We start from the raw sequence: 69,171 nt of genomic DNA, 5'->3' as shown, positions 1-69,171 counted from the left end.
CTACCGGGAACATCTCTTCCAAAGGCCTGTGAAACGCAGTTTCTTTGCAGGCCTGATCTGGCTGAAGTAGGACTTCTGCTCTGGGTGTGCTACTTTGCCCTAGAGCTGAAAGGCACAACGTGCAGGCTTCTTTCCAAAGGGCGAGTTGGGCCCCACAGCATCTTGCTTCCAGCTCTTTGGGAAGCTAAGAAACAACTCGCTCTGCACAGTGCTCTTACAGCCTACCTGGAGTATCTCTTCCAAAGGCCTGTAAAACGCAGTTTCTTTGCAGGCCTGATCTGGCTGAAGTAGGACTTCTGCTCTGGGTGTGCTACTTTGCCCTAGAGCCGAAAGGCACAACGTGCAGGCTTCTTTCGAAAGGGCGAGTTGGGCCCCATAGCATCTTGCTTCCAGCTCTTTGGGAAGCTAAGAAACAACTCGCTCTGCACAGTGCTCTTACAGCCTACCGGGAACATCTCTTCCAAAGGCCTGTGAAACGCAGTTTCTTTGCAGGCCTGATCTGGCTGAAGTAGGACTTCTGCTCTGGGTGTGCTACTTTGCCCTAGAGCTGAAAGGCACAACGTGCAGGCTTCTTTCCAAAGGGCGAGTTGGGTCCCACAGCATCTTGCTTCCAGCTCTTTGGGAAGCTAAGAAACCACTCGCTCTGCACAGTGCTCTTACAGCCTACCGGAAACATCTCTTCCAAAGGCCTGGCAAACGCAGCTTCTTTGCAGGCCTGATCTGGCTGAAGTAGGACTTCTGCTCTGGGTGTGCTACTTTGCCGTAGAGCTGTAAGCCACAACGTGCAGGCTTCATTCCAAAGGGCGAGTTGGGCCCCACAGCATCTTGCTTCCAGCTCTTTGGGAAGCTAAGAAACAACTCGCTCTGCACAGTGCTCTTACAGCCTACCGGGAACATCTCTTCCAAAGGCCTGTGAAACGCAGTTTCTTTGCAGGCCTGATCTGGCTGAAGTAGGACTTCTGCTCTGGGTGTGCTCCATTGCCCTAGAGCTGAAAGGCACAATGTGCAGGCTTCTTTCCAAAGGGCGAGTTGGGCCCCACAGCATCTTGCTTCCAGCTCTTTGGGAAGCTAAGAAACAACTCGCCTTGCACAGTGCTCTTACAGCCTACCGGGAACATCTCTTCCAAAGGCCTGTGAAACGCAGTTTCTTTGCAGGCCTGATCTGGCTGAAGTAGGACTTCTGCTCTGGGTGTGCTACTTTGCCGTAGAGCTGAAAGGCACAACGTGCAGGCTTCTTTCCAAAGGGCGAGTTGGGCACCACAGCATCTTGCTTCCAGCTCTTTGGGAAGCTAAGAAACAACTCGCTCTGCACAGTGCTCTTACAGCCTACCGGGAACATCTCTTCCCAAGGCCAGTGAAACGCAGTTTCTTTGCAGGCCTGATCTGGCTGATGTAGGACTTCTGCTCTGGGTGGGCTCCATTGCCCTAGAGCTGAAAGTCACAACGTGCAGGCTTCTTTCCAAAGGGCGAGTTGGGCCCCACAGCATCTTGATTCCAGCTCTTTGGGAAGCTAAGAAACAACTCGCTCTGCACAGTGCTCTTACAGCCTACCGGGAACATCTCTTCCAATGGCCTGTGAAACGCAGTTTCTTTGCAGGCCTGATCTGGCTGAAGTAGGACTTCTGCTCTGGGTGGGCTCCATTGCCCTAGAGCTGAAAGGCACAACGTGCAGGCTTGTTTCCAAAGGGCGAGTTGGGCCACACAGCCCCTTGCTTCCAGCTCTTTGGGAAGCAAGAAACAACTCTCTCTGCACAGTGCTCTTACAGCCTACTGGGAACATCTCTTAAAAAGACCTCTGAAACGCAGTTTCTTTGCAGGCCTGATCTGGCTGAAGTAGGACTTCTGCTCTGGGTGTGCTCCATTGCCCTAGAGCTGAAAGGCACAACGTGCAGGCTTCTTTCCAAAGGGCGAGTTGGGCCCCACAGCATCTTGCTTCCAGCACTTTGGGAAGCTAAGAAACAACTCGCTCTGCACAGTGCTCTTACAGCCTACCGGGAACATCTCTTCCCAAGGCCTGTGAAACGCCGTTTCTTTGCAGGCCTGATCTGGCTGAAGTAGGACTTCTGCTCTGGGTGTGCTCCATTGACCTAGAGCTGAAAGGCACAACGTGCAGGCTTCTTTCCAAAGGGCGAGTTGGGCCCCACAGCATCTTGCTTCCAGCTCTTTGGGAAGGTAAGAAACCACTCGCTCTGCACAGTGCTCTTACAGCCTACCGGGAACATCTCTTCCAAAGGCCTGTGAAACGCAGTTTCTTGGCAGGCCTGATCTGGCTGAAGTAGGACTTCTGCTCTGGGTGTGCTCCATTGCCCTAGAGCTGAAAGGCACAACGTGCAGGCTTCTTTCCAAAGGGCGAGTTGGGCCCCACAGCATCTTGCTTCCAGCTCTTTGGGAAGCTAAGAAACAACTCGCTCTGCACAGTGCTCTTACAGCCTACCGGGAACATCTCTTCCCAAGGCCTGTGAAACGCCGTTTCTTTGCAGGCCTGATCTGGCTGAAGTAGGACTTCTGCTCTGGGTGTGCTCCATTGACCTAGAGCTGAAAGGCACAACGTGCAGGCTTCTTTCCAAAGGGCGAGTTGGGCCCCACAGCATCTTGCTTCCAGCTCTTTGGGAAGGTAAGAAACCACTCGCTCTGCACAGTGCTCTTACAGCCTACCGGGAACATCTCTTCCAAAGGCCTGTGAAACGCAGTTTCTTTGCAGGCCTGATCTGGCTGAAGTAGGACTTCTGCTCTGGGTGTGCTCCATTGCCCTAGAGCTGAAAGGCACAACGTGCAGGCTTCTTTCCAAAGGGCGAGTTGGGCCCCACAGCATCTTGCTTCCAGCTCTTTGGGAAGGTAAGAAACCACTCGCTCTGCACAGTGCTCTTACAGCCTACCGGGAACATCTCTTCCAAAGGCCTGTGAAACGCAGTTTCTTTGCAGGCCTGATCTGGCTGAAGTAGGACTTCTGCTCTGGGTGTGCTCCATTGCCCTAGAGCTGAAAGGCACAACGTGCAGGCTTCTTTCCAAAGGGCGAGTTGGGCCCCACAGCATCTTGCTTCCAGCTCTTTGGGAAGCTAAGAAACAACTCGCTCTGCACAGTGCTCTTACAGCCTACCGGGAACATCTCTTCCCAAGGCCTGTGAAACGCCGTTTCTTTGCAGGCCTGATCTGGCTGAAGTAGGACTTCTGCTCTGGGTGTGCTCCATTGACCTAGAGCTGAAAGGCACAACGTGCAGGCTTCTTTCCAAAGGGCGAGTTGGGCCCCACAGCATCTTGCTTCCAGCTCTTTGGGAAGGTAAGAAACCACTCGCTCTGCACAGTGCTCTTACAGCATACCGGGAACATCTCTTCCAAAGGCCTGTGAAACGCAGTTTCTTTGCAGGCCTGATCTGGCTGAAGTAGGACTTCTGCTCTGGGTGTGCTCCATTGCCCTAGAGCTGAAAGGCACAACGTGCAGGCTTCTTTCCAAAGGGCGAGTTGGGCCCCACAGCATCTTGCTTCCAGCTCTTTGGGAAGCTAAGAAACAACTCGCTCTGCACAGTGCTCTTACAGCCTACCGCGAACATCTCTTCCCAAGGCCTGTGAAACGCAGTTTCTTTGCAGGCCTGATCTGGCTGAAGTAGGACTTCTGCTCTGGGTGGGCTACATTGCCCTAGAGCTGAAAGGCACAACGTGCAGGCTTCTTTCCAAAGGGCGAGTTGGGCCCCACAGCATCTTGCTTCCAGCTCTTTGGGAAGCTAAGAAACAACTCGCTCTGCACAGTGCTCTTACAGCCTACCGGGAACATCTCTTCCCAAGGCCTGTGAAACGCAGTTTCTTTGCAGGCCTGATCTGGCTGAAGTAGGACTTCTGCTCTGGGTGTGCTCCATTGCCCTAGAGCTGAAAGGCACAACGTGCAGGCTTCTTTCCAAAGGGCGAGTTGGGCCCCACAGCATCTTGCTTCCAGCTCTTTGGGAAGCTAAGAAACAACTCGCTCTGCACAGTGCTCTTACAGCCTACCGGGAACATCTCTTCCAAAGGCCTGTGAAACGCAGTTTCTTTGCAGGCCTGATTGGCTGAAGTAGGACTTCTGCTCTGGGTGTGCTACAATGCCCTAGAGCTGAAAGGCACAACGTGCAGGCTTCTTTCCAAAGGGGAGTTGGGCCCCACAGCATCTTGCTTCCAGCTCTTTGGGAAGCTAAGAAACAACTCGCTCTGCACAGTGCTCTTACAGCCTACCGGGAACATCTCTTCCCAAGGCCTGTGAAACGCAGTTTCTTTGCAGGCCTGATCTGGCTGAAGTAGGACTTCTGCTCTGGGTGTGCTACATTGCCCTAGAGCTGAAAGGCACAACGTGCAGGCTTCTTTCCAAAGGGCGAGTTGGGCCCCACAGCATCTTGCTTCCAGCTCTTTGGGAAGCTAAGAAACAACTCGCTCTGCACAGTGCTCTTACAGCCTACTGGGAACATCTCTTCCAAAGGAATGTGAAACGCAGTTTCTTTGCAGGCCTGATCTGGATGAAGTAGGACTTCTGCTCTGGGTGTGCTACTTTGCCCTAGAGCTGAAAGGCACAACGTGCAGGCTTCTTTGCAAAGGGCGAGTTGGGCCCCAAAGCATCTTGCTTCCAGCTCTTTGGGAAGCTAAGAAACAACTCGCTCTGCACAGTGCTCTTACAGCCTACAGGGAACATCTCTTCCAAAGGCCTGTGAAACGCCGTTTCTTTGCAGGCCTGATCTGGCTGAAGTAGGACTTCTGCTCTGGGTGTGCTCCATTGACCTAGAGCTGAAAGGCACAACGTGCAGGCTTCTTTCCAAAGGGTGAGTTGGGCCCCACAGCATCTTGCTTCCAGCTCTTTGGGAAGGTAAGAAACCACTCGCTCTGCACAGTGCTCTTACAGCCTACCGGGAACATCTCTTCCAAAGGCCTGTGAAACGCAGTTTCTTTGCAGGCCTGATCTGGCTGAAGTAGGACTTCTGCTCTGGGTGTGCTCCATTGCCCTAGAGCTGAAAGGCACAACGTGCAGGCTTCTTTCCAAAGGGCGAGTTGGGCCCCACAGCATCTTGCTTCCAGCTCTTTGGGAAGCAAGAAACAACTCGCTCTGCACAGTGCTCTTACAGCCTACTGGGAACATCTCTTCCAAAGACCTCTGAAACGCAGTTTCTTTGCAGGCCTGATCTGGCTGAAGTAGGACTTCTGCTCTGGGTGTGCTCCATTGCCCTAGAGCTGAAAGGCACAACGTGCAGGCTTCTTTCCAAAGGGCGAGTTGGGCCCCACAGCATCTTGCTTCCAGCTCTTTGGGAAGCTAAGAAACAACTCGCTCTGCACAGTGCTCTTACAGCCTACCGGGAACATCTCTTCCAAAGGCCTGTGAAACGCAGTTTCTTTGCAGGCCTGATCTGGCTGAAGTAGGACGTCTGCTCTGGGTGGGCTACACTTCCCTAGAGCTGAAAGGCACAACCTGCAGGCTTCTTTCCAAAGGGTGAGTTGGTCCCCACAGTATCTTGATTCCAGCTCTTTGGGAAGCTAAGAAACAACTCGCTCTGCACAGTGCTCTTACAGCCTACCGGGAACATCTCTTCCAAAGGCCTGTGAAACGCAGTTTCTTTGCAGGCCTGATCTGACTGAAGTAGGACTTCTGCTCTGGGTGTGCTCCATTGCCCTAGAGCTGAAAGGCACAACGTGCAGGCTTCTTTCCAAAGGGCGAGTTGGGCCCCACAGCATCTTGCTTCCAGCTCTTTGGGAAGCTAAGAAACAACTCGCTCTGCACAGTGCTCTTACAGCCTACAGGGAACATCTCTTCCAAAGGCCTGTGAAACGCAGTTTCTTTGCAGGCCTGATCTGGCTGAAGTAGGACTTCTGCTCTGGGTGGGCTACATTGCCCTAGAGCTGAAAGGCTCAACGTGCAGGCTTCTTTCCAAGGGGCGCGTTGGGCCCCACAGCATCTTGCTTCCAGCTCTTTGGGAAGCTAAGAAACCACTCGCTCTGCACAGTGTACTTACAGCCTACCGGAAACATCTCTTCCAAAGGCCTGGGAAACGCAGCTTCTTTGCAGGCCTGATCTGGCTGAAGTAGGACTTCTGCTCTGGGTGTGCTAATTGGCCCTAGAGCTGAAAGGCACAACGTGCAGGCTTCATTCCAAAGGGCGAGTTGGGCCCCACAGCATCTTGCTTCCAGCTCTTTGGGAAGGTAAGAAACAACTCGCTCTGCACAGTGCTCTTACAGCCTACCGGGAACATCTCTTCCCAAGGCCTGTGAAACGCAGTTTCTTTGCAGGCCTGATCTGGCTGAAGTAGGACTTCTGCTCTGGGTGTCCTTCTTTGCCGTAGAGCTGAAAGGCACAACGTGCAGGCTTCTTTCCAAAGGGCGAGTTGGGCCCCACAGCATCTTGCTTCCAGCTCTTTGGGAAGCAAAGAAACAACTCGCTCTCACAGTGCTCTTACAGCCTACCGGGAACATCTCTTCCAAAGGCCTGTGAAACGCAGTTTCTTTGCAGGCCTGATCTGGCTGAAGTAGGACTTCTGCTCTGGGTGTGCTCCATTGCCCTAGAGCTGAAAGTCACAACGTGCAGGCTTCTTTCCAAAGGGCGAGTTGGGCCCCACAGCATCTTGCTTCCAGCTCTTTGGGAAGCTAAGAAACAACTCGCCTTGCACAGTGCTCTTACAGCCTACCGGGAACATCTCTTCCAAAGGCCTGTGAAACGCAGTTTCTTTGCAGGCCTGATCTGGCTGAAGTAGGACTTCTGCTCTGGGTGTGCTACTTTGCCGTAGAGCTGAAAGGCACAACGTGCAGGCTTCTTTCCAAAGGGCGAGTTGGGCACCACAGCATCTTGCTTCCAGCTCTTTGGGAAGCTAAGAAACAACTCGCTCTGCACAGTGCTCTTACAGCCTACCGGGAACATCTCTTCCCAAGGCCAGTGAAACGCAGTTTCTTTGCAGGCCTGATCTGGCTGATGTAGGACTTCTGCTCTGGGTGGGCTCCATTGCCCTAGAGCTGAAAGTCACAACGTGCAGGCTTCTTTCCAAAGGGCGAGTTGGGCCCCACAGCATCTTGATTCCAGCTCTTTGGGAAGCTAAGAAACAACTCGCTCTGCACAGTGCTCTTACAGCCTACCGGGAACATCTCTTCCAATGGCCTGTGAAACGCAGTTTCTTTGCAGGCCTGATCTGGCTGAAGTAGGACTTCTGCTCTGGGTGGGCTCCATTGCCCTAGAGCTGAAAGGCACAACGTGCAGGCTTGTTTCCAAAGGGCGAGTTGGGCCACACAGCCCCTTGCTTCCAGCTCTTTGGGAAGCAAGAAACAACTCTCTCTGCACAGTGCTCTTACAGCCTACTGGGAACATCTCTTAAAAAGACCTCTGAAACGCAGTTTCTTTGCAGGCCTGATCTGGCTGAAGTAGGACTTCTGCTCTGGGTGTGCTCCATTGCCCTAGAGCTGAAAGGCACAACGTGCAGGCTTCTTTCCAAAGGGCGAGTTGGGCCCCACAGCATCTTGCTTCCAGCACTTTGGGAAGCTAAGAAACAACTCGCTCTGCACAGTGCTCTTACAGCCTACCGGGAACATCTCTTCCCAAGGCCTGTGAAACACCGTTTCTTTGCAGGCCTGATCTGGCTGAAGTAGGACTTCTGCTCTGGGTGTGCTCCATTGACCTAGAGCTGAAAGGCACAACGTGCAGGCTTCTTTCCAAAGGGCGAGTTGGGCCCCACAGCATCTTGCTTCCAGCTCTTTGGGAAGGTAAGAAACCACTCGCTCTGCACAGTGCTCTTACAGCCTACCGGGAACATCTCTTCCAAAGGCCTGTGAAACGCAGTTTCTTGGCAGGCCTGATCTGGCTGAAGTAGGACTTCTGCTCTGGGTGTGCTCCATTGCCCTAGAGCTGAAAGGCACAACGTGCAGGCTTCTTTCCAAAGGGCGAGTTGGGCCCCACAGCATCTTGCTTCCAGCTCTTTGGGAAGCTAAGAAACAACTCGCTCTGCACAGTGCTCTTACAGCCTACCGGGAACATCTCTTCCCAAGGCCTGTGAAACGCCGTTTCTTTGCAGGCCTGATCTGGCTGAAGTAGGACTTCTGCTCTGGGTGTGCTCCATTGACCTAGAGCTGAAAGGCACAACGTGCAGGCTTCTTTCCAAAGGGCGAGTTGGGCCCCACAGCATCTTGCTTCCAGCTCTTTGGGAAGCTAAGAAACAACTCGCTCTGCACAGTGCTCTTACAGCCTAGTGGGAACATCTCTTCCAAAGGCCTGTGAAACGCAGTTTCTTTGCAGGCCTGATCTGGCTGGAGTAGGACTTCTGCTCTGGGTGTGACACTTTGCCCTAGAGCTGAAAGGCACAACGTGCAGGCTTCTTTCCAAAGGGCGAGTTGGGCCCCACAGCTTCTTGCTTCCAGCTCTTTGGGAAGCTAAGAAACAACTCGCTCTGCACAGTGCTCTTACAGCCTACCGGGAACATCTCTTCCAAAGGCCTGTGAAACGCAGTTTCTTTGCAGGCCTGATCTGGCTGAAGTAGGACTTCTGCTCTGGGTGTGCTACTTTGCCCTAGAGCTGAAAGGCACAACGTGCAGGCTTCTTTCCAAAGGGCGAGTTGGGCCCCACAGCATCTTGCTTCCAGCTCTTTGGGAAGCTAAGAAACAACTCGCTCTGCACAGTGCTCTTACAGCCTACCTGGAGTATCTCTTCCAAAGGCCTGTAAAACGCAGTTTCTTTGCAGGCCTGATCTGGCTGAAGTAGGACTTCTGCTCTGGGTGTGCTACTTTGCCCTAGAGCCGAAAGGCACAACGTGCAGGCTTCTTTCGAAAGGGCGAGTTGGGCCCCATAGCATCTTGCTTCCAGCTCTTTGGGAAGCTAAGAAACAACTCGCTCTGCACAGTGCTCTTACAGCCTACCGGGAACATCTCTTCCAAAGGCCTGTGAAACGCAGTTTCTTTGCAGGCCTGATCTGGCTGAAGTAGGACTTCTGCTCTGGGTGTGCTACTTTGCCCTAGAGCTGAAAGGCACAACGTGCAGGCTTCTTTCCAAAGGGCGAGTTGGGTCCCACAGCATCTTGCTTCCAGCTCTTTGGGAAGCTAAGAAACCACTCGCTCTGCACAGTGCTCTTACAGCCTACCGGAAACATCTCTTCCAAAGGCCTGGCAAACGCAGCTTCTTTGCAGGCCTGATCTGGCTGAAGTAGGACTTCTGCTCTGGGTGTGCTACTTTGCCGTAGAGCTGTAAGCCACAACGTGCAGGCTTCATTCCAAAGGGCGAGTTGGGCCCCACAGCATCTTGCTTCCAGCTCTTTGGGAAGCTAAGAAACAACTCGCTCTGCACAGTGCTCTTACAGCCTACCGGGAACATCTCTTCCAAAGGCCTGTGAAACGCAGTTTCTTTGCAGGCCTGATCTGGCTGAAGTAGGACTTCTGCTCTGGGTGTGCTCCATTGCCCTAGAGCTGAAAGGCACAATGTGCAGGCTTCTTTCCAAAGGGCGAGTTGGGCCCCACAGCATCTTGCTTCCAGCTCTTTGGGAAGCTAAGAAACAACTCGCTCTGCACAGTGCTCTTACAGCCTAGTGGGAACATCTCTTCCAAAGGCCTGTGAAACGCAGTTTCTTTGCAGGCCTGATCTGGCTGGAGTAGGACTTCTGCTCTGGGTGTGATACTTTGCCCTAGAGCTGAAAGGCACAACGTGCAGGCTTCTTTCCAAAGGGCGAGTTGGGCCCCACAGCATCTTGCTTCCAGCTCTTTGGGAAGCTAAGAAACAACTCGCTCTGCACAGTGCTCTTACAGCCTAGTGGGAACATCACTTCCAAAGGCCTGTGAAACGCAGTTTCTTTGCAGGCCTGATCTGGCTGGAGTAGGACTTCTGCTCTGGGTGTGACACTTTGCCCTAGAGCTGAAAGGCACAACGTGCAGGCTTCTTTCCAAAGGGCGAGTTGGGCCCCACAGCTTCTTGCTTCCAGCTCTTTGGGAAGCTAAGAAACAACTCGCTCTGCACAGTGCTCTTACAGCCTACCGGGAACATCTCTTCCAAAGGCCTGTGAAACGCAGTTTCTTTGCAGGCCTGATCTGGCTGAAGTAGGACTTCTGCTCTGGGTGTGCTACTTTGCCCTAGAGCTGAAAGGCACAACGTGCAGGCTACTTTCGAAAGTGCGAGTTGGGCCCCACAGCATCTTGCTTCCAGCTCTTTGGGAAGCTAAGAAACAACTCGCTCTGCACAGTGCTCTTACAGCCTCCGGGGAGCATGTCTTCAAAAGACCTGTGAAACGCAGTTTCTTTGCAGGCCTGATCTGGCTGAAGTAGGACTTCTGCTCTGGGTGTGCTACTTTGCCCTAGAGCCGAAAGGCACAACGTGCAGGCTTCTTTCCAAAGGGCGAGTTGGGCCCCAGAGCATCTTGCTTCCAGCTCTTTGGGAAGCTAAGAAACAACTCGCTCTGCACAGTGCTCTTACAGCCTACCGGGAACATCTCTTATAAAGGCCTGTGAAAGGCAGTTTCTTTGCAGGCCTGATCTGGCTGAAGTAGGACTTCTGCTCTGGGTGTGCTAATTGGCCCTAGAGCTGAAAGGCACAAGGTGCAGGCTTCTTTAAAAGGGGCGAGTTGGGTCCCACAGCATCTTGCTTCCAGCTCTTTGGGAAGCTAAGAAACAACTCGCTCTGCACAGTGCTCTTACAGCCTAGTGGGAACATCTCTTCCAAAGGCCTGTGAAACGCAGTTTCTTTGCAGGCCTGATCTGGCTGGAGTAGGACTTCTGCTCTGGGTGTGATACTTTGCCCTAGAGCTGAAAGGCACAACGTGCAGGCTTCTTTCCAAAGGGCGAGTTGGGCCCCACAGCATCTTGCTTCCAGCTCTTTGGGAAGCTAAGAAACAACTCGCTCTGCACAGTGCTCTTACAGCCTACCGGGAACATCTCTTCCAAAGGCCTGTGAAACGCAGTTTCTTTGCAGGCCTGATCTGGTTGAAGTAGGACTTCTGCTCTGGTGTGCTACTTTGCCCTAGAGCTGAAAGGCACAAAGTGCAGGCTTCTTTCCAAAGGGCGAGTTGGGCCCCACAGCATCTTGCTTCCAGCTCTTTGGGAAGCTAAGAAACAACTCGCTCTGCACAGTGCTCCTGCAGCCTACCTGGAGCATCTCTTCCAAAGGCCTGTAAAACGCAGTTTCTTTGCAGGCCTGATCTGGCTGAAGTAGGACTTCTGCTCTGGGTGTGCTACTTTGCCCTAGAGCTGAAAGGCACAACGTGCCGGCTTCTTTCCAAGGGGCGATTTGGGCCCCACAGCATCTTGCTTCCAGCTCTTTGGGAAGCTAAGAAACAACTCGCTCTGCACAGTGCTCTTACTGCCTAGTGGGAACATCTCTTCCAAAGGCCTGTGAAACGCAGTTTCTTTGCAGGCCTGATCTGGCTGAAGTAGGACTTCTGCTCTGGGTGTGCTACTTTGCCCTAGAGCTGAAAGGCACAACGTGCAGGCTTCTTTCCAAAGGGCGAGTTGGGCCCCACAGCATCTTGCTTCCAGCTCTTTGGGAAGCTAAGAAACAACTCGCTCTGCACAGTGCTCTTACAGCCTAGGGGGAACATCCCTTCCAAAGGCCTGTGTAACGCAGTTTCTTTGCAGGCCTGATCTGGCTGAAGTAGGACTTCTGCTCTGGGTGTGCTACTTTGCCCTAGAGCTGAAAGGCACAACGTGCAGGCTTCTTTCCAAAGGGCGAGTTGGGCCCCACAGCATCTTGCTTCCAGCTCTTTGGGAAGCTAAGAAACAACTCGCTCTGCACAGTGCTCTTACAGCCTACCGGGAACATCTCTTCCCAAGGCCTGTGAAACGCCGTTTCTTTGCAGGCCTGATCTGGCTGAAGTAGGACTTCTGCTCTGGGTGTGCTCCATTGACCTAGAGCTGAAAGGCACAACGTGCAGGCTTCTTTCCAAAGGGCGAGTTGGGCCCCACAGCATCTTGCTTCCAGCTCTTTGGGAAGGTAAGAAACCACTCGCTCTGCACAGTGCTCTTACAGCCTACCGGGAACATCTCTTCCAAAGGCCTGTGAAACGCAGTTTCTTTGCAGGCCTGATCTGGCTGAAGTAGGACTTCTGCTCTGGGTGTGCTCCATTGCCCTAGAGCTGAAAGGCACAACGTGCAGGCTTCTTTCCAAAGGGCGAGTTGGGCCCCACAGCATCTTGCTTCCAGCTCTTTGGGAAGCTAAGAAACAACTCGCTCTGCACAGTGCTCTTACAGCCTACCGCGAACATCTCTTCCCAAGGCCTGTGAAACGCAGTTTCTTTGCAGGCCTGATCTGGCTGAAGTAGGACTTCTGCTCTGGGTGGGCTACATTGCCCTAGAGCTGAAAGGCACAACGTGCAGGCTTCTTTCCAAAGGGCGAGTTGGGCCCCACAGCATCTTGCTTCCAGCTCTTTGGGAAGCTAAGAAACAACTCGCTCTGCACAGTGCTCTTACAGCCTACCGGGAACATCTCTTCCCAAGGCCTGTGAAACGCAGTTTCTTTGCAGGCCTGATCTGGCTGAAGTAGGACTTCTGCTCTGGGTGGGCTACATTGGCCTAGAGCTGAAAGGCACAACGTGCGGGCTTCTTTCCAAAGGGCGAGCTGGGCCACACAGCATCTTGCTTCCAGCTCTTTGGGAAGCAAGAAACAACTCGCTCTGCACAGTGCTCTTACAGCCTACGGGGAACATCTCTTCCAAAGACCTGTGAAACGCAGTTTCTTTGCAGGCCTGATCTGGCTGAAGTAGGACTTCTGCTCTGGGTGTGCTCCATTGCCCTAGAGCTGAAAGGCACAACGTGCAGGCTTCTTTCCAAAGGGCGAGTTGGGCCCCACAGCATCTTGCTTCCAGCTCTTTGGGAAGCTAAGAAACAACTCGCTCTGCACAGTGCTCTTACAGCCTACCGGGAACATCTCTTCCAAAGGCCTGTGAAACGCAGTTTCTTTGCAGGCCTGATTGGCTGAAGTAGGACTTCTGCTCTGGGTGTGCTACAATGCCCTAGAGCTGAAAGGCACAACGTGCAGGCTTCTTTCCAAAGGGCGACTTGGGCCCCACAGCATCTTGCTTCCAGCTCTTTGGGAAGGTAAGAAACAACTCGCTCTGCACAGTGCTCTTACAGCCTACCGGGAACATCTCTTCCCAAGGCCTGTGAAACGCAGTTTCTTTGCAGGCCTGATCTGGCTGAAGTAGGACTTCTGCTCTGGGTGTGCTACATTGCCCTAGAGCTGAAAGGCACAACGTGCAGGCTTCTTTCCAAAGGGCGAGTTGGGCCCCACAGCATCTTGCTTCCAGCTCTTTGGGAAGCTAAGAAACAACTCGCTCTGCACAGTGCTCTTACAGCCTACTGGGAACATCTCTTCCAAAGGAATGTGAAACGCAGTTTCTTTGCAGGCCTGATCTGGATGAAGTAGGACTTCTGCTCTGGGTGTGCTACTTTGCCCTAGAGCTGAAAGGCACAACGTGCAGGCTTCTTTGCAAAGGGCGAGTTGGGCCCCAAAGCATCTTGCTTCCAGCTCTTTGGGACGCTAAGAAACAACTCGCTCTGCACAGTGCTCTTACAGCCTACCGGGAACATCTCTTCCAAAGGCCTGTGAAACGCAGTTTCTTTGCAGGCCTGATCTGGCTGAAGTAGGACTTCTGCTCTGGGTGTGCTACTTTGCCCTAGAGCTGAAAGGCACAACGTGCAGGCTTCTTTCCAAAGGGCGAGTTGGGCCCCACAGCATCTTGCTTCCAGCTCCTTGGCAAGCTAAGAAACAACTCGCTCTGCTCAGTGCTCTTACAGCCTACCGGCAACATCTCTTCCAAAGGCCTGTGAAACGCAGTTTCCTTGCAGGCCTGATCTGGCTGAAGTAGGACTTCTGCTCTGGGTGTGCTACTTTGCCCTAGAGCTGAAAGGCACAACGTGCAGGCTTCTTTAAAAGGGGCGAGTTGGGCCCCACAGCATCTTGCTTCCAGCTCTTTGGGAAGCTAAGAAACAACTCGCTCTGCACAGTGCTCTTACAGCCTACCTGGAGCAGCTCTTCCAAAGGCCTGTGAAACGCAGTTTCTTTGCAGGCCTGATCTGGATGAAGTAGGACTTCTGCTCTGGGTGTGCTACTTTGCCCTAGAGCTGAAAGGCACAAGGTGCAGGCTTCTTTCCAAGGGGCGAGTTGGGCCCCACAGCATCTTGCTTCCAGCTCTTTGGGAAGCTAAGAAACAACTCGCTCTGCACAGTGCTCTTACAGCCTAGTGGGAACATCTCTTCCAAAGGCCTGTGAAACGCAGTTTCTTTGCAGGCCTGATCTGGCTGGAGTAGGACTTCTGCTCTGGGTGTGCTACTTTGCCCTAGAGCTGAAAGGCACAACGTGCAGGCTTCTTTCCAAAGGGCGAGTTGGGCCCCACAGCATCTTGCTTCCAGCTCTTTGGGAAGCTAAGAAACAACTCGCTCTGCACAGTGCTCTTACAGCCTACCGGGAACATCTCTTCCAAAGGCCTGTGAAACGCAGTTTCTTTGCAGGCCTGATCTGGTTGAAGTAGGACTTCTGCTCTGGTGTGCTACTTTGCCCTAGAGCTGAAAGGCACAAAGTGCAGGCTTCTTTCCAAAGGGCGAGTTGGGCCCCACAGCATCTTGCTTCCAGCTCTTTGGGAAGCTAAGAAACAACTAGCTCTGCACAGTGCTCCTGCAGCCTACCTGGAGCATCTCTTCCAAAGGCCTGTAAAACGCAGTTTCTTTGCAGGCCTGATCTGGCTGAAGTAGGACTTCTGCTCTGGGTGTGCTACTTTGCCCTAGAGCTGAAAGGCACAACGTGCCGGCTTCTTTCCAAGGGGCGAGTTGGGCCCCACAGCATCTTGCTTCCAGCTCTTTGGGAAGCTAAGAAACAACTCGCTCTGCACAGTGCTCTTACAGCCTAGTGGGAACATCCCTTCCAAAGGCCTGTGAAACGCACTTTCTTTGCAGGCCTGATCTGGCTGAAGTAGGACTTCTGCTCTGGGTGTGCTACTTTGCCCTAGAGCTGAAAGGCACAACGTGCAGGCTTCTTTCCAAAGGGCGAGTTGGGCCCCACAGCATCTTGCTTCCAGCTCCTTGGCAAGCTAAGAAACAACTCGCTCTGCTCAGTGCTCTTACAGCCTACCGGCAACATCTCTTCCAAAGGCCTGTGAAACGCAGTTTCTTTGCAGGCCTGATCTGGCTGAAGTAGGACTTCTGCTCTGGGTGTGCTACTTTGCCCTAGAGCTGAAAGTCACAACGTGCAGGCTTCTTTAAAAGGGGCGAGTTGGGCCCCACAGCATCTTGCTTCCAGCTCTTTGGGAAGCTAAGAAACAACTCGCTCTGCACAGTGCTCTTACAGCCTACCTGGAGCATCTCTTCCAAAGGCCTGTAAAACGCAGTTTCTTTGCAGGCCTGATCTGGATGAAGTAGGACTTCTGCTCTGGGTGTGCTACTTTGCCCTAGAGCCGAAAGGCACAACGTGCAGGCTTCTTTCCAAGGGGCGAGTTGGGCCCCACAGCATCTTGCTTCCAGCTCTTTGGGAAGCTAAGAAACAACTCGCTCTGCACAGTGCTCTTACAGCCTAGTGGGAACATCTCTTCCAAAGGCCTGTGAAACGAAGTTTCTTTGCAGGCCTGATCTGGCTGAAGTAGGACTTCTGCTCTGGGTGTGCTACTTTGCCCTAGAGCTGAAAGGCAAAACGTGCAGGCTTCTTTCCAAAGGGCGAGTTGGGCTCCACAGCATCTTGCTTCCAGCTCTTTGGGAAGCTAAGAAACAACTCGCTCTGCACAGTGCCCTTACAGCCTACCGGGAACATCTCTTCCAAAGGCCTGTGAAACGCAGTTTCTTTGCAGGCCTGATCTGGCTGAAGTAGGACTTCTGTTCTGGGTGTGCTACTTTGCCCTAGAGCTGAAAGGCAAAACGTGCAGGCTTCTTTCCAAAGGGCGAGTTGGGCCCCACAGCATCTTGCTTCCAGCTCTTTGGGAAGCTAAGAAACAACTCGCTCTGCACAGTGCTCTTACAGCCTAGTGGGAACATCTCTTCCAAAGGCCTGTGAAACGCAGTTTCTTTGCAGGCCTGATCTGGCTGAAGTAGGACTTCTGCTCTGGGTGTGCTCCATTGCCCTAGAGCTGAAAGGCACAACGTGCAGGCTTCTTTCCAAAGGGCGAGTTGGGCCCCACAGCATCTTGCTTCCAGCTCTTTGGGAAGCTAAGAAACAACTCGCTCTGCACAGTGCTCTTACAGCCTACCGGGAACATCTCTTCCAAAGGCCTGTGAAACGCAGTTTCTTTGCAGGCCTGATTGGCTGAAGTAGGACTTCTGCTCTGGGTGTGCTACAATGCCCTAGAGCTGAAAGGCACAACGTGCAGGCTTCTTTCCAAAGGGCGACTTGGGCCCCACAGCATCTTGCTTCCAGCTCTTTGGGAAGGTAAGAAACCACTCGCTCTGCACAGTGCTCTTACAGCCTACCGGGAACATCTCTTCCAAAGGCCTGTGAAACGCAGTTTCTTTGCAGGCCTGATCTGGCTGAAGTAGGACTTCTGCTCTGGGTGTGCTCCATTGCCCTAGAGCTGAAAGGCACAACGTGCAGGCTTCTTTCCAAAGGGCGAGTTGGGCCCCACAGCATCTTGCTTCCAGCTCTTTGGGAAGCAAGAAACAACTCGCTCTGCACAGTGCTCTTACAGCCTACTGGGAACATCTCTTCCAAAGACCTCTGAAACGCAGTTTCTTTGCAGGCCTGATCTGGCTGAAGTAGGACTTCTGCTCTGGGTGTGCTCCATTGCCCTAGAGCTGAAAGGCACAACGTGCAGGCTTCTTTCCAAAGGGCGAGTTGGGCCCCACAGCATCTTGCTTCCAGCTCTTTGGGAAGCTAAGAAACAACTCGCTCTGCACAGTGCTCTTACAGCCTACCGGGAACATCTCTTCCAAAGGCCTGTGAAACGCAGTTTCTTTGCAGGCCTGATCTGGCTGAAGTAGGACGTCTGCTCTGGGTGGGCTACACTTCCCTAGAGCTGAAAGGCACAACCTGCAGGCTTCTTTCCAAAGGGTGAGTTGGTCCCCACAGTATCTTGATTCCAGCTCTTTGGGAAGCTAAGAAACAACTCGCTCTGCACAGTGCTCTTACAGCCTACCGGGAACATCTCTTCCAAAGGCCTGTGAAACGCAGTTTCTTTGCAGGCCTGATCTGGCTGAAGTAGGACTTCTGCTCTGGGTGTGCTCCATTGCCCTAGAGCTGAAAGGCACAACGTGCAGGCTTCTTTCCAAAGGGCGAGTTGGGGCCCACAGCATCTTGCTTCCAGCTCTTTGGGAAGCTAAGAAACAACTCGCTCTGCACAGTGCTCTTACAGCCTACAGGGAACATCTCTTCCAAAGGCCTGTGAAACGCAGTTTCTTTGCAGGCCTGATCTGGCTGAAGTAGGACTTCTGCTCAGGGTGGGCTACATTGCCCTAGAGCTGAAAGGCTCAACGTGCAGGCTTCTTTCCAAGGGGCGCGTTGGGCCCCACAGCATCTTGCTTCCAGCTCTTTGGGAAGCTAAGAAACCACTCGCTCTGCACAGTGTACTTACAGCCTACCGGAAACATCTCTTCCAAAGGCCTGGGAAACGCAGCTTCTTTGCAGGCCTGATCTGGCTGAAGTAGGACTTCTGCTCTGGGTGTGCTAATTGGCCCTAGAGCTGAAAGGCACAACGTGCAGGCTTCATTCCAAAGGGCGAGTTGGGCCCCACAGCATCTTGCTTCCAGCTCTTTGGGAAGCTAAGAAACAACTCGCTCTGCACAGTGCTCTTACAGCCTACCGGGAACATCTCTTCCAAAGGCCTGTGAAACGCAGTTTCTTTGCAGGCCTGATCTGGCTGAAGTAGGACTTCTGCTCTGGGTGTGCTCCATTGCCCTAGAGCTGAAAGTCACAACGTGCAGGCTTCTTTCCAAAGGGCGAGTTGGGCCCCACAGCATCTTGCTTCCAGCTCTTTGGGAAGCTAAGAAACAACTCGCCTTGCACAGTGCTCTTACAGCCTACCGGGAACATCTCTTCCAAAGGCCTGTGAAACGCAGTTTCTTTGCAGGCCTGATCTGGCTGAAGTAGGACTTCTGCTCTGGGTGTGCTACTTTGCCGTAGAGCTGAAAGGCACAACGTGCAGGCTTCTTTCCAAAGGGCGAGTTGGGCACCACAGCATCTTGCTTCCAGCTCTTTGGGAAGCTAAGAAACAACTCGCTCTGCACAGTGCTCTTACAGCCTACCGGGAACATCTCTTCCCAAGGCCAGTGAAACGCAGTTTCTTTGCAGGCCTGATCTGGCTGATGTAGGACTTCTGCTCTGGGTGGGCTCCATTGCCCTAGAGCTGAAAGTCACAACGTGCAGGCTTCTTTCCAAAGGGCGAGTTGGGCCCCACAGCATCTTGATTCCAGCTCTTTGGGAAGCTAAGAAACAACTCGCTCTGCACAGTGCTCTTACAGCCTACCGGGAACATCTCTTCCAATGGCCTGTGAAACGCAGTTTCTTTGCAGGCCTGATCTGGCTGAAGTAGGACTTCTGCTCTGGGTGGGCTCCATTGACCTAGAGCTGAAAGGCACAACGTGCAGGCTTCTTTCCAAAGGGCGAGTTGGGCCACACAGCCCCTTGCTTCCAGCTCTTTGGGAAGCAAGAAACAACTCTCTCTGCACAGTGCTCTTACAGCCTACTGGGAACATCTCTTAAAAAGACCTCTGAAACGCAGTTTCTTTGCAGGCCTGATCTGGCTGAAGTAGGACTTCTGCTCTGGGTGTGCTCCATTGCCCTAGAGCTGAAAGGCACAACGTGCAGGCTTCTTTCCAAAGGGCGAGTTGGGCCCCACAGCATCTTGCTTCCAGCACTTTGGGAAGCTAAGAAACAACTCGCTCTGCACAGTGCTCTTACAGCCTACCGGGAACATCTCTTCCCAAGGCCTGTGAAACGCCGTTTCTTTGCAGGCCTGATCTGGCTGAAGTAGGACTTCTGCTCTGGGTGTGCTCCATTGACCTAGAGCTGAAAGGCACAACGTGCAGGCTTCTTTCCAAAGGGCGAGTTGGGCCCCACAGCATCTTGCTTCCAGCTCTTTGGGAAGGTAAGAAACCACTCGCTCTGCACAGTGCTCTTACAGCCTACCGGGAACATCTCTTCCAAAGGCCTGTGAAACGCAGTTTCTTTGCAGGCCTGATCTGGCTGAAGTAGGACTTCTGCTCTGGGTGTGCTCCATTGCCCTAGAGCTGAAAGGCACAACGTGCAGGCTTCTTTCCAAAGGGCGAGTTGGGCCCCACAGCATCTTGCTTCCAGCTCTTTGGGAAGCTAAGAAACAACTCGCTCTGCACAGTGCTCTTACAGCCTACCGGGAACATCTCTTCCCAAGGCCTGTGAAACGCCGTTTCTTTGCAGGCCTGATCTGGCTGAAGTAGGACTTCTGCTCTGGGTGTGCTCCATTGACCTAGAGCTGAAAGGCACAACGTGCAGGCTTCTTTCCAAAGGGCGAGTTGGGCCCCACAGCATCTTGCTTCCAGCTCTTTGGGAAGCTAAGAAACAACTCGCTCTGCACAGTGCTCTTACAGCCTAGTGGGAACATCTCTTCCAAAGGCCTGTGAAACGCAGTTTCTTTGCAGGCCTGATCTGGCTGGAGTAGGACTTCTGCTCTGGGTGTGACACTTTGCCCTAGAGCTGAAAGGCACAACGTGCAGGCTTCTTTCCAAAGGGCGAGTTGGGCCCCACAGCTTCTTGCTTCCAGCTCTTTGGGAAGCTAAGAAACAACTCGCTCTGCACAGTGCTCTTACAGCCTACCGGGAACATCTCTTCCAAAGGCCTGTGAAACGCAGTTTCTTTGCAGGCCTGATCTGGCTGAAGTAGGACTTCTGCTCTGGGTGTGCTACTTTGCCCTAGAGCTGAAAGGCACAACGTGCAGGCTTCTTTCCAAAGGGCGAGTTGGGCCCCACAGCATCTTGCTTCCAGCTCTTTGGGAAGCTAAGAAACAACTCGCTCTGCACAGTGCTCTTACAGCCTACCTGGAGTATCTCTTCCAAAGGCCTGTAAAACGCAGTTTCTTTGCAGGCCTGATCTGGCTGAAGTAGGACTTCTGCTCTGGGTGTGCTACTTTGCCCTAGAGCCGAAAGGCACAACGTGCAGGCTTCTTTCGAAAGGGCGAGTTGGGCCCCATAGCATCTTGCTTCCAGCTCTTTGGGAAGCTAAGAAACAACTCGCTCTGCACAGTGCTCTTACAGCCTACCGGGAACATCTCTTCCAAAGGCCTGTGAAACGCAGTTTCTTTGCAGGCCTGATCTGGCTGAAGTAGGACTTCTGCTGTGGGTGTGCTACTTTGCCCTAGAGCTGAAAGGCACAACGTGCAGGCTTCTTTCCAAAGGGCGAGTTGGGTCCCACAGCATCTTGCTTCCAGCTCTTTGGGAAGCTAAGAAACCACTCGCTCTGCACAGTGCTCTTACAGCCTACCGGAAACATCTCTTCCAAAGGCCTGGCAAACGCAGCTTCTTTGCAGGCCTGATCTGGCTGAAGTAGGACTTCTGCTCTGGGTGTGCTACTTTGCCGTAGAGCTGTAAGCCACAACGTGCAGGCTTCATTCCAAAGGGCGAGTTGGGCCCCACAGCATCTTGCTTCCAGCTCTTTGGGAAGCTAAGAAACAACTCGCTCTGCACAGTGCTCTTACAGCCTACCGGGAACATCTCTTCCAAAGGCCTGTGAAACGCAGTTTCTTTGCAGGCCTGATCTGGCTGAAGTAGGCCTTCTGCTCTGGGTGTGCTCCATTGCCCTAGAGCTGAAAGGCACAATGTGCAGGCTTCTTTCCAAAGGGCGAGTTGGGCCCCACAGCATCTTGCTTCCAGCTCTTTGGGAAGCTAAGAAACAACTCGCTCTGCACAGTGCTCTTACAGCCTAGTGGGAACATCTCTTCCAAAGGCCTGTGAAACGCAGTTTCTTTGCAGGCCTGATCTGGCTGGAGTAGGACTTCTGCTCTGGGTGTGATACTTTGCCCTAGAGCTGAAAGGCACAACGTGCAGGCTTCTTTCCAAAGGGCGAGTTGGGCCCCACAGCATCTTGCTTCCAGCTCTTTGGGAAGCTAAGAAACAACTCGCTCTGCACAGTGCTCTTACAGCCTAGTGGGAACATCACTTCCAAAGGCCTGTGAAACGCAGTTTCTTTGCAGGCCTGATCTGGCTGGAGTAGGACTTCTGCTCTGGGTGTGACACTTTGCCCTAGAGCTGAAAGGCACAACGTGCAGGCTTCTTTCCAAAGGGCGAGTTGGGCCCCACAGCTTCTTGCTTCCAGCTCTTTGGGAAGCTAAGAAACAACTCGCTCTGCACAGTGCTCTTACAGCCTACCGGGAACATCTCTTCCAAAGGCCTGTGAAACGCAGTTTCTTTGCAGGCCTGATCTGGCTGAAGTAGGACTTCTGCTCTGGGTGTGCTACTTTGCCCTAGAGCTGAAAGGCACAACGTGCAGGCTACTTTCGAAAGTGCGAGTTGGGCCCCACAGCATCTTGCTTCCAGCTCTTTGGGAAGCTAAGAAACAACTCGCTCTGCACAGTGCTCTTACAGCCTCCGGGGAGCATGTCTTCAAAAGACCTGTGAAACGCAGTTTCTTTGCAGGCCTGATCTGGCTGAAGTAGGAATTCTGCTCTGGGTGTGCTACTTTGCCCTAGAGCCGAAAGGCACAACGTGCAGGCTTCTTTCCAAAGGGCGAGTTGGGCCCCAGAGCATCTTGCTTCCAGCTCTTTGGGAAGCTAAGAAACAACTCGCTCTGCACAGTGCTCTTACAGCCTACCGGGAACATCTCTTATAAAGGCCTGTGAAAGGCAGTTTCTTTGCAGGCCTGATCTGGCTGAAGTAGGACTTCTGCTCTGGGTGTGCTAATTGGCCCTAGAGCTGAAAGGCACAAGGTGCAGGCTTCTTTAAAAGGGGCGAGTTGGGTCCCACAGCATCTTGCTTCCAGCTCTTTGGGAAGCTAAGAAACAACTCGCTCTGCACAGTGCTCTTACAGCCTAGTGGGAACATCTCTTCCAAAGGCCTGTGAAACGCAGTTTCTTTGCAGGCCTGATCTGGCTGGAGTAGGACTTCTGCTCTGGGTGTGATACTTTGCCCTAGAGCTGAAAGGCACAACGTGCAGGCTTCTTTCCAAAGGGCGAGTTGGGCCCCACAGCATCTTGCTTCCAGCTCTTTGGGAAGCTAAGAAACAACTCGCTCTGCACAGTGCTCTTACAGCCTACCGGGAACATCTCTTCCAAAGTCCTGTGAAACGCAGTTTCTTTGCAGGCCTGATCTGGTTGAAGTAGGACTTCTGCTCTGGTGTGCTACTTTGCCCTAGAGCTGAAAGGCACAAAGTGCAGGCTTCTTTCCAAAGGGCGAGTTGGGCCCCACAGCATCTTGCTTCCAGCTCTTTGGGAAGCTAAGAAACAACTCGCTCTGCACAGTGCTCCTGCAGCCTACCTGGAGCATCTCTTCCAAAGGCCTGTAAAACGCAGTTTCTTTGCAGGCCTGATCTGGCTGAAGTAGGACTTCTGCTCTGGGTGTGCTACTTTGCCCTAGAGCTGAAAGGCACAACGTGCCGGCTTCTTTCCAAGGGGCGATTTGGGCCCCACAGCATCTTGCTTCCAGCTCTTTGGGAAGCTAAGAAACAACTCGCTCTGCAGAGTGCTCTTACTGCCTAGTGGGAACATCTCTTCCAAAGGCCTGTGAAACGCAGTTTCTTTGCAGGCCTGATCTGGCTGAAGTAGGACTTCTGCTCTGGGTGTGCTACTTTGCCCTAGAGCTGAAAGGCACAACGTGCAGGCTTCTTTCCAAAGGGCGAGTTGGGCCCCACAGCATCTTGCTTCCAGCTCTTTGGGAAGCTAAGAAACAACTCGCTCTGCACAGTGCTCTTACAGCCTAGGGGGAACATCCCTTCCAAAGGCCTGTGTAACGCAGTTTCTTTGCAGGCCTGATCTGTCTGAAGTAGGACTTCTGCTCTGGGTGTGCTACTTTGCCCTAGAGCTGAAAGGCACAACGTGCAGGCTTCTTTCCAAAGGGCGAGTTGGGCCCCACAGCATCTTGCTTCCAGCTCTTTGGGAAGCTAAGAAACAACTCGCTCTGCACAGTGCTCTTACAGCCTACCGGGAACATCTCTTCCCAAGGCCTGTGAAACGCCGTTTCTTTGCAGGCCTGATCTGGCTGAAGTAGGACTTCTGCTCTGGGTGTGCTCCATTGACCTAGAGCTGAAAGGCACAACGTGCAGGCTTCTTTCCAAAGGGCGAGTTGGGCCCCACAGCATCTTGCTTCCAGCTCTTTGGGAAGGTAAGAAACCACTCGCTCTGCACAGTGCTCTTACAGCCTACCGGGAACATCTCTTCCAAAGGCCTGTGAAACGCAGTTTCTTTGCAGGCCTGATCTGGCTGAAGTAGGACTTCTGCTCTGGGTGTGCTCCATTGCCCTAGAGCTGAAAGGCACAACGTGCAGGCTTCTTTCCAAAGGGCGAGTTGGGCCCCACAGCATCTTGCTTCCAGCTCTTTGGGAAGCTAAGAAACAACTCGCTCTGCACAGTGCTCTTACAGCCTACCGCGAACATCTCTTCCCAAGGCCTGTGAAACGCAGTTTCTTTGCAGGCCTGATCTGGCTGAAGTAGGACTTCTGCTCTGGGTGGGCTACATTGCCCTAGAGCTGAAAGGCACAACGTGCAGGCTTCTTTCCAAAGGGCGAGTTGGGCCCCACAGCATCTTGCTTCCAGCTCTTTGGGAAGCTAAGAAACAACTCGCTCTGCACAGTGCTCTTACAGCCTACCGGGAACATCTCTTCCCAAGGCCTGTGAAACGCAGTTTCTTTGCAGGCCTGATCTGGCTGAAGTAGGACTTCTGCTCTGGGTGGGCTACATTGGCCTAGAGCTGAAAGGCACAACGTGCGGGCTTCTTTCCAAAGGGCGAGCTGGGCCACACAGCATCTTGCTTCCAGCTCTTTGGGAAGCAAGAAACAACTCGCTCTGCACAGTGCTCTTACAGCCTACGGGGAACATCTCTTCCAAAGACCTGTGAAACGCAGTTTCTTTGCAGGCCTGATCTGGCTGAAGTAGGACTTCTGCTCTGGGTGTGCTCCATTGCCCTAGAGCTGAAAGGCACAACGTGCAGGCTTCTTTCCAAAGGGCGAGTTGGGCCCCACAGCATCTTGCTTCCAGCTCTTTGGGAAGCTAAGAAACAACTCGCTCTGCACAGTGCTCTTACAGCCTACCGGGAACATCTCTTCCAAAGGCCTGTGAAACGCAGTTTCTTTGCAGGCCTGATTGGCTGAAGTAGGACTTCTGCTCTGGGTGTGCTACAATGCCCTAGAGCTGAAAGGCACAACGTGCAGGCTTCTTTCCAAAGGGCGACTTGGGCCCCACAGCATCTTGCTTCCAGCTCTTTGGGAAGGTAAGAAACAACTCGCTCTGCACAGTGCTCTTACAGCCTACCGGGAACATCTCTTCCCAAGGCCTGTGAAACGCAGTTTCTTTGCAGGCCTGATCTGGCTGAAGTAGGACTTCTGCTCTGGGTGTGCTACATTGCCCTAGAGCTGAAAGGCACAACGTGCAGGCTTCTTTCCAAAGGGCGAGTTGGGCCCCACAGCATCTTGCTTCCAGCTCTTTGGGAAGCTAAGAAACAACTCGCTCTGCACAGTGCTCTTACAGCCTACTGGGAACATCTCTTCCAAAGGAATGTGAAACGCAGTTTCTTTGCAGGCCTGATCTGGATGAAGTAGGACTTCTGCTCTGGGTGTGCTACTTTGCCCTAGAGCTGAAAGGCACAACGTGCAGGCTTCTTTGCAAAGGGCGAGTTGGGCCCCAAAGCATCTTGCTTCCAGCTCTTTGGGACGCTAAGAAACAACTCGCTCTGCACAGTGCTCTTACAGCCTACCGGGAACATCTCTTCCAAAGGCCTGTGAAACGCCGTTTCTTTGCAGGCCTGATCTGGCTGAAGTAGGACTTCTGCTCTGGGCGTGCTACTTTGCCCTAGAGCTGAAAGGCACAACGTGCAGGCTTCTTTCCAAAGGGCGAGTTGGGCCCCACAGCATCTTGCTTCCAGCTCCTTGGCAAGCTAAGAAACAACTCGCTCTGCTCAGTGCTCTTACAGCCTACCGGCAACATCTCTTCCAAAGGCCTGTGAAACGCAGTTTCCTTGCAGGCCTGATCTGGCTGAAGTAGGACTTCTGCTCTGGGTGTGCTACTTTGCCCTAGAGCTGAAAGGCACAACGTGCAGGCTTCTTTAAAAGGGGCGAGTTGGGCCCCACAGCATCTTGCTTCCAGCTCTTTGGGAAGCTAAGAAACAACTCGCTCTGCACAGTGCTCTTACAGCCTACCTGGAGCAGCTCTTCCAAAGGCCTGTGAAACGCAGTTTCTTTGCAGGCCTGATCTGGATGAAGTAGGACTTCTGCTCTGGGTGTGCTACTTTGCCCTAGAGCTGAAAGGCACAAGGTGCAGGCTTCTTTCCAAGGGGCGAGTTGGGCCCCACAGCATCTTGCTTCCAGCTCTTTGGGAAGCTAAGAAACAACTCGCTCTGCACAGTGCTCTTACAGCCTAGTGGGAACATCTCTTCCAAAGGCCTGTGAAACGCAGTTTCTTTGCAGGCCTGATCTGGCTGGAGTAGGACTTCTGCTCTGGGTGTGCTACTTTGCCCTAGAGCTGAAAGGCACAACGTGCAGGCTTCTTTCCAAAGGGCGAGTTGGGCCCCACAGCATCTTGCTTCCAGCTCTTTGGGAAGCTAAGAAACAACTCGCTCTGCACAGTGCTCTTACAGCCTACCGGGAACATCTCTTCCAAAGGCCTGTGAAACGCAGTTTCTTTGCAGGCCTGATCTGGTTGAAGTAGGACTTCTGCTCTGGTGTGCTACTTTGCCCTAGAGCTGAAAGGCACAAAGTGCAGGCTTCTTTCCAAAGGGCGAGTTGGGCCCCACAGCATCTTGCTTCCAGCTCTTTGGGAAGCTAAGAAACAACTAGCTCTGCACAGTGCTCCTGCAGCCTACCTGGAGCATCTCTTCCAAAGGCCTGTAAAACGCAGTTTCTTTGCAGGCCTGATCTGGCTGAAGTAGGACTTCTGCTCTGGGTGTGCTACTTTGCCCTAGAGCTGAAAGGCACAACGTGCCGGCTTCTTTCCAAGGGGCGAGTTGGGCCCCACAGCATCTTGCTTCCAGCTCTTTGGGAAGCTAAGAAACAACTCGCTCTGCACAGTGCTCTTACAGCCTAGTGGGAACATCCCTTCCAAAGGCCTGTGAAACGCACTTTCTTTGCAGGCCTGATCTGGCTGAAGTAGGACTTCTGCTCTGGGTGTGCTACTTTGCCCTAGAGCTGAAAGGCACAACGTGCAGGCTTCTTTCCAAAGGGCGAGTTGGGCCCCACAGCATCTTGCTTCCAGCTCCTTGGCAAGCTAAGAAACAACTCGCTCTGCTCAGTGCTCTTACAGCCTACCGGCAACATCTCTTCCAAAGGCCTGTGAAACGCAGTTTCTTTGCAGGCCTGATCTGGCTGAAGTAGGACTTCTGCTCTGGGTGTGCTACTTTGCCCTAGAGCTGAAAGTCACAACGTGCAGGCTTCTTTAAAAGGGGCGAGTTGGGCCCCACAGCATCTTGCTTCCAGCTCTTTGGGAAGCTAAGAAACAACTCGCTCTGCACAGTGCTCTTACAGCCTACCTGGAGCATCTCTTCCAAAGGCCTGTAAAACGCAGTTTCTTTGCAGGCCTGATCTGGATGAAGTAGGACTTCTGCTCTGGGTGTGCTACTTTGCCCTAGAGCCGAAAGGCACAACGTGCAGGCTTCTTTCCAAGGGGCGAGTTGGGCCCCACAGCATCTTGCTTCCAGCTCTTTGGGAAGCTAAGAAACAACTCGCTCTGCACAGTGCTCTTACAGCCTAGTGGGAACATCTCTTCCAAAGGCCTGTGAAACGAAGTTTCTTTGCAGGCCTGATCTGGCTGAAGTAGGACTTCTGCTCTGGGTGTGCTACTTTGCCCTAGAGCTGAAAGGCAAAACGTGCAGGCTTCTTTCCAAAGGGCGAGTTGGGCTCCACAGCATCTTGCTTCCAGCTCTTTGGGAAGCTAAGAAACAACTCGCTCTGCACAGTGCCCTTACAGCCTACCGGGAACATCTCTTCCAAAGGCCTGTGAAACGCAGTTTCTTTGCAGGCCTGATCTGGCTGAAGTAGGACTTCTGTTCTGGGTGTGCTACTTTGCCCTAGAGCTGAAAGGCAAAACGTGCAGGCTTCTTTCCAAAGGGCGAGTTGGGCCCCACAGCATCTTGCTTCCAGCTCTTTGGGAAGCTAAGAAACAACTCGCTCTGCACAGTGCTCTTACAGCCTAGTGGGAACATCTCTTCCAAAGGCCTGTGAAACGCAGTTTCTTTGCAGGCCTGATCTGGCTGAAGTAGGACTTCTGCTCTGGGTGTGCTTCTTTGCCCTAGAGCTGAAAGGCACAACGTGCAGGCTTCTTTCCAAAGGGCGAGTTGGGCCCCACAGCATCTTGCTTCCAGCTCCTGGCAAGCTAAGAAACAACTCGCTCTGCTCAGTGCTCTTACAGACTACCGGGAACATCTCTTCCAAAGGCCTGTGAAACGCAGTTTCTTTGCAGGCCTGATCTGGCTGAAGTAGGACTTCTGCTCTGGGTGTGCTACTTTGCCCTAGAGCTGAAAGGCACAACGTGCAGGCTTCTTTCCAAAGGGCGAGTTGGGCCCCACAGCATCTTGCTTCCAGCTCTTTGGGAAGCTAAGAAACAACTCGCTCTGCACAGTGCTCTTACAGCCTCCGGGGAGCATGTCTTCCAAAGGACTGTGAAACGCAGTTTCTTTGCAGGCCTGATCTGGCTGAAGTAGGACTTCTGCTCTGGGTGTGCTACTTTGCCCTAGAGCCGAAAGGCACAACGTTCAGGCTTCTTTCCAAAGGGCGAGTTGGGCCCCACAGCATCTTGCTTCCAGCTCTTTGGGAAGCTAAGAAACAACTCGCTCTGCACAGTGCTCTTACAGCCTACCGGGAACATCTCTTCCAAAGGCCTGTGAAACGCAGTTTCTTTGCAGGCCTGATCTGGCTGAAGTAGGACTTCTGCTCTGGGTGTGCTACTTTGCCCTAGAGCTGAAAGGCACAACGTGCCGGCTTCTTTAAATGGGGCGAGTTGGGTCCCACAGCATCTTGCTTCCAGCTCTTTGGGAAGGTAAGAAACAACTCGCTCTGCACAGTGCTCTTACAGCCTAATGGGAACATCTCTTCCAAAGGCCTGTGAAACGCAGTTTCTTTGCAGGCCTGATGTGGCTGGAGTAGGACTTCTGCTCTGGGTGTGATACTTTGCCCTAGAGCTGAAAGGCACAACGTGCAGGCTTCTTTCCAAAGGGCGAGTTGGGCCCCACAGCATCTTGCTTCCAGCTCTTTGGGAAGCTAAGAAACAACTCGCTCTGCACAGTGCTCTTACAGCCTACCTGGAGTATCTCTTCCAAAGGCCTGTAAAACGCAGTTTCTTTGCAGGCCTGATCTGGCTGAAGTAGGACTTCTGCTCTGGGTGTGCTACTTTGCCCTGGAGCTGAAAGGCACAACGTGCAGGCTTCTTTAAAAGGGGCGAGTTGGGTCCCACAGCATCTTGCTTCCAGCTCTTGGGGAAGCTAAGAAACAACTCGCTCTGCACAGTGCTCTTACAGCCTAGTGGGAACATCTCTTCCAAAGGCCTGTGAAACGCAGTTTCTTTGCAGGCCTGATCTGGCTGGAGTAGGACTTCTGCTCTGGGTGTGATACTTTGCCCTAGAGCTGAAAGGCACAACGTGCAGGCTTCTTTCCAAAGGGCGAGTTGGGCCCCACAGCATCTTGCTTCCAGCTCTTTGGGAAGCTAAGAAACAACTCGCTCTGCACAGTGCTCTTACAGCCTAGTGGGAACATCTCTTCCAAAGGCCTGTGAAACGCAGTTTCTTTGCAGGCCTGATCTGGCTGGAGTAGGACTTCTGCTCTGGGTGTGACACTTTGCCCTAGAGCTGAAAGGCACAACGTGCAGGCTTCTTTCCAAAGGGCGAGTTGGGCCCCACAGCTTCTTGCTTCCAGCTCTTTGGGAAGCTAAGAAACAACTCGCTCTGCACAGTGCTCTTACAGCCTACCGGGAACATCTCTTCCAAAGGCCTGTGAAACGCAGTTTCTTTGCAGGCCTGATCTGGCTGAAGTAGGACTTCTGCTCTGGGTGTGCTACTTTGCCCTAGAGCTGAAAGGCACAACGTTCAGGCTTCTTTCCAAAGGGCGAGTTGGGCCCCACAGCATCTTGCTTCCAGCTCTTTGGGAAGCTAAGAAACAACTCGCTCTGCACAGTGCTCTTACAGCCTACCTGGAGTATCTCTTCCAAAGGCCTGTAAAACGCAGTTTCTTTGCAGGCCTGATCTGGCTGAAGTAGGACTTCTGCTCTGGGTGTGCTACTTTGCCCTGGAGCTGAAAGGCACAACGTGCAGGCTTCTTTAAAAGGGGCGAGTTGGGTCCCACAGCATCTTGCTTCCAGCTCTTGGGGAAGCTAAGAAACAACTCGCTCTGCACAGTGCTCTTACAGCCTAGTGGGAACATCTCTTCCAAAGGCCTGTGAAACGCAGTTTCTTTGCAGGCCTGATCTGGCTGGAGTAGGACTTCTGCTCTGGGTGTGATACTTTGCCCTAGAGCTGAAAGGCACAACGTGCAGGCTTCTTTCCAAAGGGCGAGTTGGGCCCCACAGCATCTTGCTTCCAGCTCTTTGGGAAGCTAAGAAACAACTCGCTCTGCACAGTGCTCTTACAGCCTAGTGGGAACATCTCTTCCAAAGGCCTGTGAAACGCAGTTTCTTTGCAGGCCTGATCTGGCTGGAGTAGGACTTCTGCTCTGGGTGTGACACTTTGCCCTAGAGCTGAAAGGCACAACGTGCAGGCTTCTTTCCAAAGGGCGAGTTGGGCCCCACAGCTTCTTGCTTCCAGCTCTTTGGGAAGCTAAGAAACAACTCGCTCTGCACAGTGCTCTTACAGCCTACCGGGAACATCTCTTCCAAAGGCCTGTGAAACGCAGTTTCTTTGCAGGCCTGATCTGGCTGAAGTAGGACTTCTGCTCTGGGTGTGCTACTTTGCCCTAGAGCTGAAAGGCACAACGTTCAGGCTTCTTTCCAAAGGGCGAGTTGGGCCCCACAGCATCTTGCTTCCAGCTCTTTGGGAAGCTAAGAAACAACTCGCTCTGCACAGTGCTCTTACAGCCTACCTGGAGTATCTCTTCCAAAGGCCTGTAAAACGCAGTTTCTTTGCAGGCCTGATCTGGCTGAAGTAGGACTTCTGCTCTGGGTGTGCTACTTTGCCCTGGAGCTGAAAGGCACAACGTGCAGGCTTCTTTAAAAGGGGCGAGTTGGGTCCCACAGCATCTTGCTTCCAGCTCTTGGGGAAGCTAAGAAACAACTCGCTCTGCACAGTGCTCTTACAGCCTAGTGGGAACATCTCTTCCAAAGGCCTGTGAAACGCAGTTTCTTTGCAGGCCTGATCTGGCTGGAGTAGGACTTCTGCTCTGGGTGTGATACTTTGCCCTAGAGCTGAAAGGCACAACGTGCAGGCTTCTTTCCAAAGGGCGAGTTGGGCCCCACAGCATCTTGCTTCCAGCTCTTTGGGAAGCTAAGAAACAACTCGCTCTGCACAGTGCTCTTACAGCCTAGTGGGAACATCTCTTCCAAAGGCCTGTGAAACGCAGTTTCTTTGCAGGCCTGATCTGGCTGGAGTAGGACTTCTGCTCTGGGTGTGACACTTTGCCCTAGAGCTGAAAGGCACAACGTGCAGGCTTCTTTCCAAAGGGCGAGTTGGGCCCCACAGCTTCTTGCTTCCAGCTCTTTGGGAAGCTAAGAAACAACTCGCTCTGCACAGTGCTCTTACAGCCTACCGGGAACATCTCTTCCAAAGGCCTGTGAAACGCAGTTTCTTTGCAGGCCTGATCTGGCTGAAGTAGGACTTCTGCTCTGGGTGTGCTACTTTGCCCTAGAGCTGAAAGGCACAACGTTCAGGCTTCTTTCCAAAGGGCGAGTTGGGCCCCACAGCATCTTGCTTCCAGCTCTTTGGGAAGCTAAGAAACAACTCGCTCTGCACAGTGCTCTTACAGCCTACCTGGAGTATCTCTTCCAAAGGCCTGTAAAACGCAGTTTCTTTGCAGGCCTGATCTGGCTGAAGTAGGACTTCTGCTCTGGGTGTGCTACTTTGCCCTAGAGCCGAAAGGCACAACGTGCAGGCTTCTTTCCAAAGGGCGAGTTGGGCCCCATAGCATCTTGCTTCCAGCTCTTTGGGAAGCTAAGAAACAACTCGCTCTGCACAGTGCTCTTACAGCCTACCGGGAACATCTCTTCCAAAGGCCTGTGAAACGCAGTTTCTTTGCAGGCCTGATCTGGCTGAAGTAGGACTTCTGCTCTGGGTGTGCTACTTTGCCCTAGAGCTGAAAGGCACAACGTGCAGGCTTCTTTCCAAAGGGCGAGTTGGGCCCCACAGCATCTTGCTTCCAGCTCTTTGGGAAGCTAAGAAACCACTCGCTCTGCACAGTGCTCTTACAGCCTACCGGAAACATCTCTTCCAAAGGCCTGGCAAACGCAGCTTCTTTGCAGGCCTGATCTGGCTGAAGTAGGACTTCTGCTCTGGGTGTGCTACTTTGCCGTAGAGCTGTAAGCCACAACGTGCAGGCTTCATTCCAAAGGGCGAGTTGGGCCCCACAGCATCTTGCTTCCAGCTCTTTGGGAAGCTAAGAAACAACTCGCTCTGCACAGTGCTCTTACAGCCTACCGGGAACATCTCTTCCAAAGGCCTGTGAAACGCAGTTTCTTTGCAGGCCTGATCTGGCTGAAGTAGGACTTCTGCTCTGGGTGTGCTACTTTGCCCTAGAGCTGAAAGGCACAACGTGCAGGCTTCTTTAAAAGGGGCGAGTTGGGTCCCACAGCATCTTGCTTCCAACTCTTTGGGAAGCTAAGAAACAACTCGCTCTGCACAGTGCTCTTACAGCCTACCTGGAGCATCTCTTCCAAAGGCCTGTGAAACGCAGTTTCTTGGCAGGCCTGATCTGGCTGAAGCAGGACTTCTGCTCTGGGTGTGCTACTTTGCCCTAGAGCTGAAAGGCACAACGTGCAGGCTTCATTCCAAAGGGCGAGTTGGGCCCCACAGCATCTTGCTTCCAGCTCTTTGGGAAGCTAAGAAACAACTCGCTCTGCACAGTGCTCTTACAGCATACCAAGAGCATCTCTTCCAAAGGCCTGTGAAACGCAGTTTCTTTGCAGGCCTGATCTGGCTGAAGTAGGACTTCTGCTCTGGGTGTGCTACTTTGCCCTAGAGCTGAAAGGCACAACGTGCAGGCTTCTTTCCAAAGGGCGAGTTGGGCCCCACAGCATCTTGCTTCCAGCTCCTTGGCAAGCTAAGAAACAACTCGCTCTGCTCAGTGCTCTTACAGCCTACCGGCAACATCTCTTCCAAAGGCCTGTGAAACGCAGTTTCTTTGCAGGCCTGATCTGGCTGAAGTAGGACTTCTGCTCTGGGTGTGCTCCATTGCCCTAGAGCTGAAAGGCACAACGTGCAGGCTTCTTTCCAAAGGGCGAGTTGGGCCCCACAGCATCTTGCTTCCAGCTCTTTGGGAAGCTAAGAAACAACTCGCTCTGCACAGTGCTCTTGCAGCCTACCGTGAAAATCTCTTCCCAAGGCCTGTGAAACGCAGTTTCTTTGCAGGCCTGATCTGGCTGAAGTAGGACTTCTGCTCTGGGTGTGCTCCATTGCCCTAGAGCTGAAAGGCACAACGTGCAGGCTTCTTTCCAAAGGGCGAGTTGGGCCCCACAGCATCTTGCTTCCAGCTCTTTGGGAAGATAAGAAACAACTCGCTCTGCACAGTGCTCTTACAGCCTACCGGGAACATCTCTTCCAAAGGCCTGTGAAACGCAGTTTCTTTGCAGGCCTGATCTGGCTGAAGTAGGACGTCTGCTCTGGGTGGGCTACACTGCCCTAGAGCTGAAAGGCACAACCTGCAGGCTTCTTTCCAAAGGGTGAGTTGGTCCCCACAGTATCTTGATTCCAGCTCTTTGGGAAGCTAAGAAACAACTCGCTCTGCACAGTGCTCTTACAGCCTACCGGGAACATCTCTTCCAAAGGCCTGTGAAACGCAGTCTCTTTGCAGGCCTGATCTGGCTGAAGTAGGACTTCTGCTCTGGGTGTGCTCCATTGCCCTAGAGCTGAAAGGCACAACGTGCAGGCTTCTTTCCAAAGGGCGAGTTGGGCCCCACAGCATCTTGCTTCCAGCTCTTTGGGAAGCTAAGAAACAACTCGCTCTGCACAGTGATCTTACAGCCTACCGGGAACATCTCTTCCAAAGGCCTGTGAAACGCAGTTTCTTTGCAGGCCTGATCTGGCTGAAGTAGGACTTCTGCTCTGGGTGTGCTCCATTGCCCTAGAGCTGAAAGGCACAACGTGCAGGCTTCTTTCCAAAGGGCGAGTTGGGCCCCACAGCATCTTGCTTCCAGCTCTTTGGGAAGCTAAGAAACAACTCGCTCTGCACAGTGCTCTTGCAGCCTACTGTGAAAATCTCTTCCCAAGGCCTGTGAAACGCAGTTTCTTTGCAGGCCTGATCTGGCTGAAGTAGGCCTTCTGCTCTGGGTGTGCTCCATTGCCCTAGAGCTGAAAGGCACAACGTGCAGGCTTCTTTCCAAAGGGCGAGTTGGGCCCCACAGCATCTTGCTTCCAGCTCTTTGGGAAGCTAAGAAACAACTCGCTCTGCACAGTGCTCTTACAGCCTACCGGGAACATCTCTTCCAAAGGCCTGTGAAACGCAGTTTCTTTGCAGGCCTGATCTGGCTGAAGTAGGACGTCTGCTCTGGGTGGGCTACACTGCCCTAGAGCTGAAAGGCACAACCTTCAGGCTTCTTTCCAAAGGGTGAGTTGGTCCCCACAGTATCTTGATTCCAGCTCTTTGGGAAGCTAAGAAACAACTCCCTCTGCACAGTGCTCTTACAGCCTACCGGGAACATCTCTTCCAAAGGCCTGTGAAACGCAGTTTCTTTGCAGGCCTGATCTGGCTGAAGTAGGACTTCTGCTCTGGGTGGGCTCCATTGCCCTAGAGCTGAAAGGCACAACGTGCAGGCTTCGTTCCAAAGGGACTGTTGGGCCCCACAGCATCTTGCTTCCAGCTCTTTGGGAAGCTAAGAAACAACTCGCTCTGCACAGTGCTCTTACAGCCTACCGGGAACATCTCCTCCAACGGAATGTGAAACGCAGTTTCTTTGCAGGCCTGATCTGGCTGAAGTAGGACTTCTGCTCTGGGTGTGCTCCATTGCCCTAGAGCTGAAAGGCACAACGTGCAGGCTTCTTTCCAAAGGGCGAGTTGGGCCCCACAGCATCTTGCTTCCATCTCTTTGGGAAGCTAATAAACAACTCGCTCTGCACAGTGCTCTTACAGCCTACCGGGAACATCTCTTCCAAGGGCCTGTGAAACACAGTTTCTTTGCAGCCCTGATCTGGCTGGAGTAGGCCTTCTGTTCTGGGTGTGCTACTTTGCCGTAGAGCTGAAAGGCACAACGTGCAGGCTTCTTTCCAAAGGGCGAGTTGGGCCCCACAGCATCTTGCTTCCAGCTCTTTGGGAAGCTAAGAAACAACTCCCTCTGCACAGTGCTCTTACAGCCTAGCGGGAACATCTCTTCCAAAGGCCTGTGAAACGCAGTTTCTTTGCAGGCCTGATCTGGCTGAAGTAGGACTTCTGCTCAGGGTGGGCTACACTGCCCTAGAGCTGAAAGGCACAACGTGCAGGCTTCTTTCCAAAGGGTGAGTTGGGCCCCACAGTATCTTGATTCCAGCTCTTTGGGAAGCTAAGAAACAACTCCCTCTGCACAGTGCTCTTACAGCCTACCGGGAACATCTCTTCCAAAGGCCTGTGAAACGCAGTTTCTTTGCCGGCCTGATCTGGCTGAAGTAGGACTTCTGCTCTGGGTGGGCTACACTGCCCTAGAGCTGAAAGGCACAACGTGCAGGCTTTTTTCCAAAGGGTGAGTTGGGCCCCACAGTATCTTGATTCCAGCTCTTTGGGAAGCTAAGAAACAACTCGCTCTGCACAGTGCTCTTACAGCCTACCGGGAACATCTCTTCCAAAGGCCTGTGAAACGCAGTCTCTTTGCAGGCCTGATCTGGCTGAAGTAGGACTTCTGCTCTGGGTGTGCTCCATTGCCCTATAGCTGAAAGGCACAACGTGCAGGCTTCTTTCCAAAGCGCGAGTTGGGCCCCAGAGCATCTTGCTTCCAGCTCTTTGGGAAGCAAGAAACAACTCGCTCTGCACAGTTCTCTTACAGCCTACTGGGAACATCTCTTCCAAAGACCTCTGAAACGCAGTTTCTTTGCAGGCCTGATCTGGCTGAAGTAGGACTTCTGCACTGGGTGTGCTCCATTGCCCTAGAGCTGAAAGGCACAACGTGCAGGCTTCTTTCCAAAGGGCGAGTTGGGCCCCACAGCATCTTGCTTCCAGCTCTTTGGGAAGCTAAGAAACAACTCGCTCTGCACAGTGCTCTTACAGCCTACCGGGAACATCTCTTCCAAAGGCCTGTGAAACGCAGTTTCTTTGCAGGCCTGATCTGGCTGAAGTAGGACTTCTGCTCTGGGTGTGCTCCATTGCCCTAGAGCTGAAAGGCACAACGTGCAGGCTTCTTTCCAAAGGGCGAGTTAGGCCCCACAGCATCTTGCTTCCAGCTCTTTGGGAAGCTAAGAAACAACTCGCTCTGCACAGTGATCTTACAGCCTACCGGGAACTTCTCTTCAATAGGCCTGTGAAACGCAGTTTCTTTGCAGGCCTGATCTGACTGAAGTAGGACTTCTGCTCTGGGTGTGCTCCATTGCCCTAGAGCTGAAAGGCACAACGTGCAGGCTTCTTTACAAAGGGCGAGTTGGGCCCCACAGCATCTTGCTTCCAGCTCTTTGGGAAGCAATAAACAACTCGCTCTGCACAGTGCTCTTACAGCCTACTGGGAACATCTCTTCCAAAGACCTCTGAAACGCAGTTTCTTTGCAGGCCTGATCTGGCTGAAGTAGGACTTCTGCTCTGGGTGTGCTCCATTGCCCTAGAGCTGAAAGGCACAACGTGCAGGCTTCTTTCCAAAGGGCGAGTTGGGCCCCACAGCATCTTGCTTCCAGCTCTTTGGGAAGCTAAGAAACAACTCGCTCTGCACAGTGCTCTTACAGCCTACCGGGAACATCTCCTCCAACGGAATGTGAAACGCAGTTTCTTTGCAGGCCTGATCTGGCTGAAGTAGGACTTCTGCTCTGGGTGTGCTCCATTGCCCTAGAGCTGAAAGGCACAACGTGCAGGCTTCTTTCCAAAGGGCGAGTTGGGCCCCACAGCATCTTGCTTCCAGCTCTTTGGGAAGCTAAGAAACAACTCGCTCTGCACAGTGCACTTGCAGCCTACCGGGAAAATCTCTTCCCAAGGCCTGTGAAACGCAGTTTCTTTGCAGGCCTGATCTGGCTGAAGTAGGACTTCTGCTCTGGGTGTGCTACATGGCAATAGAGCTGAAAGGCACAACGTGCAGGCTTCTTTCCAAAGGGCGAGTTGGGCCCCACAGCATCTTGCTTCCAGCTCTTTGGGAAGCTAAGAAACAACTCGCTCTGCACAGTGCTCTTACAGCCTACCGGGAACATCTCTTCCAAAGACCTGTGAAACGCAGTTTCTTTGCAGGCCTGATCTGGCTGAAGTAGGACTTCTGCTCTGGGTGTGCTCCATTGCCCTAGAGCTGAAAGGCACAACGTGCAGGCTTCTTTCCAAAGGGCGAGTTGGGCCCCACAGCATCTTGCTTCCAGCTCTTTGGGAAGGTAAGAAACCACTCGCTCTGCACAGTGCTCTTACAGCCTACCGGGAACATCTCTTCCAAAGGCCTGTGAAACGCAGTTTCTTTGCAGGCCTGATCTGGCTGAAGTAGGACTTCTGCTCTGGGTGTGCTACTTTGCCCTAGAGCTGAAAGGCACCACGTGCAGGCTTCTTTCCAAAGGGCGAGTTGGGCCCCACAGCATCTTGCTTCCAGCTCTTTGGGAAGCTAAGAAACAACTCGCTCTGCACAGTGCTCTTACAGCCTACCGGGAACATCTCTTCCAAGGGCCTGTGAAACGCAGTTTCTTTGCCGGCCTGATCTGGCTGAAGTAGGACATCTGTTCTGGGTGTGCTACAATGCCCTAGAGCTGAAAGGCACAACGTGCAGGCTTCTTTCAAAAGGGCGAGTTGGGCCCCACAGCATCTTGCTTCCAGCTCTTTGGGAAGCTAAGAAACAACTCCCTCTGCACAGTGCTCTTACAGCCTACCGGGAACATCTCTTCCAAAGGCCTGTGAAACGCAGTTTCTTTGCAGGCCTGATCTGGCTGAAGTAGGACTTCTGCTCTGGGTGTGCTACAATGCCCTAGAGCTGAAAGGCACAACGTGCAGGCTTCTTTCCAAAGGGCGAGTTGGGCCCCACAGCATCTTGCTTCCAGCTCTTTGGGAAGCTAAGAAACAACTCGCTCTGCACAGTGCTCTTACAGCCTACCGGGAACATCTCTTCCCAAGGCCTGTGAAACGCCGTTTCTTTGCAGGCCTGATCTGGCTGAAGTAGGACTTCTGCTCTGGGTGTGCTCCATTGACCTAGAGCTGAAAGGCACAACGTGCAGGCTTCTTTCCAAAGGGCGAGTTGGGCCCCACAGCATCTTGCTTCCAGCTCTTTGGGAAGGTAAGAAACCACTCGCTCTGCACAGTGCTCTTACAGCCTACCGGGAACATCTCTTCCAAAGGCCTGTGAAACGCAGTTTCTTTGCACGCCTGATCTGGCTGAAGTAGGACTTCTGCTCTGGGTGTGCTCCATTGCCCTAGAGCTGAAAGGCACAACGTGCAGGCTTCTTTCCAAAGGGCGAGTTGGGCCCCACAGCATCTTGCTTCCAGCTCTTTGGGAAGCTAAGAAACAACTCGCTCTGCACAGTGCTCTTACAGCCTACCGGGAACATCTCTTCCCAAGGCCTGTGAAACGCCGTTTCTTTGCAGGCCTGATCTGGCTGAAGTAGGACTTCTGCTCTGGGTGTGCTCCATTGACCTAGAGCTGAAAGGCACAACGTGCAGGCTTCTTTCCAAAGGGCGAGTTGGGCCCCACAGCATCTTGCTTCCAGCTCTTTGGGAAGGTAAGAAACCACTCGCTCTGCACAGTGCTCTTACAGCCTACCGGGAACATCTCTTCCAAAGGCCTGTGAAACGCAGTTTCTTTGCAGGCCTGATCTGGCTGAAGTAGGACTTCTGCTCTGGGTGTGCTCCATTGCCCTAGAGCTGAAAGGCACAACGTGCAGGCTTCTTTCCAAAGGGCGAGTTGGGCCCCACAGCATCTTGCTTCCAGCTCTTTGGGAAGGTAAGAAACCACTCGCTCTGCACAGTGCTCTTACAGCCTACCGGGAACATCTCTTCCAAAGGCCTGTGAAACGCAGTTTCTTTGCAGGCCTGATCTGGCTGAAGTAGGACTTCTGCTCTGGGTGTGCTCCATTGCCCTAGAGCTGAAAGGCACAACGTGCAGGCTTCTTTCCAAAGGGCGAGTTGGGCCCCACAGCATCTTGCTTCCAGCTCTTTGGGAAGCTAAGAAACAACTCGCTCTGCACAGTGCTCTTACAGCCTACCGGGAACATCTCTTCCCAAGGCCTGTGAAACGCCGTTTCTTTGCAGGCCTGATCTGGCTGAAGAAGGACTTCTGCTCTGGGTGTGCTCCATTGACCTAGAGCTGAAAGGCACAACGTGCAGGCTTCTTTCCAAAGGGCGAGTTGGGCCCCACAGCATCTTGCTTCCAGCTCTTTGGGAAGGTAAGAAACCACTCGCTCTGCACAGTGCTCTTACAGCCTACCGGGAACATCTCTTCCAAAGGCCTGTGAAACGCAGTTTCTTTGCAGGCCTGATCTGGCTGAAGTAGGACTTCTGCTCTGGGTGTGCTCCATTGCCCTAGAGCTGAAAGGCACAACGTGCAGGCTTCTTTCCAAAGGGCGAGTTGGGCCCCACGGCATCTTGCTTCCAGCTCTTTGGGAAGCTAAGAAACAACTCGCTCTGCACAGTGCTCTTACAGCCTACCGCGAACATCTCTTCCCAAGGACTGTGAAACGCAGTTTCTTTGCTGGCCTGATCTGGCTGAAGTAGGACTTCTGCTCTGGGTGGGCTACATTGCCCTAGAGCTGAATGGCACAACGTGCAGGCTTCTTTCCAAAGGGCGAGTTGGGCCCCACAGCATCTTGCTTCCAGCTCTTTGGGAAGCTAAGAAACAACTCGCTCTGCACAGTGCTCTTACAGCCTACCGGGAACATCTCCTCCAACGGAATGTGAAACGCAGGCTCTTTGCAGGCCTCATCTGGCTGAAGTAGGACTTCTGCTCTGGGTGTGCTCCATTGCCCTAGAGCTGAAAGGCACAACGTGCAGGCTTCTTTCCAAAGGGCGAGTTGGGCCCCACAGCATCTTGCTTCCAGCTCTTTGGGAAGCTAAGAAACAACTCGCTCTGCACAGTGCTCTTACAGCCTACCGGGAACATCTCTTCCCAAGGCCTGTGAAACGCCGTTTCTTTGCAGGCCTGATCTGGCTGAAGTAGGACTTCTGCTCTGGGTGTGCTCCATTGACCTAGAGCTGAAAGGCACAACGTGCAGGCTTCTTTCCAAAGGGCGAGTTGGGCCCCACAGCATCTTGCTTCCAGCTCTTTGGGAAGGTAAGAAACCACTCGCTCTGCACAGTGCTCTTACAGCCTACCGGGAACATCTCTTCCAAAGGCCTGTGAAACGCAGTTTCTTTGCACGCCTGATCTGGCTGAAGTAGGACTTCTGCTCTGGGTGTGCTCCATTGCCCTAGAGCTGAAAGGCACAACGTGCAGGCTTCTTTCCAAAGGGCGAGTTGGGCCCCACAGCATCTTGCTTCCAGCTCTTTGGGAAGGTAAGAAACCACTCGCTCTGCACAGTGCTCTTACAGCCTACCGGGAACATCTCTTCCAAAGGCCTGTGAAACGCAGTTTCTTTGCAGGCCTGATCTGGCTGAAGTAGGACTTCTGCTCTGGGTGTGCTCCATTGCCCTAGAGCTGAAAGACACAACGTGCAGGCTTCTTTCCAAAGGGCGAGTTGGGCCCCACAGCATCTTGCTTCCAGCTCTTTGGGAAGCTAAGAAACAACTCGCTCTGCACAGTGCTCTTACAGCCTACCGGGAACATCTCTTCCCAAGGCCTGTGAAACGCCGTTTCTTTGCAGGCCTGATCTGGCTGAAGAAGGACTTCTGCTCTGGGTGTGCTCCATTGACCTAGAGCTGAAAGGCACAACGTGCAGGCTTCTTTCCAAAGGGCGAGTTGGGCCCCACAGCATCTTGCTTCCAGCTCTTTGGGAAGGTAAGAAACCACTCGCTCTGCACAGTGCTCTTACAGCCTACCGGGAACATCTCTTCCAAAGGCCTGTGAAACGCAGTTTCTTTGCAGGCCTGATCTGGCTGAAGTAGGACTTCTGCTCTGGGTGTGCTCCATTGCCCTAGAGCTGAAAGGCACAACGTGCAGGCTTCTTTCCAAAGGGCGAGTTGGGCCCCACGGCATCTTGCTTCCAGCTCTTTGGGAAGCTAAGAAACAACTCGCTCTGCACAGTGCTCTTACAGCCTACCGCGAACATCTCTTCCCAAGGACTGTGAAACGCAGTTTCTTTGCTGGCCTGATCTGGCTGAAGTAGGACTTCTGCTCTGGGTGGGCTACATTGCCCTAGAGCTGAATGGCACAACGTGCAGGCTTCTTTCCAAAGGGCGAGTTGGGCCCCACAGCATCTTGCTTCCAGCTCTTTGGGAAGCTAAGAAACAACTCGCTCTGCACAGTGCTCTTACAGCCTACCGGGAACATCTCTTCCCAAGGCCTGTGAAACGCAGTTTCTTTGCAGGCCTGATCTGGCTGAAGTAGGACTTCTGCTCTGGGTGGGCTACATTGCCCTAGAGCTGAAAGGCACAACGTGCAGGCTTCTTTCCAAAGGGCGAGCTGGGCCACACAGCATCTTGCTTCCAGCTCTTTGGGAAGCAAGAAACAACTCGCTCTGCACAGTGCTCTTACAGCCTACGGGGAACATCTCTTCCAAAGACCTGTGAAACGCAGTTTCTTTGCAGGCCTGATCTGGCTGAAGTAGGACTTCTGCTCTGGGTGTGCTACTTTGCCCTAGAGCTGAAAGGCACAACGTGCAGGCTTCTTTCCAAAGGGCGAGTTGGGCCCCACAGCATCTTGCTTCCAGCTCTTTGGGAAGCTAAGAAACAACTCGCTCTGCACAGTGCTCTTACAGCCTACCGGGAACATCTCTTCCAAAGGCCTGTGAAACGCAGTTTCTTTGCAGGCCTGATTGGCTGAAGTAGGACTTCTGCTCTGGGTGTGCTACAATGCCCTAGAGCTGAAAGGCACAACGTGCAGGCTTCTTTCCAAAGGGCGACTTGGGCCCCACAGCATCTTGCTTCCAGCTCTTTGGGAAGGTAAGAAACAACTCGCTCTGCACAGTGCTCTTACAGCCTACCGGGAACATCTCTTCCAAAGGCCTGTGAAACGCAGTTTCTTTGCAGGCCTGATCTGGCTGAAGTAGGACTTCTGCTCTGGGTGGGCTACATTGCCCTAGAGCTGAAAGGCTCAACGTGCAGGCTTCTTTCCAAGGGGCGCGTTGGGCCCCACAGCATCTTGCTTCCAGCTCTTTGGGAAGCTAAGAAACCACTCGCTCTGCACAGTGTACTTACAGCCTACCGGAAACATCTCTTCCAAAGGCCTGGGAAACGCAGCTTCTTTGCAGGCCTGATCTGGCTGAAGTAGGACTTCTGCTCTGGGTGTGCTAATTGGCCCTAGAGCTGAAAGGCACAACGTGCAGGCTTCATTCCAAAGGGCGAGTTGGGCCCCACAGCATCTTGCTTCCAGCTCTTTGGGAAGCTAAGAAACAACTCGCTCTGCACAGTGCTCTTACAGCATACCAAGAGCATCTCTTCCAAAGGCCTGTGAAACGCAGTTTCTTTGCAGGCCTGATCTGGCTGAAGTAGGACTTCTGCTCTGGGTGTGCTACTTTGCCCTAGAGCTGAAAGGCACAACGTGCAGGCTTCTTTCCAAAGGGCGAGTTGGGTCCCACAGCATCTTGCTTCCAGCTCTTTGGGAAGCTAAGAAACAACTCGCTCTGCACAGTGCTCTTACAGCCTAGTGGGAACATCTCTTCCAAAGGCCTGTGAAACGCAGTTTCTTTGCAGGCCTGATCTGGCTAAAGTAGGACTTCTGCTCTGGGTGTGCTTCTTTGCCCTAGAGCTGAAAGGCACAACGTGCAGGCTTCTTTCCAAAGGGCGAGCTGGGCCCCACAGCATCTTGCTTCCAGCTCTTTGGGAAGCTAAGAAACAACTCGCTCTGCACAGTGCTCTAACTGCCTACCGGGAACATCTCTTCCAAAGGCCTGTGAAACGCAGCTTCTTTGCAGGCCTGATCTGGCTGAAGTAGGACTTCTGCTCTGGGTGTGCTACTTTGCCCTAGAGCTGAAAGGCACAACGTGCAGGCTTCTTTCCAAAGGGCGAGCTGGGCCCCACAGCATCTTGCTTCCAGCTCTTTGGGAAGCTAAGAAACAACTCGCTCTGCACAGTGATCTTACAGCCTACCGGGAACATCTCTTCCCAAGGCCTGTGAAACGCAGTTTCTTTGCAGGCCTGATCTGGCTGAAGTAGGACTTCTGCTCTGGGTGGGCTACATTGCCCTAGAGCTGAAAGGCACAACGTGCAGGCTTCTTTCCAAAGGGCGAGCTGGGCCACACAGCATCTTGCTTCCAGCTCTTTGGGAAGCAAGAAACAACTCGCTCTGCACAGTGCTCTTACAGCCTACTGGGAACATCTCTTCCAAAGACCTCTGAAACGCAGTTTCTTTGCAGGCCTGATCTGGCTGAAGTAGGACTTCTGCTCTGGGTGTGCTCCATTGCCCTAGAGCTGAAAGGCACAACGTGCAGGCTTCTTTCCAAAGGGCGAGTTGGGCCCCACAGCATCTTGCTTCCAGCTCTTTGGGAAGCTAAGAAACAACTCCCTCTGCACAGTGCTCTTACAGCCTACCGGGAACATCTCTTCCAAAGGCCTGTGAAACGCAGTTTCTTTGCAGGCCTGATTGGCTGAAGTAGGACTTCTGCTCTGGGTGTGCTACAATGCCCTAGAGCTGAAAGGCACAACGTGCAGGCTTCTTTCCAAAGGGCGACTTGGGCCCCACAGCATCTTGCTTCCAGCTCTTTGGGAAGGTAAGAAACAACTCGCTCTGCACAGTGCTCTTACAGCCTACCGGGAACATCTCTTCCAAAGGCCTGTGAAACGCAGTTTCTTTGCAGGCCTGATCTGGCTGAAGTAGGACTTCTGCTCTGGGTGTGCTCCATTGCCCTAGAGCTGAAAGGCACAACGTGCAGGCTTCTTTCCAAAGGGCGAGTTGGGCCCCACAGCATCTTGCTTCCAGCTCTTTGGGAAGGTAAGAAACAACTCGCTCTGCACAGTGCTCTTACAGCCTACTGGGAACATCTCTTCCAAAGGAATGTGAAACGCAGTTTCTTTGCAGGCCTGATCTGGCTGAAGTAGGACTTCTGCTCTGGGTTTACTACTTTGCCCTAGAGCTGAAAGGCACAACGTGCAGGCTTCTTTCCAAAGGGCGAGTTGGGCCCCACAGCATCTTTCTTCCAGCTCTTTGGGAAGCTAAGAAACAACTCGCTCTGCACAGTGCTCTTACAGCCTAGTGGGAACATCCCTTCCAAAGGCCTGTGAAACGCAGTTTCTTTGCAGGCCTGATCTGGCTGAAGTAGGACTTCTGCTCTGGGTGTGCTACTTTGCCCTAGAGCTGAAAGGCACAACGTGCAGGCTTCTTTCCAAAGGGCGAGTTGGGCCCCACAGCATCTTGCTTCCAGCTCCTTGGCAAGCTAAGAAACAACTCGCTCTGCTCAGTGCTCTTACAGCCTACCGGCAACATCTCTTCCAAAGGCCTGTGAAACGCAGTTTCTTTGCAGGCCTGATCTGGCTGAAGTAGGACTTCTGCTCTGGGTGTGCTACTTTGCCCTAGAGCTGAAAGGCACAACGTGCAGGCTTCTTTAAAAGGGGCGAGTTGGGCCCCACAGCATCTTGCTTCCAGCTCTTTGGGAAGCTAAGAAACAACTCGCTCTGCACAGTGCTCTTACAGCCTACCTGGAGCATCTCTTCCAAAGGCCTGTAAAACGCAGTTTCTTTGCAGGCCTGATCTGGATGAAGTAGGACTTCTGCTCTGGGTGTGCTACTTTGCCCTAGAGCTGAAAGGCACAACGTGCAGGCTTCTTTCCAAGGGGCGAGTTGGGCCCCACAGCATCTTGCTTCCAGCTCTTTGGGAAGCTAAGAAACAACTCGCTCTGCACAGTGCTCTTACAGCCTAGTGGGAACATCTCTTCCAAAGGCCTGTGAAACGCAGTTTCTTTGCAGGCCTGATCTGGCTGAAGTAGGACTTCTGCTCTGGGTGTGCTACTTTGCCCTAGAGCTGAAAGGCAAAACGTGCAGGCTTCTTTCCAAAGGGCGAGTTGGGCTCCACAGCATCTTGCTTCCAGCTCTTTGGGAAGCTAAGAAACAACTCGCTCTGCACAGTGCTCTTACAGCCTACCGGGAGCATCTCTTCCAAAGGCCTGTGAAACGCAGTTTCTTTGCAGGCCTGATCTGGCTGAAGTAGGACTTCTGCTCTGGGTGTGCTACTTTGCCCTAGAGCTGAAAGGCAAAACGTGCAGGCTTCTTTCCAAAGGGCGAGTTGGGCCCCACAGCATCTTGCTTCCAGCTCTTTGGGAAGCTAAGAAACAACTCGCTCTGCACAGTGCTCTTACAGCCTAGTGGGAACATCTCTTCCAAAGGCCTGTGAAACGCAGTTTCTTTGCAGGCCTGATCTGGCTGAAGTAGGACTTCTGCTCTGGGTGTGCTTCTTTGCCCTAGAGCTGAAAGGCACAACGTGCAGGCTTCTTTCCAAAGGGCGAGTTGGGCCCCACAGCATCTTGCTTCCAGCTCCTGGCAAGCTAAGAAACAACTCGCTCTGCTCAGTGCTCTTACAGACTACCGGGAACATCTCTTCCAAAGGCCTGTGAAACGCAGTTTCTTTGCAGGCCTGATCTGGCTGAAGTAGGACTTCTGCTCTGGGTGTGCTACTTTGCCCTAGAGCTGAAAGGCACAACGTGCAGGCTTCTTTCCAAAGGGCGAGTTGGGCCCCACAGCATCTTGCTTCCAGCTCTTTGGGAAGCTAAGAAACAACTCGCTCTGCACAGTGCTCTTACAGCCTCCGGGGAGCATGTCTTCCAAAGGACTGTGAAACGCAGTTTCTTTGCAGGCCTGATCTGGCTGAAGTAGGACTTCTGCTCTGGGTGTGCTACTTTGCCCTAGAGCCGAAAGGCACAACGTTCAGGCTTCTTTCCAAAGGGCGAGTTGGGCCCCACAGCATCTTGCTTCCAGCTCTTTGGGAAGCTAAGAAACAACTCGCTCTGCACAGTGCTCTTACAGCCTACCGGGAACATCTCTTCCAAAGGCCTGTGAAACGCACTTTCTTTGCAGGCCTGATCTGGCTGAAGTAGGACTTCTGCTCTGGGTGTGCTACTTTGCCCTAGAGCTGAAAGGCACAACGTGCAGGCTTCTTTAAAAGGGGCGAGTTGGGTCCCACAGCATCTTGCTTCCAGCTCTTTGGGAAGGTAAGAAACAACTCGCTCTGCACAGTGCTCTTACAGCCTAATGGGAACATCTCTTCCAAAGGCCTGTGAAACGCAGTTTCTTTGCAGGCCTGATCTGGCTGGAGTAGGACTTCTGCTCTGGGTGTGCTACTTTGCCCTGGAGCTGAAAGGCACAACGTGCAGGCTTCTTTAAAAGGGGCGAGTTGGGTCCCACAGCATCTTGCTTCCAGCTCTTGGGGAAGCTAAGAAACAACTCGCTCTGCACAGTGCTCTTACAGCCTAGTGGGAACATCTCTTCCAAAGGCCTGTGAAACGCAGTTTCTTTGCAGGCCTGATCTGGCTGGAGTAGGACTTCTGCTCTGGGTGTGATACTTTGCCCTAGAGCTGAAAGGCACAACGTGCAGGCTTCTTTCCAAAGGGCGAGTTGGGCCCCACAGCATCTTGCTTCCAGCTCTTTGGGAAGCTAAGAAACAACTCGCTCTGCACAGTGCTCTTACAGCCTAGTGGGAACATCTCTTCCAAAGGCCTGTGAAACGCAGTTTCTTTGCAGGCCTGATCTGGCTGGAGTAGGACTTCTGCTCTGGGTGTGACACTTTGCCCTAGAGCTGAAAGGCACAACGTGCAGGCTTCTTTCCAAAGGGCGAGTTGGGCCCCACAGCATCTTGCTTCCAGCTCTTTGGGAAGCTAAGAAACAACTCACTCTGCACAGTGCTCTTACAGCCTACCGGGAACATCTCTTCCAAAGGCCTGTGAAACGCAGTTTCTTTGCAGGCCTGATCTGGCTGAAGTAGGACTTCTGCTCTGGGTGTGCTACTTTGCCCTAGAGCTGAAAGGCACAACGTGCAGGCTTCTTTCCAAAGGGCGAGTTGGGCCCCACAGCATCTTGCTTCCAGCTCTTTGGGAAGCTAAGAAACAACTCGCTCTGCACAGTGCTCTTACAGCCTACCTGGAGTATCTCTTCCAAAGGCCTGTAAAACGCAGTTTCTTTGCAGGCCTGATCTGGCTGAAGTAGGACTTCTGCTCTGGGTGTGCTACTTTGCCCTAGAGCCGAAAGGCACAACGTGCAGGCTTCTTTCGAAAGGGCGAGTTGGGCCCCATAGCATCTTGCTTCCAGCTCTTTGGGAAGCTAAGAAACAACTCGCTCTGCACAGTGCTCTTACAGCCTACCGGGAACATCTCTTCCAAAGGCCTGTGAAACGCAGTTTCTTTGCAGGCCTGATCTGGCTGAAGTAGGACTTCTGCTCTGGGTGTGCTACTTTGCCCTAGAGCTGAAAGGCACAACGTGCAGGCTTCTTTCCAAAGGGCGAGTTGGGTCCCACAGCATCTTGCTTCCAGCTCTTTGGGAAGCTAAGAAACCACTCGCTCTGCACAGTGCTCTTACAGCCTACCGGAAACATCTCTTCCAAAGGCCTGGCAAACGCAGCTTCTTTGCTGGCCTGATCTGGCTGAAGTAGGACTTCTGCTCTGGGTGTGCTACTTTGCCGTAGAGCTGTAAGCCACAACGTGCAGGCTTCATTCCAAAGGGCGAGTTGGGCCCCACAGCATCTTGCTTCCAGCTCTTTGGGAAGCTAAGAAACAACTCGCTCTGCACAGTGCTCTTACAGCCTACCGGGAACATCTCTTCCAAAGGCCTGTGAAACGCAGTTTCTTTGCAGGCCTGATCTGGCTGAAGTAGGACTTCTGCTCTGGGTGTGCTCCATTGCCCTAGAGCTGAAAGGCACAATGTGCAGGCTTCTTTCCAAAGGGCGAGTTGGGCCCCACAGCATCTTGCTTCCAGCTCTTTGGGAAGCTAAGAAACAACTCGCCTTGCACAGTGCTCTTACAGCCTACCGGGAACATCTCTTCCAAAGGCCTGTGAAACGCAGTTTCTTTGCAGGCCTGATCTGGCTGAAGTAGGACTTCTGCTCTGGGTGTGCTACTTTGCCGTAGAGCTGAAAGGCACAACGTGCAGGCTTCTTTCCAAAGGGCGAGTTGGGCCCCACAGCATCTTGCTTCCAGCTCTTTGGGAAGCTAAGAAACAACTCGCTCTGCACAGTGCTCTTACAGCCTACCGGGAACATCTCTTCCCAAGGCCAGTGAAACGCAGTTTCTTTGCAGGCCTGATCTGGCTGATGTAGGACTTCTGCTCTGGGTGGGCTCCATTGCCCTAGAGCTGAAAGTCACAACGTGCAGGCTTCTTTCCAAAGGGCGAGTTGGGCCCCACAGCATCTTGATTCCAGCTCTTTGGGAAGCTAAGAAACAACTCGCTCTGCACAGTGCTCTTACAGCCTACAGGGAACATCTCTTCCAATGGCCTGTGAAACGCAGTTTCTTTGCAGGCCTGATCTGGCTGAAGTAGGACTTCTGCTCTGGGTGGGCTCCATTGCCCTAGAGCTGAAAGGCACAACGTGCAGGCTTGTTTCCAAAGGGCGAGTTGGGCCACACAGCCCCTTGCTTCCAGCTCTTTGGGAAGCAAGAAACAACTCTCTCTGCACAGTGCTCTTACAGCCTACTGGGAACATCTCTTAAAAAGACCTCTGAAACGCAGTTTCTTTGCAGGCCTGATCTGGCTGAAGTAGGACTTCTGCTCTGGGTGTGCTCCATTGCCCTAGAGCTGAAAGGCACAACGTGCAGGCTTCTTTCCAAAGGGCGAGTTGGGCCCCACAGCATCTTGCTTCCAGCACTTTGGGAAGCTAAGAAACAACTCGCTCTGCACAGTGCTCTTACAGCCTACCGGGAACATCTCTTCCCAAGGCCTGTGAAACGCCGTTTCTTTGCAGGCCTGATCTGGCTGAAGTAGGACTTCTGCTCTGGGTGTGCTCCATTGACCTAGAGCTGAAAGGCACAACGTGCAGGCTTCTTTCCAAAGGGCGAGTTGGGCCCCACAGCATCTTGCTTCCAGCTCTTTGGGAAGGTAAGAAACCACTCGCTCTGCACAGTGCTCTTACAGCCTACCGGGAACATCTCTTCCAAAGGCCTGTGAAACGCAGTTTCTTGGCAGGCCTGATCTGGCTGAAGTAGGACTTCTGCTCTGGGTGTGCTCCATTGCCCTAGAGCTGAAAGGCACAACGTGCAGGCTTCTTTCCAAAGGGCGAGTTGGGCCCCACAGCATCTTGCTTCCAGCTCTTTGGGAAGCTAAGAAACAACTCGCTCTGCACAGTGCTCTTACAGCCTACCGGGAACATCTCTTCCCAAGGCCTGTGAAACGCCGTTTCTTTGCAGGCCTGATCTGGCTGAAGTAGGACTTCTGCTCTGGGTGTGCTCCATTGACCTAGAGCTGAAAGGCACAACGTGCAGGCTTCTTTCCAAAGGGCGAGTTGGGCCCCACAGCATCTTGCTTCCAGCTCTTTGGGAAGGTAAGAAACCACTCGCTCTGCACAGTGCTCTTACAGCCTACCGGGAACATCTCTTCCAAAGGCCTGTGAAACGCAGTTTCTTTGCAGGCCTGATCTGGCTGAAGTAGGACTTCTGCTCTGGGTGTGCTCCATTGCCCTAGAGCTGAAAGGCACCACGTGCAGGCTTCTTTCCAAAGGGCGAGTTGGGCCCCACAGCATCTTGCTTCCAGCTCTTTGGGAAGGTAAGAAACCACTCGCTCTGCACAGTGCTCTTACAGCCTACCGGGAACATCTCTTCCAAAGGCCTGTGAAACGCAGTTTCTTTGCAGGCCTGATCTGGCTGAAGTAGGACTTCTGCTCTGGGTGTGCTCCATTGCCCTAGAGCTGAAAGGCACAACGTGCAGGCTTCTTTCCAAAGGGCGAGTTGGGCCCCACAGCATCTTGCTTCCAGCTCTTTGGGAAGCTAAGAAACAACTCGCTCTGCACAGTGCTCTTACAGCCTACCGGGAACATCTCTTCCCAAGGCCTGTGAAACGCCGTTTCTTTGCAGGCCTGATCTGGCTGAAGTAGGACTTCTGCTCTGGGTGTGCTCCATTGACCTAGAGCTGAAAGGCACAACGTGCAGGCTTCTTTCCAAAGGGCGAGTTGGGCCCCACAGCATCTTGCTTCCAGCTCTTTGGGAAGGTAAGAAACCACTCGCTCTGCACAGTGCTCTTACAGCCTACCGGGAACATCTCTTCCAAAGGCCTGTGAAACGCAGTTTCTTTGCAGGCCTGATCTGGCTGAAGTAGGACTTCTGCTCTGGGTGTGCTCCATTGCCCTAGAGCTGAAAGGCACAACGTGCAGGCTTCTTTCCAAAGGGCGAGTTGGGCCCCACAGCATCTTGCTTCCAGCTCTTTGGGAAGCTAAGAAACAACTCGCTCTGCACAGTGCTCTTACAGCCTACCGGGAACATCTCTTCCCAAGGCCTGTGAAACGCAGTTTCTTTGCAGGCCTGATCTGGCTGAAGTAGGACTTCTGCTCTGGGTGTGCTCCATTGCCCTAGAGCTGAAAGGCACAACGTGCAGGCTTCTTTCCAAAGGGCGAGTTGGGCCCCACAGCATCTTGCTTCCAGCTCTTTGGGAAGCTAAGAAACAACTCGCTCTGCACAGTGCTCTTACAGCCTACCGGGAACATCTCTTCCAAAGGCCTGTGAAACGCAGTTTCTTTGCAGGCCTGATTGGCTGAAGTAGGACTTCTGCTCTGGGTGTGCTACAATGCCCTAGAGCTGAAAGGCACAACGTGCAGGCTTCTTTCCAAAGGGCGACTTGGGCCCCACAGCATCTTGCTTCCAGCTCTTTGGGAAGGTAAGAAACAACTCGCTCTGCACAGTGCTCTTACAGCCTACCGGGAACATCTCTTCCCAAGGCCTGTGAAACGCAGTTTCTTTGCAGGCCTGATCTGGCTGAAGTAGGACTTCTGCTCTGGGTGTGCTACATTGCCCTAGAGCTGAAAGGCACAACGTGCAGGCTTCTTTCCAAAGGGCGAGTTGGGCCCCACAGCATCTTGATTCCAGCTCTTTGGGAAGCTAAGAAACAACTCGCTCTGCACAGTGCTCTTACAGCCTACTGGGAACATCTCTTCCAAAGGAATGTGAAACGCAGTTTCTTTGCAGGCCTGATCTGGCTGAAGTAGGACTTCTGCTCTGGGTGTGCTCCATTGACCTAGAGCTGAAAGGCACAACGTGCAGGCTTCTTTCCAAAGGGCGAGTTGGGCCCCACAGCATCTTGCTTCCAGCTCTTTGGGAAGGTAAGAAACCACTCGCTCTGCACAGTGCTCTTACAGCCTACCGGGAACATCTCTTCCAAAGGCCTGTGAAACGCAGTTTCTTTGCAGGCCTGATCTGGCTGAAGTAGGACTTCTGCTCTGGGTGTGCTCCATTGCCCTAGAGCTGAAAGGCACAACGTGCAGGCTTCTTTCCAAAGGGCGAGTTGGGCCCCACAGCATCTTGCTTCCAGCTCTTTGGGAAGCAAGAAACAACTCGCTCTGCACAGTGCTCTTACAGCCTACTGGGAACATCTCTTCCAAAGACCTCTGAAACGCAGTTTCTTTGCAGGCCTGATCTGGCTGAAGTAGGACTTCTGCTCTGGGTGTGCTCCATTGCCCTAGAGCTGAAAGGCACAACGTGCAGGCTTCTTTCCAAAGGGCGAGTTGGGCCCCACAGCATCTTGCTTCCAGCTCTTTGGGAAGCTAAGAAACAACTCGCTCTGCACAGTGCTCTTACAGCCTACCGGGAACATCTCTTCCAAAGGCCTGTGAAACGCAGTTTCTTTGCAGGCCTGATCTGGCTGAAGTAGGACGTCTGCTCTGGGTGGGCTACACTTCCCTAGAGCTGAAAGGCACAACCTGCAGGCTTCTTTCCAAAGGGTGAGTTGGTCCCCACAGTATCTTGATTCCAGCTCTTTGGGAAGCTAAGAAACAACTCGCTCTGCACAGTGCTCTTACAGCCTACCGGGAACATCTCTTCCAAAGGCCTGTGAAACGCAGTTTCTTTGCAGGCCTGATCTGGCTGAAGTAGGACTTCTGCTCTGGGTGTGCTCCATTGCCCTAGAGCTGAAAGGCACAACGTGCAGGCTTCTTTCCAAAGGGCGAGTTGGGGCCCACAGCATCTTGCTTCCAGCTCTTTGGGAAGCTAAGAAACAACTCGCTCTGCACAGTGCTCTTACAGCCTACAGGGAACATCTCTTCCAAAGGCCTGTGAAACGCAGTTTCTTTGCAGGCCTGATCTGGCTGAAGTAGGACTTCTGCTCAGGGTGGGCTACATTGCCCTAGAGCTGAAAGGCTCAACGTGCAGGCTTCTTTCCAAGGGGCGCGTTGGGCCCCACAGCATCTTGCTTCCAGCTCTTTGGGAAGCTAAGAAACCACTCGCTCTGCACAGTGTACTTACAGCCTACCGGAAACATCTCTTCCAAAGGCCTGGGAAACGCAGCTTCTTTGCAGGCCTGATCTGGCTGAAGTAGGACTTCTGCTCTGGGTGTGCTAATTGGCCCTAGAGCTGAAAGGCACAACGTGCAGGCTTCATTCCAAAGGGCGAGTTGGGCCCCACAGCATCTTGCTTCCAGCTCTTTGGGAAGCTAAGAAACAACTCGCTCTGCACAGTGCTCTTACAGCCTACCGGGAACATCTCTTCCAAAGGCCTGTGAAACGCAGTTTCTTTGCAGGCCTGATCTGGCTGAAGTAGGACTTCTGCTCTGGGTGTGCTCCATTGCCCTAGAGCTGAAAGTCACAACGTGCAGGCTTCTTTCCAAAGGGCGAGTTGGGCCCCACAGCATCTTGCTTCCAGCTCTTTGGGAAGCTAAGAAACAACTCGCCTTGCACAGTGCTCTTACAGCCTACCGGGAACATCTCTTCCAAAGGCCTGTGAAACGCAGTTTCTTTGCAGGCCTGATCTGGCTGAAGTAGGACTTCTGCTCTGGGTGTGCTACTTTGCCGTAGAGCTGAAAGGCACAACGTGCAGGCTTCTTTCCAAAGGGCGAGTTGGGCACCACAGCATCTTGCTTCCAGCTCTTTGGGAAGCTAAGAAACAACTCGCTCTGCACAGTGCTCTTACAGCCTACCGGGAACATCTCTTCCCAAGGCCAGTGAAACGCAGTTTCTTTGCAGGCCTGATCTGGCTGATGTAGGACTTCTGCTCTGGGTGGGCTCCATTGCCCTAGAGCTGAAAGTCACAACGTGCAGGCTTCTTTCCAAAGGGCGAGTTGGGCCCCACAGCATCTTGATTCCAGCTCTTTGGGAAGCTAAGAAACAACTCGCTCTGCACAGTGCTCTTACAGCCTACCGGGAACATCTCTTCCAATGGCCTGTGAAACGCAGTTTCTTTGCAGGCCTGATCTGGCTGAAGTAGGACTTCTGCTCTGGGTGGGCTCCATTGACCTAGAGCTGAAAGGCACAACGTGCAGGCTTCTTTCCAAAGGGCGAGTTGGGCCACACAGCCCCTTGCTTCCAGCTCTTTGGGAAGCAAGAAACAACTCTCTCTGCACAGTGCTCTTACAGCCTACTGGGAACATCTCTTAAAAAGACCTCTGAAACGCAGTTTCTTTGCAGGCCTGATCTGGCTGAAGTAGGACTTCTGCTCTGGGTGTGCTCCATTGCCCTAGAGCTGAAAGGCACAACGTGCAGGCTTCTTTCCAAAGGGCGAGTTGGGCCCCACAGCATCTTGCTTCCAGCACTTTGGGAAGCTAAGAAACAACTCGCTCTGCACAGTGCTCTTACAGCCTACCGGGAACATCTCTTCCCAAGGCCTGTGAAACGCCGTTTCTTTGCAGGCCTGATCTGGCTGAAGTAGGACTTCTGCTCTGGGTGTGCTCCATTGACCTAGAGCTGAAAGGCACAACGTGCAGGCTTCTTTCCAAAGGGCGAGTTGGGCCCCACAGCATCTTGCTTCCAGCTCTTTGGGAAGGTAAGAAACCACTCGCTCTGCACAGTGCTCTTACAGCCTACCGGGAACATCTCTTCCAAAGGCCTGTGAAACGCAGTTTCTTTGCAGGCCTGATCTGGCTGAAGTAGGACTTCTGCTCTGGGTGTGCTCCATTGCCCTAGAGCTGAAAGGCACAACGTGCAGGCTTCTTTCCAAAGGGCGAGTTGGGCCCCACAGCATCTTGCTTCCAGCTCTTTGGGAAGCTAAGAAACAACTCGCTCTGCACAGTGCTCTTACAGCCTACCGGGAACATCTCTTCCCAAGGCCTGTGAAACGCCGTTTCTTTGCAGGCCTGATCTGGCTGAAGTAGGACTTCTGCTCTGGGTGTGCTCCATTGACCTAGAGCTGAAAGGCACAACGTGCAGGCTTCTTTCCAAAGGGCGAGTTGGGCCCCACAGCATCTTGCTTCCAGCTCTTTGGGAAGCTAAGAAACAACTCGCTCTGCACAGTGCTCTTACAGCCTAGTGGGAACATCTCTTCCAAAGGCCTGTGAAACGCAGTTTCTTTGCAGGCCTGATCTGGCTGGAGTAGGACTTCTGCTCTGGGTGTGACACTTTGCCCTAGAGCTGAAAGGCACAACGTGCAGGCTTCTTTCCAAAGGGCGAGTTGGGCCCCACAGCTTCTTGCTTCCAGCTCTTTGGGAAGCTAAGAAACAACTCGCTCTGCACAGTGCTCTTACAGCCTACCGGGAACATCTCTTCCAAAGGCCTGTGAAACGCAGTTTCTTTGCAGGCCTGATCTGGCTGAAGTAGGACTTCTGCTCTGGGTGTGCTACTTTGCCCTAGAGCTGAAAGGCACAACGTGCAGGCTTCTTTCCAAAGGGCGAGTTGGGCCCCACAGCATCTTGCTTCCAGCTCTTTGGGAAGCTAAGAAACAACTCGCTCTGCACAGTGCTCTTACAGCCTACCTGGAGTATCTCTTCCAAAGGCCTGTAAAACGCAGTTTCTTTGCAGGCCTGATCTGGCTGAAGTAGGACTTCTGCTCTGGGTGTGCTACTTTGCCCTAGAGCCGAAAGGCACAACGTGCAGGCTTCTTTCGAAAGGGCGAGTTGGGCCCCATAGCATCTTGCTTCCAGCTCTTTGGGAAGCTAAGAAACAACTCGCTCTGCACAGTGCTCTTACAGCCTACCGGGAACATCTCTTCCAAAGGCCTGTGAAACGCAGTTTCTTTGCAGGCCTGATCTGGCTGAAGTAGGACTTCTGCTGTGGGTGTGCTACTTTGCCCTAGAGCTGAAAGGCACAACGTGCAGGCTTCTTTCCAAAGGGCGAGTTGGGTCCCACAGCATCTTGCTTCCAGCTCTTTGGGAAGCTAAGAAACCACTCGCTCTGCACAGTGCTCTTACAGCCTACCGGAAACATCTCTTCCAAAGGCCTGGCAAACGCAGCTTCTTTGCAGGCCTGATCTGGCTGAAGTAGGACTTCTGCTCTGGGTGTGCTACTTTGCCGTAGAGCTGTAAGCCACAACGTGCAGGCTTCATTCCAAAGGGCGAGTTGGGCCCCACAGCATCTTGCTTCCAGCTCTTTGGGAAGCTAAGAAACAACTCGCTCTGCACAGTGCTCTTACAGCCTACCGGGAACATCTCTTCCAAAGGCCTGTGAAACGCAGTTTCTTTGCAGGCCTGATCTGGCTGAAGTAGGCCTTCTGCTCTGGGTGTGCTCCATTGCCCTAGAGCTGAAAGGCACAATGTGCAGGCTTCTTTCCAAAGGGCGAGTTGGGCCCCACAGCATCTTGCTTCCAGCTCTTTGGGAAGCTAAGAAACAACTCGCTCTGCACAGTGCTCTTACAGCCTAGTGGGAACATCTCTTCCAAAGGCCTGTGAAACGCAGTTTCTTTGCAGGCCTGATCTGGCTGGAGTAGGACTTCTGCTCTGGGTGTGATACTTTGCCCTAGAGCTGAAAGGCACAACGTGCAGGCTTCTTTCCAAAGGGCGAGTTGGGCCCCACAGCATCTTGCTTCCAGCTCTTTGGGAAGCTAAGAAACAACTCGCTCTGCACAGTGCTCTTACAGCCTAGTGGGAACATCACTTCCAAAGGCCTGTGAAACGCAGTTTCTTTGCAGGCCTGATCTGGCTGGAGTAGGACTTCTGCTCTGGGTGTGACACTTTGCCCTAGAGCTGAAAGGCACAACGTGCAGGCTTCTTTCCAAAGGGCGAGTTGGGCCCCACAGCTTCTTGCTTCCAGCTCTTTGGGAAGCTAAGAAACAACTCGCTCTGCACAGTGCTCTTACAGCCTACCGGGAACATCTCTTCCAAAGGCCTGTGAAACGCAGTTTCTTTGCAGGCCTGATCTGGCTGAAGTAGGACTTCTGCTCTGGGTGTGCTACTTTGCCCTAGAGCTGAAAGGCACAACGTGCAGGCTACTTTCGAAAGTGCGAGTTGGGCCCCACAGCATCTTGCTTCCAGCTCTTTGGGAAGCTAAGAAACAACTCGCTCTGCACAGTGCTCTTACAGCCTCCGGGGAGCATGTCTTCAAAAGACCTGTGAAACGCAGTTTCTTTGCAGGCCTGATCTGGCTGAAGTAGGAATTCTGCTCTGGGTGTGCTACTTTGCCCTAGAGCCGAAAGGCACAACGTGCAGGCTTCTTTCCAAAGGGCGAGTTGGGCCCCAGAGCATCTTGCTTCCAGCTCTTTGGGAAGCTAAGAAACAACTCGCTCTGCACAGTGCTCTTACAGCCTACCGGGAACATCTCTTATAAAGGCCTGTGAAAGGCAGTTTCTTTGCAGGCCTGATCTGGCTGAAGTAGGACTTCTGCTCTGGGTGTGCTAATTGGCCCTAGAGCTGAAAGGCACAAGGTGCAGGCTTCTTTAAAAGGGGCGAGTTGGGTCCCACAGCATCTTGCTTCCAGCTCTTTGGGAAGCTAAGAAACAACTCGCTCTGCACAGTGCTCTTACAGCCTAGTGGGAACATCTCTTCCAAAGGCCTGTGAAACGCAGTTTCTTTGCAGGCCTGATCTGGCTGGAGTAGGACTTCTGCTCTGGGTGTGATACTTTGCCCTAGAGCTGAAAGGCACAACGTGCAGGCTTCTTTCCAAAGGGCGAGTTGGGCCCCACAGCATCTTGCTTCCAGCTCTTTGGGAAGCTAAGAAACAACTCGCTCTGCACAGTGCTCTTACAGCCTACCGGGAACATCTCTTCCAAAGTCCTGTGAAACGCAGTTTCTTTGCAGGCCTGATCTGGTTGAAGTAGGACTTCTGCTCTGGTGTGCTACTTTGCCCTAGAGCTGAAAGGCACAAAGTGCAGGCTTCTTTCCAAAGGGCGAGTTGGGCCCCACAGCATCTTGCTTCCAGCTCTTTGGGAAGCTAAGAAACAACTCGCTCTGCACAGTGCTCCTGCAGCCTACCTGGAGCATCTCTTCCAAAGGCCTGTAAAACGCAGTTTCTTTGCAGGCCTGATCTGGCTGAAGTAGGACTTCTGCTCTGGGTGTGCTACTTTGCCCTAGAGCTGAAAGGCACAACGTGCCGGCTTCTTTCCAAGGGGCGATTTGGGCCCCACAGCATCTTGCTTCCAGCTCTTTGGGAAGCTAAGAAACAACTCGCTCTGCAGAGTGCTCTTACTGCCTAGTGGGAACATCTCTTCCAAAGGCCTGTGAAACGCAGTTTCTTTGCAGGCCTGATCTGGCTGAAGTAGGACTTCTGCTCTGGGTGTGCTACTTTGCCCTAGAGCTGAAAGGCACAACGTGCAGGCTTCTTTCCAAAGGGCGAGTTGGGCCCCACAGCATCTTGCTTCCAGCTCTTTGGGAAGCTAAGAAACAACTCGCTCTGCACAGTGCTCTTACAGCCTAGGGGGAACATCCCTTCCAAAGGCCTGTGTAACGCAGTTTCTTTGCAGGCCTGATCTGTCTGAAGTAGGACTTCTGCTCTGGGTGTGCTACTTTGCCCTAGAGCTGAAAGGCACAACGTGCAGGCTTCTTTCCAAAGGGCGAGTTGGGCCCCACAGCATCTTGCTTCCAGCTCTTTGGGAAGCTAAGAAACAACTCGCTCTGCACAGTGCTCTTACAGCCTACCGGGAACATCTCTTCCCAAGGCCTGTGAAACGCCGTTTCTTTGCAGGCCTGATCTGGCTGAAGTAGGACTTCTGCTCTGGGTGTGCTCCATTGACCTAGAGCTGAAAGGCACAACGTGCAGGCTTCTTTCCAAAGGGCGAGTTGGGCCCCACAGCATCTTGCTTCCAGCTCTTTGGGAAGGTAAGAAACCACTCGCTCTGCACAGTGCTCTTACAGCCTACCGGGAACATCTCTTCCAAAGGCCTGTGAAACGCAGTTTCTTTGCAGGCCTGATCTGGCTGAAGTAGGACTTCTGCTCTGGGTGTGCTCCATTGCCCTAGAGCTGAAAGGCACAACGTGCAGGCTTCTTTCCAAAGGGCGAGTTGGGCCCCACAGCATCTTGCTTCCAGCTCTTTGGGAAGCTAAGAAACAACTCGCTCTGCACAGTGCTCTTACAGCCTACCGCGAACATCTCTTCCCAAGGCCTGTGAAACGCAGTTTCTTTGCAGGCCTGATCTGGCTGAAGTAGGACTTCTGCTCTGGGTGGGCTACATTGCCCTAGAGCTGAAAGGCACAACGTGCAGGCTTCTTTCCAAAGGGCGAGTTGGGCCCCACAGCATCTTGCTTCCAGCTCTTTGGGAAGCTAAGAAACAACTCGCTCTGCACAGTGCTCTTACAGCCTACCGGGAACATCTCTTCCCAAGGCCTGTGAAACGCAGTTTCTTTGCAGGCCTGATCTGGCTGAAGTAGGACTTCTGCTCTGGGTGGGCTACATTGGCCTAGAGCTGAAAGGCACAACGTGCGGGCTTCTTTCCAAAGGGCGAGCTGGGCCACACAGCATCTTGCTTCCAGCTCTTTGGGAAGCAAGAAACAACTCGCTCTGCACAGTGCTCTTACAGCCTACGGGGAACATCTCTTCCAAAGACCTGTGAAACGCAGTTTCTTTGCAGGCCTGATCTGGCTGAAGTAGGACTTCTGCTCTGGGTGTGCTCCATTGCCCTAGAGCTGAAAGGCACAACGTGCAGGCTTCTTTCCAAAGGGCGAGTTGGGCCCCACAGCATCTTGCTTCCAGCTCTTTGGGAAGCTAAGAAACAACTCGCTCTGCACAGTGCTCTTACAGCCTACCGGGAACATCTCTTCCAAAGGCCTGTGAAACGCAGTTTCTTTGCAGGCCTGATTGGCTGAAGTAGGACTTCTGCTCTGGGTGTGCTACAATGCCCTAGAGCTGAAAGGCACAACGTGCAGGCTTCTTTCCAAAGGGCGACTTGGGCCCCACAGCATCTTGCTTCCAGCTCTTTGGGAAGGTAAGAAACAACTCGCTCTGCACAGTGCTCTTACAGCCTACCGGGAACATCTCTTCCCAAGGCCTGTGAAACGCAGTTTCTTTGCAGGCCTGATCTGGCTGAAGTAGGACTTCTGCTCTGGGTGTGCTACATTGCCCTAGAGCTGAAAGGCACAACGTGCAGGCTTCTTTCCAAAGGGCGAGTTGGGCCCCACAGCATCTTGCTTCCAGCTCTTTGGGAAGCTAAGAAACAACTCGCTCTGCACAGTGCTCTTACAGCCTACTGGGAACATCTCTTCCAAAGGAATGTGAAACGCAGTTTCTTTGCAGGCCTGATCTGGATGAAGTAGGACTTCTGCTCTGGGTGTGCTACTTTGCCCTAGAGCTGAAAGGCACAACGTGCAGGCTTCTTTGCAAAGGGCGAGTTGGGCCCCAAAGCATCTTGCTTCCAGCTCTTTGGGACGCTAAGAAACAACTCGCTCTGCACAGTGCTCTTACAGCCTACCGGGAACATCTCTTCCAAAGGCCTGTGAAACGCCGTTTCTTTGCAGGCCTGATCTGGCTGAAGTAGGACTTCTGCTCTGGGCGTGCTACTTTGCCCTAGAGCTGAAAGGCACAACGTGCAGGCTTCTTTCCAAAGGGCGAGTTGGGCCCCACAGCATCTTGCTTCCAGCTCCTTGGCAAGCTAAGAAACAACTCGCTCTGCTCAGTGCTCTTACAGCCTACCGGCAACATCTCTTCCAAAGGCCTGTGAAACGCAGTTTCCTTGCAGGCCTGATCTGGCTGAAGTAGGACTTCTGCTCTGGGTGTGCTACTTTGCCCTAGAGCTGAAAGGCACAACGTGCAGGCTTCTTTAAAAGGGGCGAGTTGGGCCCCACAGCATCTTGCTTCCAGCTCTTTGGGAAGCTAAGAAACAACTCGCTCTGCACAGTGCTCTTACAGCCTACCTGGAGCAGCTCTTCCAAAGGCCTGTGAAACGCAGTTTCTTTGCAGGCCTGATCTGGATGAAGTAGGACTTCTGCTCTGGGTGTGCTACTTTGCCCTAGAGCTGAAAGGCACAAGGTGCAGGCTTCTTTCCAAGGGGCGAGTTGGGCCCCACAGCATCTTGCTTCCAGCTCTTTGGGAAGCTAAGAAACAACTCGCTCTGCACAGTGCTCTTACAGCCTAGTGGGAACATCTCTTCCAAAGGCCTGTGAAACGCAGTTTCTTTGCAGGCCTGATCTGGCTGGAGTAGGACTTCTGCTCTGGGTGTGCTACTTTGCCCTAGAGCTGAAAGGCACAACGTGCAGGCTTCTTTCCAAAGGGCGAGTTGGGCCCCACAGCATCTTGCTTCCAGCTCTTTGGGAAGCTAAGAAACAACTCGCTCTGCACAGTGCTCTTACAGCCTACCGGGAACATCTCTTCCAAAGGCCTGTGAAACGCAGTTTCTTTGCAGGCCTGATCTGGTTGAAGTAGGACTTCTGCTCTGGTGTGCTACTTTGCCCTAGAGCTGAAAGGCACAAAGTGCAGGCTTCTTTCCAAAGGGCGAGTTGGGCCCCACAGCAACTTGCTTCCAGCTCTTTGGGAAGCTAAGAAACAACTAGCTCTGCACAGTGCTCCTGCAGCCTACCTGGAGCATCTCTTCCAAAGGCCTGTAAAACGCAGTTTCTTTGCAGGCCTGATCTGGCTGAAGTAGGACTTCTGCTCTGGGTGTGCTACTTTGCCCTAGAGCTGAAAGGCACAACGTGCCGGCTTCTTTCCAAGGGGCGAGTTGGGCCCCACAGCATCTTGCTTCCAGCTCTTTGGGAAGCTAAGAAACAACTCGCTCTGCACAGTGCTCTTACAGCCTAGTGGGAACATCCCTTCCAAAGGCCTGTGAAACGCACTTTCTTTGCAGGCCTGATCTGGCTGAAGTAGGACTTCTGCTCTGGGTGTGCTACTTTGCCCTAGAGCTGAAAGGCACAACGTGCAGGCTTCTTTCCAAAGGGCGAGTTGGGCCCCACAGCATCTTGCTTCCAGCTCCTTGGCAAGCTAAGAAACAACTCGCTCTGCTCAGTGCTCTTACAGCCTACTGGCAACATCTCTTCCAAAGGCCTGTGAAACGCAGTTTCTTTGCAGGCCTGATCTGGCTGAAGTAGGACTTCTGCTCTGGGTGTGCTACTTTGCCCTAGAGCTGAAAGTCACAACGTGCAGGCTTCTTTAAAAGGGGCGAGTTGGGCCCCACAGCATCTTGCTTCCAGCTCTTTGGGAAGCTAAGAAACAACTCGCTCTGCACAGTGCTCTTACAGCCTACCTGGAGCATCTCTTCCAAAGGCCTGTAAAACGCAGTTTCTTTGCAGGCCTGATCTGGATGAAGTAGGACTTCTGCTCTGGGTGTGCTACTTTGCCCTAGAGCCGAAAGGCACAACGTGCAGGCTTCTTTCCAAGGGGCGAGTTGGGCCCCACAGCATCTTGCTTCCAGCTCTTTGGGAAGCTAAGAAACAACTCGCTCTGCACAGTGCTCTTACAGCCTAGTGGGAACATCTCTTCCAAAGGCCTGTGAAACGAAGTTTCTTTGCAGGCCTGATCTGGCTGAAGTAGGACTTCTGCTCTGGGTGTGCTACTTTGCCCTAGAGCTGAAAGGCAAAACGTGCAGGCTTCTTTCCAAAGGGCGAGTTGGGCTCCACAGCATCTTGCTTCCAGCTCTTTGGGAAGCTAAGAAACAACTCGCTCTGCACAGTGCCCTTACAGCCTACCGGGAACATCTCTTCCAAAGGCCTGTGAAACGCAGTTTCTTTGCAGGCCTGATCTGGCTGAAGTAGGACTTCTGTTCTGGGTGTGCTACTTTGCCCTAGAGCTGAAAGGCAAAACGTGCAGGCTTCTTTCCAAAGGGCGAGTTGGGCCCCACAGCATCTTGCTTCCAGCTCTTTGGGAAGCTAAGAAACAACTCGCTCTGCACAGTGCTCTTACAGCCTAGTGGGAACATCTCTTCCAAAGGCCTGTGAAACGCAGTTTCTTTGCAGGCCTGATCTGGCTGAAGTAGGACTTCTGCTCTGGGTGTGCTTCTTTGCCCTAGAGCTGAAAGGCACAACGTGCAGGCTTCTTTAAATGGGGCGAGTTGGGTCCCACAGCATCTTGCTTCCAGCTCTTTGGGAAGGTAAGAAACAACTCGCTCTGCACAGTGCTCTTACAGCCTAATGGGAACATCTCTTCCAAAGGCCTGTGAAACGCAGTTTCTTTGCAGGCCTGATGTGGCTGGAGTAGGACTTCTGCTCTGGGTGTGATACTTTGCCCTAGAGCTGAAAGGCACAACGTGCAGGCTTCTTTCCAAAGGGCGAGTTGGGCCCCACAGCATCTTGCTTCCAGCTCTTTGGGAAGCTAAGAAACAACTTGCTCTGCACAGTGCTCTTACAGCCTACCGGGAACATCTCTTCCAAAGGCCTGTGAAACGCAGTTTCTTTGCAGGCCTGATCTGGCTGAAGTAGGACTTCTGCTCTGGGTGTGCTACTTTGCCCTAGAGCTGAAAGGCACAACGTGCAGGCTTCTTTCCAAAGGGCGAGTTGGGCCCCACAGCATCTTGCTTCCAGCTCTTTGGGAAGCTAAGAAACAACTCGCTCTGCACAGTGCTCTTACAGCCTACCTGGAGTATCTCTTCCAAAGGCCTGTAAAACGCAGTTTCTTTGCAGGCCTGATCTGGCTGAAGTAGGACTTCTGCTCTGGGTGTGCTACTTTGCCCTGGAGCTGAAAGGCACAACGTGCAGGCTTCTTTAAAAGGGGCGAGTTGGGTCCCACAGCATCTTGCTTCCAGCTCTTGGGGAAGCTAAGAAACAACTCGCTCTGCACAGTGCTCTTACAGCCTAGTGGGAACATCTCTTCCAAAGGCCTGTGAAACGCAGTTTCTTTGCAGGCCTGATCTGGCTGGAGTAGGACTTCTGCTCTGGGTGTGATACTTTGCCCTAGAGCTGAAAGGCACAACGTGCAGGCTTCTTTCCAAAGGGCGAGTTGGGCCCCACAGCATCTTGCTTCCAGCTCTTTGGGAAGCTAAGAAACAACTCGCTCTGCACAGTGCTCTTACAGCCTAGTGGGAACATCTCTTCCAAAGGCCTGTGAAACGCAGTTTCTTTGCAGGCCTGATCTGGCTGGAGTAGGACTTCTGCTCTGGGTGTGACACTTTGCCCTAGAGCTGAAAGGCACAACGTGCAGGCTTCTTTCCAAAGGGCGAGTTGGGCCCCACAGCTTCTTGCTTCCAGCTCTTTGGGAAGCTAAGAAACAACTCGCTCTGCACAGTGCTCTTACAGCCTACCGGGAACATCTCTTCCAAAGGCCTGTGAAACGCAGTTTCTTTGCAGGCCTGATCTGGCTGAAGTAGGACTTCTGCTCTGGGTGTGCTACTTTGCCCTAGAGCTGAAAGGCACAACGTTCAGGCTTCTTTCCAAAGGGCGAGTTGGGCCCCACAGCATCTTGCTTCCAGCTCTTTGGGAAGCTAAGAAACAACTCGCTCTGCACAGTGCTCTTACAGCCTACCTGGAGTATCTCTTCCAAAGGCCTGTAAAACGCAGTTTCTTTGCAGGCCTGATCTGGCTGAAGTAGGACTTCTGCTCTGGGTGTGCTACTTTGCCCTAGAGCCGAAAGGCACAACGTGCAGGCTTCTTTCCAAAGGGCGAGTTGGGCCCCATAGCATCTTGCTTCCAGCTCTTTGGGAAGCTAAGAAACAACTCGCTCTGCACAGTGCTCTTACAGCCTACCGGGAACATCTCTTCCAAAGGCCTGTGAAACGCAGTTTCTTTGCAGGCCTGATCTGGCTGAAGTAGGACTTCTGCTCTGGGTGTGCTACTTTGCCCTAGAGCTGAAAGGCACAACGTGCAGGCTTCTTTCCAAAGGGCGAGTTGGGCCCCACAGCATCTTGCTTCCAGCTCTTTGGGAAGCTAAGAAACCACTCGCTCTGCACAGTGCTCTTACAGCCTACCGGAAACATCTCTTCCAAAGGCCTGGCAAACGCAGCTTCTTTGCAGGCCTGATCTGGCTGAAGTAGGACTTCTGCTCTGGGTGTGCTACTTTGCCGTAGAGCTGTAAGCCACAACGTGCAGGCTTCATTCCAAAGGGCGAGTTGGGCCCCACAGCATCTTGCTTCCAGCTCTTTGGGAAGCTAAGAAACAACTCGCTCTGCACAGTGCTCTTACAGCCTACCGGGAACATCTCTTCCAAAGGCCTGTGAAACGCAGTTTCTTTGCAGGCCTGATCTGGCTGAAGTAGGACTTCTGCTCTGGGTGTGCTACTTTGCCCTAGAGCTGAAAGGCACAACGTGCAGGCTTCTTTAAAAGGGGCGAGTTGGGTCCCACAGCATCTTGCTTCCAACTCTTTGGGAAGCTAAGAAACAACTCGCTCTGCACAGTGCTCTTACAGCCTACCTGGAGCATCTCTTCCAAAGGCCTGTGAAACGCAGTTTCTTGGCAGGCCTGATCTGGCTGAAGCAGGACTTCTGCTCTGGGTGTGCTACTTTGCCCTAGAGCTGAAAGGCACAACGTGCAGGCTTCATTCCAAAGGGCGAGTTGGGCCCCACAGCATCTTGCTTCCAGCTCTTTGGGAAGCTAAGAAACAACTCGCTCTGCACAGTGCTCTTACAGCATACCAAGAGCATCTCTTCCAAAGGCCTGTGAAACGCAGTTTCTTTGCAGGCCTGATCTGGCTGAAGTAGGACTTCTGCTCTGGGTGTGCTACTTTGCCCTAGAGCTGAAAGGCACAACGTGCAGGCTTCTTTCCAAAGGGCGAGTTGGGCCCCACAGCATCTTGCTTCCAGCTCCTTGGCAAGCTAAGAAACAACTCGCTCTGCTCAGTGCTCTTACAGCCTACCGGCAACATCTCTTCCAAAGGCCTGTGAAACGCAGTTTCTTTGCAGGCCTGATCTGGCTGAAGTAGGACTTCTGCTCTGGGTGTGCTCCATTGCCCTAGAGCTGAAAGGCACAACGTGCAGGCTTCTTTCCAAAGGGCGAGTTGGGCCCCACAGCATCTTGCTTCCAGCTCTTTGGGAAGCTAAGAAACAACTCGCTCTGCACAGTGCTCTTGCAGCCTACCGTGAAAATCTCTTCCCAAGGCCTGTGAAACGCAGTTTCTTTGCAGGCCTGATCTGGCTGAAGTAGGACTTCTGCTCTGGGTGTGCTCCATTGCCCTAGAGCTGAAAGGCACAACGTGCAGGCTTCTTTCCAAAGGGCGAGTTGGGCCCCACAGCATCTTGCTTCCAGCTCTTTGGGAAGATAAGAAACAACTCGCTCTGCACAGTGCTCTTACAGCCTACCGGGAACATCTCTTCCAAAGGCCTGTGAAACACAGTTTCTTTGCAGGCCTGATCTGGCTGAAGTAGGACGTCTGCTCTGGGTGGGCTACACTGCCCTAGAGCTGAAAGGCACAACCTGCAGGCTTCTTTCCAAAGGGTGAGTTGGTCCCCACAGTATCTTGATTCCAGCTCTTTGGGAAGCTAAGAAACAACTCGCTCTGCACAGTGCTCTTACAGCCTACCGGGAACATCTCTTCCAAAGGCCTGTGAAACGCAGTCTCTTTGCAGGCCTGATCTGGCTGAAGTAGGACTTCTGCTCTGGGTGTGCTCCATTGCCCTAGAGCTGAAAGGCACAACGTGCAGGCTTCTTTCCAAAGGGCGAGTTGGGCCCCACAGCATCTTGCTTCCAGCTCTTTGGGAAGCTAAGAAACAACTCGCTCTGCACAGTGATCTTACAGCCTACCGGGAACATCTCTTCCAAAGGCCTGTGAAACGCAGTTTCTTTGCAGGCCTGATCTGGCTGAAGTAGGACTTCTGCTCTGGGTGTGCTCCATTGCCCTAGAGCTGAAAGGCACAACGTGCAGGCTTCTTTCCAAAGGGCGAGTTGGGCCCCACAGCATCTTGCTTCCAGCTCTTTGGGAAGCTAAGAAACAACTCGCTCTGCACAGTGCTCTTGCAGCCTACTGTGAAAATCTCTTCCCAAGGCCTGTGAAACGCAGTTTCTTTGCAGGCCTGATCTGGCTGAAGTAGGCCTTCTGCTCTGGGTGTGCTCCATTGCCCTAGAGCTGAAAGGCACAACGTGCAGGCTTCTTTCCAAAGGGCGAGTTGGGCCCCACAGCATCTTGCTTCCAGCTCTTTGGGAAGATAAGAAACAACTCGCTCTGCACAGTGCTCTTACAGCCTACCGGGAACATCTCTTCCAAAGGCCTGTGAAACGCAGTTTCTTTGCAGGCCTGATCTGGCTGAAGTAGGACGTCTGCTCTGGGTGGGCTACACTGCCCTAGAGCTGAAAGGCACAACCTGCAGGCTTCTTTCCAAAGGGTGAGTTGGTCCCCACAGTATCTTGATTCCAGCTCTTTGGGAAGCTAAGAAACAACTCCCTCTGCACAGTGCTCTTACAGCCTACCGGGAACATCTCTTCCAAAGGCCTGTGAAACGCAGTTTCTTTGCAGGCCTGATCTGGCTGAAGTAGGACTTCTGCTCTGGGTGGGCTCCATTGCCCTAGAGCTGAAAGGCACAACGTGCAGGCTTCGTTCCAAAGGGACAGTTGGGCCCCACAGCATCTTGCTTCCAGCTCTTTGGGAAGCTAAGAAACAACTCGCTCTGCACAGTGCTCTTACAGCCTACCGGGACCATCTCCTCCAACGGAATGTGAAACGCAGTTTCTTTGCAGGCCTGATCTGGCTGAAGTAGGACTTCTGCTCTGGGTGTGCTCCATTGCCCTAGAGCTGAAAGGCACAACGTGCAGGCTTCTTTCCAAAGGGCGAGTTGGGCCCCACAGCATCTTGCTTCCATCTCTTTGGGAAGCTAATAAACAACTCGCTCTGCACAGTGCTCTTACAGCCTACCGGGAACATCTCTTCCAAGGGCCTGTGAAACACAGTTTCTTTGCAGCCCTGATCTGGCTGGAGTAGGCCTTCTGTTCTGGGTGTGCTACTTTGCCGTAGAGCTGAAAGGCACAACGTGCAGGCTTCTTTCCAAAGGGCGAGTTGGGCCCCACAGCATCTTGCTTCCAGCTCTTTGGGAAGCTAAGAAACAACTCCCTCTGCACAGTGCTCTTACAGCCTAGCGGGAACATCTCTTCCAAAGGCCTGTGAAACGCAGTTTCTTTGCAGGCCTGATCTGGCTGAAGTAGGACTTCTGCTCAGGGTGGGCTACACTGCCCTAGAGCTGAAAGGCACAACGTGCAGGCTTCTTTCCAAAGGGTGAGTTGGGCCCCACAGTATCTTGATTCCAGCTCTTTGGGAAGCTAAGAAACAACTCCCTCTGCACAGTGCTCTTACAGCCTACCGGGAACATCTCTTCCAAAGGCCTGTGAAACGCAGTTTCTTTGCCGGCCTGATCTGGCTGAAGTAGGACTTCTGCTCTGGGTGGGCTACACTGCCCTAGAGCTGAAAGGCACAACGTGCAGGCTTTTTTCCAAAGGGTGAGTTGGGCCCCACAGTATCTTGATTCCAGCTCTTTGGGAAGCTAAGAAACAACTCGCTCTGCACAGTGCTCTTACAGCCTACCGGGAACATCTCTTCCAAAGGCCTGTGAAACGCAGTCTCTTTGCAGGCCTGATCTGGCTGAAGTAGGACTTCTGCTCTGGGTGTGCTCCATTGCCCTATAGCTGAAAGGCACAACGTGCAGGCTTCTTTCCAAAGCGCGAGTTGGGCCCCAGAGCATCTTGCTTCCAGCTCTTTGGGAAGCAAGAAACATCTCGCTCTGCACAGTTCTCTTACAGCCTACTGGGAACATCTCTTCCAAAGACCTCTGAAACGCAGTTTCTTTGCAGGCCTGATCTGGCTGAAGTAGGACTTCTGCACTGGGTGTGCTCCATTGCCCTAGAGCTGAAAGGCACAACGTGCAGGCTTCTTTCCAAAGGGCGAGTTGGGCCCCACAGCATCTTGCTTCCAGCTCTTTGGGAAGCTAAGAAACAACTCGCTCTGCACAGTGCTCTTACAGCCTACCGGGAACATCTCTTCCAAAGGCCTGTGAAACGCAGTTTCTTTGCAGGCCTGATCTGGCTGAAGTAGGACTTCTGCTCTGGGTGTGCTCCATTGCCCTAGAGCTGAAAGGCACAACGTGCAGGCTTCTTTCCAAAGGGCGAGTTGGGCCCCACAGCATCTTGCTTCCAGCTCTTTGGGAAGCTAAGAAACAACTCGCTCTGCACAGTGATCTTACAGCCTACCGGGAACTTCTCTTCAATAGGCCTGTGAAACGCAGTTTCTTTGCAGGCCTGATCTGGCTGAAGTAGGACTTCTGCTCTGGGTGTGCTCCATTGCCCTAGAGCTGAAAGGCACAACGTGCAGGCTTCTTTACAAAGGGCGAGTTGGGCCCCACAGCATCTTGCTTCCAGCTCTTTGGGAAGCAATAAACAACTCGCTCTGCACAGTGCTCTTACAGCCTACTGGGAACATCTCTTCCAAAGACCTCTGAAACGCAGTTTCTTTGCAGGCCTGATCTGGCTGAAGTAGGACTTCTGCTCTGGGTGTGCTCCATTGCCCTAGAGCTGAAAGGCACAACGTGCAGGCTTCTTTCCAAAGGGCGAGTTGGGCCCCACAGCATCTTGCTTCCAGCTCTTTGGGAAGCTAAGAAACAACTCGCTCTGCACAGTGCTCTTACAGCCTACCGGGAACATCTCCTCCAACGGAATGTGAAACGCAGTTTCTTTGCAGGCCTGATCTGGCTGAAGTAGGACTTCTGCTCTGGGTGTGCTCCATTGCCCTAGAGCTGAAAGGCACAACGTGCAGGCTTCTTTCCAAAGGGCGAGTTGGGCCCCACAGCATCTTGCTTCCAGCTCTTTGGGAAGCTAAGAAACAACTCGCTCTGCACAGTGCACTTGCAGCCTACCGGGAAAATCTCTTCCCAAGGCCTGTGAAACGCAGTTTCTTTGCAGGCCTGATCTGGCTGAAGTAGGACTTCTGCTCTGGGTGTGCTACATGGCAATAGAGCTGAAAGGCACAACGTGCAGGCTTCTTTCCAAAGGGCGAGTTGGGCCCCACAGCATCTTGCTTCCAGCTCTTTGGGAAGCTAAGAAACAACTCGCTCTGCACAGTGCTCTTACAGCCTACCGGGAACATCTCTTCCAAAGACCTGTGAAACGCAGTTTCTTTGCAGGCCTGATCTGGCTGAAGTAGGACTTCTGCTCTGGGTGTGCTCCATTGCCCTAGAGCTGAAAGGCACAACGTGCAGGCTTCTTTCCAAAGGGCGAGTTGGGCCCCACAGCATCTTGCTTCCAGCTCTTTGGGAAGGTAAGAAACCACTCGCTCTGCACAGTGCTCTTACAGCCTACCGGGAACATCTCTTCCAAAGGCCTGTGAAACGCAGTTTCTTTGCAGGCCTGATCTGGCTGAAGTAGGACTTCTGCTCTGGGTGTGCTACTTTGCCCTAGAGCTGAAAGGCACCACGTGCAGGCTTCTTTCCAAAGGGCGAGTTGGGCCCCACAGCATCTTGCTTCCAGCTCTTTGGGAAGCTAAGAAACAACTCGCTCTGCACAGTGCTCTTACAGCCTACCGGGAACATCTCTTCCAAGGGCCTGTGAAACGCAGTTTCTTTGCCGGCCTGATCTGGCTGAAGTAGGACATCTGTTCTGGGTGTGCTACAATGCCCTAGAGCTGAAAGGCACAACGTGCAGGCTTCTTTCAAAAGGGCGAGTTGGGCCCCACAGCATCTTGCTTCCAGCTCTTTCGGAAGCTAAGAAACAACTCCCTCTGCACAGTGCTCTTACAGCCTACCGGGAACATCTCTTCCAAAGGCCTGTGAA

The sequence above is a fragment of the Equus caballus genome, chromosome 8 (genome assembly GCF_041296265.1).
Source record: "Equus caballus isolate H_3958 breed thoroughbred chromosome 8, TB-T2T, whole genome shotgun sequence".
Taxonomy (NCBI): domain Eukaryota; kingdom Metazoa; phylum Chordata; class Mammalia; order Perissodactyla; family Equidae; genus Equus; species Equus caballus.
The sequence above is the reverse complement of the archived record's forward strand: the minus strand, read 5'-3'. Positions refer to the sequence as shown.